We start from the raw sequence: 72,089 nt of genomic DNA on the forward strand, positions 1-72,089 counted from the left end.
CCATTGTGTGGTGGGGAAAAGTGATTCGCAGTTGCTCAATTCAAAGGGAGTGCTGCAATCAGAGCAAAACTAACCTCCTTATTATAGCCTCCAAGCTGTCATCTCCATCAAAGAAGCTTCAGAAACTATTTGCTGTCTTTCAGAAAGCATCTAGTTAGGGCAGAGCTTGTGTGCCTGGATCAAAGATTTACAGAGGTTCAAATAAAACATTTAGTTATTTTTCAAGGGCCAGATAAGGTCAACAGTAATATCTTGGTATCATCCACACTATTGTTGTAGATCTTTTTGCTGTTTGTGAAAAATGAAAATGGAAAAAGACATTATCTTACCTTCACTAACACATGAAATGAAAGTAGGTATTTGTTAGGCTGTTTCTTCCTTAAACAATTACAGATTTTTGTATGTGTTTGAAGATAGTTTAGTTTATCTAAAGTATTACTTTTAGTTCAAAGTAAAGATACAGAGGTGGTAAACTATGATAAGGAATGCCAATTGGACTGCTGACTTTACAACCAAAATAAAGGAAAAGTAAAGTAAGTTTTACTTTTTTTTTCATTATAAAACCTTGGCCAGATTCGATGTGACTGTGTTTAATATCATCTGTAAGTACGTGTGGTTGTTGTGTTGGCCAGGTCTCTGTTGAAAGTGAGATTCAGAATCTCAGTGGGACCTTACCTGGTTAAATAAAAGAAACTGAAATTGAATCTAAAGTCAAAGTTGCAGGTTGGCCTTATGCTTTTGATGACTGTTGCTCCCGTTTAACTTTCCTGCCATCACGCTGAGTTAATTTGTCCACTACAGGTTGATATACTTGCAGCAAAATCCGGTAACATTTCACTGTGCTGATAAAGTGATTCTTAATTGATCTCTGTGGGAAAAATTGTGTATTTGCTTCCTTCCTCACCATAAGGTCAGATTTCAGGGTCAGCTTCAGAACAGCAGCCCTGAAGCTCCAAGAGCTTTAATGTCCTGCTCAAAGACGCAGAGGCACAACAAAAGCACCTTAACTTTGGGCTTTTTTAGTTAAAAGCCAGTCTCTGAGTTCACCTTGCTGCTGGAGATGTCCTCGTCTGTAGCACAATCAACTCACCTCTTATCATTTCAGTGTCAAATACTTCTTTGATCTAAACAGGATCTGAAGTCCAGTTTTTAGTCGCATTAGATGCAGTTGCACAGGATCAGTTATAACACTGCAGATGTTGGACTTTTTTGGTAGCACTCTCATACAACTATTAATCTATATTTTACTGTGCCGTACATCAATATGCTACTTTATAATATTTAACCTATTTTATAAACTATACAACCATGAAATTGTCAACATTAAACATTGCATGCAAATATTGTCCTTAGTAATTTTATATATTCTGAAAAGTGAAAAGTTTGTTCTCTTACATAGTTTTCTATATTATCTTTACTTGAAAATATCAATCCCCTTTATCACTCCTCTCAAGGCAAAGAAAAGACTCCTCAATACCTCTGTACTTTTAAATGGTTGTTTGTTCACAATGCTGTTAACTTCAGGCCCAAGTCCAACATGGGTCAGCATTCAAATGCTCCATTTATTTTCCCACTGAGTAACTGATGTTCCATTCATTTTACAAAATGAATAGCAATATTTTCTTGTGCCCTCCTCACGTGGAAAGCTGGAGCTCTGTGAACCTGAACAGCAGACATCCATATGAAATTGTGGCTTTCAGGTGCATATATGCTTCACTGGCCTCCTCACACCTGTGCATTAGTATCATCACTCAGGCAAATCATTCAATCTGGACTCCCTGTAGGTCTAATTAAGCCAATAAGTCCAAACTGTTCTCTGTGTGTTCTCCTTCATTCAGCAGTAGGGCACAATCTGTAGCTTTGTGAAGTTGAGGAAAGAGTGGGAAGAGAAGAAATGCTTGAGAAAGAGATGACAAAGCAAGGTAAAACCCAGAGGGCCAGGTAATAGAGGGCCTCAGACACTTGTTATGATACATGTCAGTGATATCAGACACCTAGCCCTGCAGACTGGTCTTTCCGCAGTGGCAGCTCGGCAGGGTGCTGGAAGAGGTGAACTCTTGCCTGTCTGTCGGACACTCCTCCTCTGATCTACAGATGACCAGTGCAGCATGAGGAAAATCTCACTAAGACCTCAGACAGAAAGAATGGCATTAGGTACCCCCCCACACACACACACACCTTCCCCCACCTTACAACATGACTGCCACTGCCCTTGTCGTCTGAAATTAGTTTAAAATATGTCTCAGCACTTATTGGTAAGACAATCACTCTGCCTCTCCCTTCTTTGATTTCTTAGTTTTCCTTTTCAGGAAACATCGACGGATTCTCAGATCACTTCACATTGACATTTCAAGGGGAGGAGACGTACTGTATCAAGGCAGTGGTATGAGTGTGATAGTATGAATGGTATCTACTGCCAGCAGCATCTCAGGCTGGATCCCAGTCCATCGGGCCATGAAATATTCATCCATAATTCCAAAATGTCTGTCATGAATACTGTAGAACACGGCCCCTCCTGAATCCCGGAAGACAGTAGCAGCAGCACAGTTAAATGGAGCCTCATCATTGTATGATATGAGAAATGTTTCCTTTTTTCTCGAACAGGATCTGTAGGTGTGTTTTGCTCTGTTTAGGATGCAGGGTAGTTGTAGCAGTGTGTAAGGATAGAGCCTAAAGAAAGTCTCATTGCCTCAGAATCTTGTTTCCTGATAAGGCAGAGCTGTCACAGTCACATACTGTGTGCAGCAACATGTTTCTGTTGCACGCCGCTCTGAATTCAAGCCAAATCCCTCGACTACCTGCCATCAGACATGGTACAGTTACCACAGGCCGTAGATATCCGCTTCCTTAGTACCCATTAGCAAGCAGCCGAAGATTTATCACTAATGTCAGGGAGGCATTAGCAGACCTAATGAAATTTCACGTTGTTCTTCAAGCAATATTATCCCTGTGACCCCACTCTTTTCACTAGAGCAAGGTTTAACTGCTGAATGTCAAACAGCTGGCTAAGCCTGTGGCATCAAGCTTAGTTACATTTTTTTTTTTTTTTTTTTTTATCTATGCTCATTTGGATTTGTGTTCCTCTCAGAATAATAGAAAATAATGACATCCCCCAGCCCCTTTCTGTCTGAGGTGGGCTGCTTAAAGTTAATGACATCGGGCCATGTTGCGCTTGGCTGCATCCCCACACATAATTATGGTCTGATTGTCACAAAAATCGCCTGCACTCACCAACTATAGCTGCTGTAAACCCCCCTCCACTCTAGATTAACGAAAACGGCAAATTGTCTTTCGTGTGCTGGGGCTCTAACCATAACTGCCCTGAAATGAATAATTACAATTTAGCTTCATGACAATAGGTGCAGCCTGGAAATTAATTGCCATGCCGAAAATACAAATTCTCATTTTGCATGAGATCACCTGGCACAGAAAAAAAAGTACAGTAGTTACATGTAGTCATAGTGAATAGACTGTATGTATTCACTGTTACCATGGCCATTAACTTTATAAACAATAAACTTAATATCATATAAAAGGTATAAATCTAAAATACAGGCTGTAAAGTCTCCTTTGCTGCTGGTAGAATTTTTATTGTTTCCTCTGTTCTATCATCCAGCAAAACACAATAATCTATCAATATTTTCTAATCTTAATTAGTTAATGTTGTTGCCTAGAAAGTCCACAGATTTGCCTGAGCATGGAAACATGCTCAGATTTGATTTGTCTGCTTCCCTAAAACAAAAATGTTTTCAGAATACACTTCCTCTGTTGCCATCAACACAAACAAAACCAAATGAAGAGGCATTTCTGGCTCTGTATAAATTCTGATCGAGGCTGTTCTCGTGGTGCAGCACTAACTGTGTGAGTTGTCCATTTTTTAAAATCAGTAGTCATGAACCAATTCCCTGGAAGTGAGAACTTTTGCTGGATTTGCCACCACCCACGATATTAGACAGCCTTCAAATGCAGACAGTTTGAGGTTCACGGTGGATACCTGGGTTAGGGCAACTCCAGTTCAACCATATCAAAGAGAATCCATTATATGTGCAGCACATGGAGAGGTGGGGCAGCTAGTTGACGAGGGTGAGAGAGCAGAAGATAGCAGAGGTTTTTAATAAATTTCTTTTTTTTTTTTTTAGGGGGTACAAGCAAGCAATGAAATCTCGGCACAGGTTTGACATTGAATATTTTAGCTTCTCACTTATTTCACCGTGTCTTAAATTGAGGCTCCCGGTGGAGCCGTCATTGCACAACATTGGAACGACTTGTGTGTTGTGAGGAGACACATAGAGGACTTGGCAAACTGTAAAACCAGGACACATACACCTCTCTTGTCCCGCCTCTCCCTCCCGCAGAACTCTCCTGGGACTTACCTCCAAGTTCAGGTGGTTGGTCGTCATGGTAACTGCTGAGAGTGAGGGCTATTTGCATTGTTTCTGCTTTCATCTCTAAAACCATGTCATTATCCATACAGTACAGGTACTCGTGTTTATTTGTATGCTCCAGCCTGCCTGATTGTCAGTCTGTTTTTCTGTCCGCCTGCTTGTCTGTCTGCCTCTGTCAGACTCTGCCTTCCTTCCCTCCTTCTTTTTCCCTCCAGGTCCATCCCGACACTATTCCTCCATCACCGATTCATTCACCACATCTGCCTCTTTATCTGACGCACAGCTGGAACACTACATGTATCTGCACCCACTTTGTTCTGCACCCATTCTCCATTAATTAGTAAAATATGACACACACACATACACAAAGAAAATCTCCTCATTTAAATTAGTTCTTTACACACCTGACGGCATTCACAAAAAAAGCCAACCCTTGTGTTGTGCCTGTATTACATTTACATTACATGTAAAATGTGCAAGGAAACAAGCTTGATGACAATAATGTGATATCAATGCTTTGAGGAACACCCAGGTTTTGAGGAACACTTCTGACATCTGCTGGCCATGATGTGAACATCACAAGAAATCTTTGTGAAAGCATGAAACAAATGGACCAGAGCTTGATGGTGGCAGGTAGAGGCAGCTATAGCAAATGTGGTTGACTAACTTGCTAATTAATGTAGTGCAGAAAAGAGATCCACTTCAATTTATCATCATAAAACATGCAAATATTGAAATACAGGTAATATTTTCGTATATTTCATCATTTACAAAGGCAATTTCAAATTCAACAGTGCAATTATGCAGCTTACGTCTGCATCAAACTGTGATCTAGCACTAAAAACACATAAACAAATACATAAATAAAAACCAAAATTATGTATGCACAATCTACATTCCATTGACACTTTCTGCTTGGGCAAAGCACATGGTGATTATGCTGGAAATTCGGAATATTTACACAGTTTCCTTTGAGCTATACCTTCCCCTTAAAAAAGGAAACCTTGCTCCTCCACAGACTGCCGCACTAATTGGGGGGGGTGTTGTAAGCTATCAAAATGAAAGCTTTATTCTGCCTGTTTCTGTTTTACTGTGTCACCTATACATGGAAAGAAAACAGGTCGGTTACAACATTAAAGTGCTGTTATTGGATGTGCAAGCATCTGTCATCATCTCAGGACTTAATGTGTTATAACACAAATTTGAGAGACTAAGGCCAGAGAGACTTGTGTTTTAATCTGTCCATATACAGCATATATTTGAGGAAGATGAAAGCAAAAATACACAGAGGACTGCGAAAAGGCCCTGGAGTCTACAGTGTTTTATTGTGAGTCTGGAAATATGCCAGTATTTCATGGGAGGGAGAGCAGCTGGTTGCTGAATTCACATATCCATATCCAACTGCTCAGTGTTTTGTCTACATCAATTCCCAGCTCTCCACAGCATGATTCATTTCAGAATTGGGGAGCTTTATAAAGTCATCGCTAGTGGAAAACTGTAGGAATTGGCCAACTGTAGAATTCATACTGCAAACCAATAGGGGACATCCTGTTATCAGAAAGGTGGGGTGTCCATCCCTTTCATAAGAAATGTACTCATTGGTCCCTCAAATGTACTCATTGGTAGCTTGGTTTTGGTCTCCACTATCTCCTGAGGGAAGCATCTGACACTCTGGTTGCTAAATGCTCCACTAAATTGCCAATTTTGCTTGCGAACAGAGGCTTTGTCAGATCTTTTTTTTTTCCTGAAAACAGCCGTCTGCTGTGCTTTGAAAAACGAAATTGATGAGAGCAGTGAGACTGAATCAGAAAGTTGCAGTAGTAAAGTTGCAGGTTGTAAAACCAAAGCCATGAGCTTAAAGATGTTAAAAAGCTCCATAGACCTGAGGAGAACTGCATACCAGACCATGAAGTTTCAGTATACAAAAGCTAAATAAACAAGTGAACAAACAACTTTTTTTCTGTACTTATAAGTATAAATATATTCCATCCTCCCACTTAAACTTTCTCCCATTCCTCTCATATACTCACTTCAGTGAGCAGTTCATGGCACGGGAGCAGTGGAGCCACAAAGAAAGCTCATGGGAAAGTGAGTCACAGAGTGGACACTGCAGACAGGATGTGAGGATATGATGGGCAGTGGAGAAACATGTGCTGCCACTGAGAGCTTAATCTGTCTTGTCAATGACAGGTCAGTGTCTCGGTGGAAGCCTACGATTGATGTCACTTGACCCCCTTAAATATCAGGAGCGCCGACATCCCTCTCGTCTCCACGTCTCGCCCAATCAGGATTGATTGCAGCACTTCCACGCTCCTCCATGGGCAAGTGACTGCCGTTAGCTCCTCATCTTTAATAATGATGATGCTGCACATTGATCCCATAACAGCTGTCTGGTGCGCTGAGGAGAGGCCTGAAAATCACTGTTTTATATTGTACCTGATCAGACAGTGATCTCTCATTCAACACCACACCTCAAACAACGTATGAATGGATGCAATGCCAGTTTATAAAAACTTGAAAGATGAAGTAGCACGGCAGTAACGCTACGCTAGGTACAGATTTAGGCTCCTACATTCAACATCGCGAAATAGTCACCTCTATACTTGCTGATCTGTTTCAGTCAGATCAAGCTGATACAGACACAGACTGATTTTTTTTTCACTTGAAACTAACTGTTCTGTTTTTCATGCAGATTTAGGAAGATTGTTCTCCAGAATGTTTGTCCCTGTCAAAAGCTCTTCAGAATATGAAATGGAGGATTTTTTGATGAATGTTCAAAACATAAACATAAACAGCACATTAAAAAAAGTCTTTCTTCAATATTTAAAATTTGTTCACAAAAATCTCTTCCACAGTCTGAACTACACCTAGTATGGAAAGCATGTTTTCAGTGCTCTGCTCAAGAATTCTGTTCTCAAGATGCTTAATAAGCCTTACAGACACTGTGTGTTGCACAGTACGTTCTCCTGACCAACCTGTGTGTTTTCACTGATAGTTCAGATGACTTGTCGGTGTGTTGAACTGGTGTGGTTCTCTGGGCAGAGAGGTACCTGCAGTCTGTTGGGAGGAGTGATTGCAGTTTTAGAGTGGATGACGCACTAAGCTGCAGCATCTGTGCAGAATCCTTCCAGGTCTGAAAACTGACTTGTGTCAGAAAAACACTAAGTTAGCTACAACAGCATAGACCTGTTTAGCTATTTACCGCAACCTGAAGCCAGGATAAGACTTAACACTGGTTAATCTTCACCCACATTTTTGCAAGTCAAGGAAATTTTTAAGCCCATACACCTTCTTTACATGAAAACATCACACAGTATTTTCTTCATCAGTGGATAACAAATGGTCTCCTGTGGGGGCTTCATGATGAGATGCCATCCCATATTTATCTCACCAGTTGAACACTTTTAATGCAAAGCAGGAACAGTAGGATCCTCTATTTCCATTAATATAAGCAGGAGTGAGGCTGATATTAATGAGATAAAATTGCACTGGATTACATACATGCATGAATTCTTCATGCTTAGACAGAATATGAATCACAGAAGCACAGAAATGGCCAGAGTCCACCGCTACCAATCAAAACTATTATATAATCTATATACTGTATTTACTATATAAATCTAAATATCAATATAATCTAAATGTAAATATAGTGACTCTGCATTATTGGAAAAATACAGACCATGAACAGGGGTTTAATTAATTTTTTTTTTTTTTTTTTTTTTTTTTCAATCTTAAGGATTACACCTAAACTCCCCCAATTTGAAACACTCCTGAAATGCCCTGGCAACCAATTACAGTAAATTACATCATTTCTGATCTGGTTGGTGTAAATGTTCTGACCTGAAGGACTTGCTGGTGGTTTTCTGAACAGAGCGTGCAGGAGCATGGTGTCTTATAGTTTATATTTGTCAAGTAAACAGCACCTGTTCAGTGTCCTCACAGGGCCTCCTAATAATGTCATTGACCTTTTCTCTGACACAGACTGTATTTCAGTTCGCAGGATGCTCAAACAGCCAAAGCTGGAGCCCAGGAGATGCGGCTTGTGAGCCATGATTAACGCTCCTCTCTCCCAATCTCTGACAAGCACAAGGGCCACCATGCCCGTGTGATACAGTCCCTCCCAAATTGAATCCTCTCCTCTTTTTTCTTGTTTGTGATGCAATCGCACTTGGTACGACCACTTCTCACAGGACACACATCCTCTTTTCATTTCCAGCAATAAAGTACTATGTGTGAGTGCGGGTTATGCGTTTGGCGGTTTTGAGGTCAACAACGGTATTCATCAGCGCTGTTCCCCGCTGAGATGTAATGATCAAAGTTTGTGTACCACAGACATCAGCACAATTTACAGCATGGGTAAGTGCCCTTACCCATCGCTCTGCATGGCACTGGGCTTATCATTGTTCAGACCAATTATATGACCCGGTGAGAAGAATACGATTGCAGTTCTGTACCAGCGGTTTGCCAAATAAATAAGTGCTTAATGATCGTCTCACTCCCCCGTTTCCCCTTTTCATCTTAATTGGGAGAGGGGCAGATTTGCTGGATGGATGGTTTTACAGCAGCAGACTGTGAATCTGAAGCAGGGGACAGCCAGCCCTTTATTCGTTGTGTAAAGCGGCTTGTTCTGCAGCTGTTTGATTGCTGCCCGAGCCACTTAACAATGGCTGGCCACTAGCAGACCCAGCTGTGAGGCTGCAGCCGTTTGAGCATCCTGCTGTAGGAGGTCTGAGAAAACAGACAGAAGTGTATGTGTTTGTGTGTATTCCACTGATGGATTACAATCAAATATACTTGTCAGTGACATTTTTTTACAGTGACAATAAGGGACAGTAAAGGAGGAGTCACTTCAGGCTTTTAATCTCACATCTGTTTTTTATGTGGTACAGTTCAATAAAAACCACACAAAAAAGAAGAAACACTGCTCATAATTTCATAAATTCAGTAAATTATGTCGCCTAGACAACCAAAAAAAAGGACTAAAATACCAAAATTTAAAGACAAAAGAACAACACTGAGACAAGACAGACAGTTATCTGATGGAATCGATCATCAAGTAAAACGGTCCTGCCGTTTAAAAAAACAAAAACAAACAAAAAAACTCCAATCCCAGCAAACAGTGTTCACAATAATCATTAAACCCATTCATTTCGCCTTTCATCACTTGAGCTCCGTTAAACATCTGCAAAACAAGGGGTGATCATCATACATCTGCACAATTCATGTAAATTTCATGTTCAGCACAGCAGAGGCCAAAAATCAACAGTGTCTGAGAAGAAATAGAACAAGATTAGGGTGCTTAAAGTGTAGGCTGTTTCCTATCCTTCTTTGTGCCAATTACAATTTTATTCCGTGACAGCTTCTCTCTGACTGAGAGCTTTGTGTGTTTTGTTTTGAAGCACATCTTCTTCATGTCTTGACATCATTACTTTTTTCATTATTGTTCTTTCATGCAAAATCAGGCTTTGTAATACTTGTATTTGCAGCTGCAAATATTTTTCTTTTGCTGTACTTTCTATTTGCCCATGTTAAGATACACACATTCCTGAGTTATTATCAAGAAACAAGTCAAGATAACCAGGTTACTTGGCAGATAGATACTGTGTCAGCGGTGATTAACTCCTAGAAATCTGGGAATCTGATCATACTGACCATGTACACCAACACTTTGGGAAATATGTTTCCTTTTTCAGTATTTAGATGAGAAGGTCGATGTCATATGAATACTGGAAGAAGGAGACTCCAGAGCAGTGAGATCATAGGCCTTTTTGACAGTAGACATTTTGACTTGGCTAAATGATGCAACTGAGCAATTGCTGGGACTTTGGTTTGGTTTGGTTTGGTTGTTTGTTGTAATTTCTTGTAAATGTTCTTCCAGCAGCTCCAAAATGATTCTGTTTTTGCCATCTTTCATTTATTACACAGTCACCAATACACTCACTAATCACCTGGGTGTTTAGCTACAATATTTGATGGTTTACGTTGTCTTTTTGTTTTTAGTTGTTGTTGTTGGTGGTGGTGTTTTTGAAGGGAATTCACTTTTCCACATTAGAGACATTAAATTTTGATACGACACCATCCATACAGAGAAATTTCCCACCACAGCAGACTTCTTAAAGTGCTTCGTTAGGTCAGTATGATGTGTCACCTGAGTGATCGCAGAAATAAAAACAAATTTGTACATAAAAACAAACTGTTATGATTGGTTATGTGCCATTTAACACCTAATTTAGATGATGAGAACCAATTGAAGTGTTTCCCTAGTTTCCAAATAAACCACATTTTGTTAACTTGTTCCTACCTAAAGCCTCTGCACACCCATGATCTACCCACACAGCTGTTTCCACTTATTGTCGCTGATTATACTCATTTCAGGAGCGTGGTAATGGACAGCAATGGACCCAATTTTATGTTTTGTTTTTTTTTTGGCATTTCTTTTTACCTTATTAGCAAGTTCACAGCAGGGAGATGAGAGGAAATGAGGGTAGAGAGAGTGATGGGGAATGAGATGCAACAAAAGTCCTCTGATGACCTAAACCAGAGATATTGTAGGTCACGGCTGGTGCCTTAACCCCAGGGTTCCTCTCATCTTTATTATTCTTATTAGTAAATGGACTCTGGTGTCATGGGTGATGGTGTATTGAGAACTGCTCCACCCAGCTTCAATGTACAGGTCTGAATGTGGTGCATATGCTTTTTTCTGAAAGTTCATCAGTAACAGTAACCCAAGCTTTGTGTGTGAAAAAAGAAATAAATCCATAATGATGGACACAGCATGATTATTGGTGACATATTATCTTTAAAATTCACCCCCTGGTAATAAAATGTTATCAAAGGCTGAATAACATGACAAATTGCATCATACCAGCAAAGAAATCCCTTTGAATACAACAAAGGTGCCTCAGCCAAAGAAACTGTAATTAACCTTATCCTATACCAACTAGAAACTGATCACTCTACTGTGTGCTTTGGCCACATTGTGATTTGGTGGCTTAATGTTTTCCTTGGGATTATTAAATGTCTTATAATGATTCACATCTAATTAAAACTGTAGCCTCTCAGATTTTCAATTTTTAATTAGCATATTTGGTTGCCACCAGGAGTCCCAGCTGCTTCTGTATCTTGATGGGCGACACCAGCTGTCCTCTGAAAACTGCACATGACTCTAGTCTTCCACCCAGAACCATGAGAAACTGTAGATTCCTGCTTTATGGACCATTCAAGTTGAAACAGCACCCAAATTATTTATACTGAGGATGAACATTGCACTGCATCTAGGACTGTGAAAGTCAATGAATGGAACAGATTTAACTGTAACCCATAAGTCTCTCTCATCACCTTTTGGCTGATGCAAAGTTCCCTGTCAGAAATACTTATTGTACATTTGACCGATAAAAATAAAGAGTAGGCTGGTTAGATAAAAGCAGAGCATTCCTTTCAGCTAATAAATCCAAGGTGCTAAACGTCCAGGGCCAGACTCGCCCACAGAGCTCAGATCGTGCCCAGCAGGTACAGAGAGTGCCGTCCTCAGACATCCCTTAGAAAATTAGTAGCCAGGAGCTTTTTAGAAAGTCTAGTGGATTGTCCCTTTGAGCCTTCCAGCAGCAGACATATCTGTCCTTCAGTGAGACGTGTCCTCAGTGGACAGCAACACCTCTTCTTCTGGATAAACGTCACCGAATCCAAAGAAAAAGGTGTTCTAAGATGTGTTTATCAACACAAATATGCCAAGGGCTGGGCCTTAGTCCAAGTCTCCCACTGTCTAATGCACACACACACAGTCAATCCCACCACTGCTGTTGCAGTCCAGCTGGCACTGAAAAGGATGCTTTGATGTTGGTAGAGGCCAAAAAAAAATCTGCTGGAATTGCATGAAGGGTAGAAGTTGTGAGCGGGTTCTGCCTGTAGTAAACATATTTTAGCTACAGTGCTGGAGATAATGTTGAGACACTTGGAACAAAAACATTCAAATGACTGTAAACTGTGTGTGTGTGTGTGTGTGTGTGTGTGTGTGTGTGTGTGTGTGTGTGTGTGTGTGTGTGTGTGTGTGTGTGTGTGTGTCAGTCATTCGGTCCGACAGTCAGGACAGAGCAGACTGAACACTTTGTGTATTACTGACTGATTAGCACTCAGATAAAAATGAGACTTTGAGGACATTTATATTTAAGCCTTGTGTTTGAACACTGAGGAAAACAAAACAGCTCCAAATTCATATTTTATCACTTTGAATGAGTCTTAAGGCATCAAGCACACATTCAAAGCATATTTAACAAGCAATGTTATCATCCCCAATTCGGTGGCAAATATTAAAAAGAGTGAAATCTGTGCTCATCAGATGGACGGATAATTATGGACAGATAACTAACATGAAAGAATATTGACTTTTTTCCTTCCGTTTATTCACACACATGCATGCTAAAGTTTTGTAAGGGTCCCACAACTAGTCAAACAAATCATTTGCTCTATTTTCTGAATTGGGGCAAAGGGAAAGATGCTCAACTAACCAACTTCTTTTCACACCAAACTTCACTTAAAAATTGCCAAATATTTTGTACTTACTATCCTCATATGCACAGATCAAACCAGAACTAAAAAAAGAAAAGGATTTCTGTACATTTGTAGTCCTCTGGACGTTGTAATTTGAGCTCACTAGCCCCCAATTAGGCTGTAACCAGGCCCTTGTCCCATTTTCACAACGCTGATTATTCTTTAGCTCTGGATCTGAATGAATCAGTGATCAAAGACCAGCTGGCTTTTCACAGTTGGAACCCTGAGCTCAATCCCAGATATGAAAGAGAAGAGCTCTCTGACACCTGTTGATCAAACTCAAGAACTACAGTAACTTCTAACAAGGGCTATACGTACAGTAAGAGCATCAAACAGCACAGTGGCTGATCAAACATGGGAGAAAAGATGATAGTATGTGAGAATGAGAACTCTTCTTTTTTTTCTTTTTGGCTCTTTCAATCATGACGAACCCTGTTCTTTGCTCAAATAGCCTTTGTTGTGAGTTTACAGAGAACAAGGTTCATGTCCAGTCTGGTTGTGATAGGGTTAACTCTCTTAATGCGATATCTCTGTGATGCATTTCGGATGTCCAAGGACCCATGAATTCCTGCCCTGATAAGCTGTCAGGAGCATTGCCCTGTCTACAAATTGTATGTGTGTGTGTGTAATTGGGAATTGAGACAGCGGACAGCCTCAAGGTCATATGCCATTAAAAACAAGACTGCATAAATTCCGCCTAATAATTCATAATAATGACTCCCCTGTTTGTTGGTTGCTTGTTTATCCCACATTCATTAACATGCCAGCCTCACGGTGCTCATGGAGAGTGATTAGAGGGCATATGGAAATGATTATAACCTGCTGAAGTGGAAGTATCCCAGATCCACAACACTCACATACAAACCTCTCATGAACACTGAGGATTAAGTAGAATAGTAAGTAGAAGTCCTCTGTGGAAGTGTACAGTACTTGTGTGGTGAGGTTGTGTGTGTGTCCCCCTATCTCTGCTTTGTCATGTTGAACTCTCTTGGCTCTCTTTCAGTCTCCTTGGCCGTCACTTCCTTGTTCGTGATACGAGATTCCTGCAGTGCCCTTGAGTGAAGAGCCTTGATTTTATTTTTTATTTTTTTTTTATTTTTTTTTTCAAATGATCAAACATGATCATTCTGGTCCTTCCAGTTCTCCCTAAATGTAATTTTGATCTTACAATATCATCAATACGTTGATGTTGTAAACTAAAGCAGAAATGTGTTGTTTGAACATCCACTGTGAAGTAACACAAACTGAGGTACAGAGGGAGATGTCACATATGACAACGCTGTTACAGCTAAAGGAAGAATGGTGTGTGTGTAACTGTTGTCAGAGTCCAGGCAAAAATAATTTTCCCACTTTTTCAGTTTTATGGAGCAACTCACTGGTACCAAGACAACTTGTTCTTGGGCCGTTATTGACCCACATAATAATTTATTTAATATTTCAAGTCATTTATTAAGCAAGCATAGCAAAGATTCAATGGTACCAGCTTCTTAAATGTGAATATTTACCTATTTTTTATGAACTAAAACAGTTCAGGTCTTAAAACTAGATTTTGTCACCGGGCCCATCTACAGTAATGGGGCCACAGGATTCAGGATGGAAGAGTTGATATTGTACCTCAGTGGTGCAAATTTCTAACAAGTTTGCGATGAATCAGATTATGTAGATCCAAATGATATGGAGTAAACTAAGGCCTTTTTGGGCCCTTGGGTGTGGGCCTCTGGGCAGTTGCCTGTTATGCCCAGTTGGTAATAGAGTACCGTATAGTGAGCTGCAGTTTATTATCCAAGCTCCAATAAGTTCATTTAAATTTAATTATGAGCTCATTCACTTGACTTTGAGCAGGGGTTTTCCCAAACTCAGTCACCTCAGACTAATTTTTACAAAATCAGAAACCCCGGTTCAGTTTTAAAGAGATGACCGTTGAGTTTGACAGTGATGGAAAGAAGTCATTGTTTGCCGCTGAGCTGCTGCTTCATTGAGAAGTAAAACAAAGGGGACTCTCAGAACACACTCAGTGCCCCTGTTGCCAATTACCTCAAATGCCACACTGATGTGTGTTCGCTCTTGAACTCGCTCCCTGAAAATGTCACTTTATGTGGAAATAGCAAGTAAACAGCATTTGACACCAACTGCTGCTTCCACCACTTTCAGTAATGACTGCAGGCCTGTTCTGACTCAGCCCTGATGCGTTTTACTGATGTTTGTGCTCCTTTTGTGTAATTCCGCGTTGTGTTGTTTTAAGTTGCCTTCTTTTGTTCCACGACAGGCTGTGTTGCACTGTGTTACTCTTCGTGGTGTCGTACTGTATCATGTCATTTTGAGGTTGTGTTGTGTTGTTTCTCGCACTTTCCTTGTGCACTCTGAAAACCAGCAGGACGCTTGACAGGTCAACAGCCTCCCACCCAGAGGTAAGAAGAACTTTGTCCCTAAAAAAGGAACCTCTAACTGCACACGGTAACAAAGCGAGCGAAGGCGACAGCGCAGGGTGCAATCACACCTAAAGTCTGCTCTGCCACTTTTACAGGAGTCTGAATGACACTGTTCTCATCTGCTCCTCTGTTACTCTAAAAAAAAGAAGAAGAATCAGTCCATCCTACACTCAGATAGTCCCATATTATTACTGTTTAACATGTCAAGGGTTTATATCCTCACCAGCATTTTCATGTCATTTTCTCTGTATCCTGTGAAAATAAAAGCATAAAAACAATAGCAAGGTCAAAACTAAATGAAAAAAAAAAAGTGTGTTTGAAGTTTATCTGCAGAAGGGTGGACATGGCCTTAGAGAAAAACTCTCTGATCCTGCTCGGTGTAAACATGACCTCAGTCCTCTCCATCTGAACTGTGGTGTGGCTTGTTAGGACAGGGAATGCAACCTGACCCAACTGAAGGAAACTGCACCAAAATTAACAGTTTTATAGGAACAGGGAGATACGTGTTGAAATCTGATAACCAGCTGCTCCTGAAGACAAACGTTGCATGTGGACTGATGCCTGTGTTCAGCTTTTTCTTCATACATTCTCCATTTGATAGTCAAAAAAATGTCGATTACCAATGTGATAACCAATATTTAAGACTGTAAAGGCTGTTATTTTCACCTTCCTCAGAATAAATGAGCACAAAAATGACCACAAGGAAACACAGCAGAGACACAAAATGGCCGATACTTTTACGTGAGTGTGTCCTGGCGCACATTGTCTCATGATCTGTTTATTGATCAAATTTAATAGCAGAACTTCATGTTGTTTAATTGGCATTTATTCATTATACTGAATAATGAAGAGAGAACAGAACTATTACTAATGTAGAGTTTATGTCTGGCTTTCAATGTGAGTCTGAACACAAATTTACTAATTTTACACAATCCCACACCCCCATCCAAAAGTTTCTTACCCCGCCCCTGCCACTTTATTACAATAAATTTGTTTCAAATACAATTTAACATTTTATTTTCCAAAGAGGGGTTTCAGCATTAGCTGTTCCAGCCATGCTGATAAATCCAATAAAGCAGACAAAGGGCTGCACCCACCCACAGCTAGTGCTTGAAAAGCAGCAGTAATCTAACAATCAGCTCGGTGCAGCTATTAGAATATTCTGTCAAGAAATTATGAAATTTTAATGTGATGTAACTCTAATTTTGAAATGGTGTCTTCATGCTTTTTCTTGAAGGTCTCTCCCCGCTGCGTGTGACCTTCTAGGTGTGATGTGATGCACAGCATGGTGGTTAGCATGAAGACATGGGCTGATTCATAGAGGTCCACTTGCATAAATTAGTCTGTCTTCCCCCTGTCAGTGTGTTTTTTCTTCTACAGGGTTAAACACACTGGAACTTGACATTGTGCTCGGCAGAGAGGCTGGCAGGGAATTTGAGAGTCTTGGTAAACAGTACTGGGCAGTAACCTCTCCAGGGAACTGAGCGTGTGTGTGAGTGTGTGTGCATGTGTGAGTGTTGCTCAGCAGCAGTCAAAAGAAGGTGTTGCTGCTCTGTTGACATGGGTCACAGTGGCAGGGTGGAGGAGCAGGATGAGAAAGCAGTATAAATGGGGTCAGGGTCACTGACAGCAGAGGAGATTCAGCTAAGGATGTTGGTGACACGAAGCTTTTCCTCCGACAAACTGGTGTAAGCGGGTCCTCGGCTGGCTATTGCGTTGTCTCTTGTGATGTAAGGTGTTGTAAACATGCACGTGGTTTTACAGCAAAACAGGCTACGCTGAATTTGTGTCGTTGCTGTATTAAGCCTTTTTTTTCCCACTCTCCTTTTCCCAGGTTGACGAGCCACCCTATGAAAAACAGTTTACTGGTGGAACAACAAACAGAAGCATCCTGCCTGTGCTTCATCTTCATCTGTGGATACGGTTAAATGGGGCTGTGACGCCTGTTACTCACTGCAGAAAGACAGACTCGGTTGTACCATTAGTTTGCACACTGCTGCACTGATAGGGGATATTTCATTGGAGCAAACCCACTGTTAGCCATTAGATATCAGGTGAAATCAAGGATGAGAAACATGAAACATCCAGCTGTCTGTTTTTAGGTCAAGTCTGACTGTCCACCGACAGTCCACACTGCACAACTGTGTAAAATCATTCTTTCTTATTGCCACATTAGCAGGCTGGACTGCAATTTGTAACACGAACAAACTACCTCATACCAATAAAGTACTTATTTTTTAAAGTCACACTTCTCAGTGTTACTCCCATAAGTGAATTAATATTTTGATTTGTATGAGTCAACAAAAAAACACACATTGTGTTTCAGTGTATAGCAGGTCAGGCCATAAGTAAAAATAGAGCATGCATTTTGATGAAGGGAGTCTTCATGTGTTCTCTAACATCAGGCTTGATTTTTGTTATTTTTAATGGTACAGCATCAAGACTTTTTTCCCTTTAGCTGGTCTTTGTTTTTTTGTTTTTTTTTAACACCCTCATCCTCATGTGTTTCTTGTGAATTATAATTGTTCCGAAGAGTCCTCCAGCCTAAACAAACAGTGGTCTCCTGTGTGTCTTGTGTTTCACTGACCCATCTATACACCTCACTTTAATTAACCGATCTGCAAACTACTGTGCTCTGGTCTCCACTTTGGAATACATATTTTTGTACTGTCCCTGGCATCCATTGGTTTCCATTCATTTCCTTATGAAATGAGAAATCTATTGGCAGAGAGCTGTAACTGGCTAAAGTTGTATCTATGTGTGTGCATTATTTTTAGGTAACCTTACCTTATTGTAGAGAGGTAACACAGTGCAAACTTTTCAGTCTGCACTTAAACATATAGAATCAGTAGAAACCAGTGGATGTCCTTAAATCCAAAAATGTGCAGAATGCAATGGAAAATGGTCATAAACATTTAAGGTCTACATGATTTATTGTTAAGGAGCAAAAACTTGCGAACTGTTTATGGTGCTTTAACAATTAAAACTCTTGTTTTGGATTTTTTTTTTTTTTGTTTGTTTGTTTTTTTAGTTATTTTTTTTCCTGTGGGACCTAAATCTTAGTATTTATACTATGGATTTAATAAATATTCAAAGGATTCAAAGGATTCAAAGGCTTTTTATTGTCAATTTCACCATATGTCAGACATACAGGGGAATCGAAATGTTGTTTCTCTCTCTCTGCACTGTGTATTTTACAATAATAATAAATTAAACAATCTAAACAAAACCAGCTAAATAAATGTTTTCTACAATATAAATATATAATGTGTAAAGAAATATATATATATATAAATATGAAAATTGCAAATTGGTTTACAGAGTGACAATAGCAGCAGTAGTACTGTGTGAACGGTTGTAAATGACTACTATGACTACTTCAAAAAAAGAAAAAGAAAAGTGGTACCTCAATTGGAAAATCAAAAAAAAAAAAGTTACTCTCCACCCTCTAAAAGTGATCTAGACAAAAATGGGTGACAGTATGCTGTATGACTTCCCCACATCACTTTTAACAGCGCAGCTTTCAGGATCTCCACCCACTGAACGTCACGTCTCTGCAGTTCAGCTGTCAAAGACGATTCTGCCTGAGTTTCACTTTGTTGGCTTCCTCTGGACGGAGAGCAATCTCGCAATTACGGCAACACCTGAAGGCAGCACTGGATCCTGAAAACTCAGTGAGAGCACAGATTGAAAATGAAAATAATATTATAATAATAATAAGACCTCGACATTTCTTTTTGCAATCTGTCGTTGGCTTAGCATGTTTGGTTTCCCAGGGTAGTCTTTTTATATATGTTAAACTTTGAGGAGATTCAGGTGAGTGTTTTTTTTTTCTTTATATATTATTATTTTTTTAATATTCCGTAGTGAGTGGCCCGGTGTCACGCATGGCTCCCTGGGCGGTCTGGCTCCTGGTCGCGCTTTCCGGTGTCCTGAATGTGCGCTCCTGCTGGGCTTATACCTGTCCGGCCATCTGCCGCTGCAGCGCCGACACTTTTCAGTGCAGCAAAGACACTCAGCTGGCCTCCCGGGCAGGGGAAACATCCGTGCATCGACTGTAAGTTGCCCAACTTTCTGGATTTACTGTTGGTACTAGTCTGTAATCCTCCTGTAGATGGTCTGTGGTTCCTTATTGGTTCCTGAAGCCGTCAGTGCCCTTCTGCTACTTCGTGGACTTTTTTTTTTTGTTTTTTGACTCGAACTCATTATGGCTCTGGCTTCTCTCTAAGTTACTTTTGGTCCTTTTTATTTAATTGTTTATCATAAATTTAATTTTGAAGAATAAGCTAAAGAACCTTTCTTTTGTATTTTTATTTTCTTTTATTCTATTTATAGTGTAAATATGGAGTTAACAACTGAATCTCTGATTGTTACAGAAGACTCACTCATCTGCCCTTGAAAGAAGTCCCCACTCATGCCTTCAAGGAGCTGATCAACACCACAATAATGTAAGTCCCTTGTGATTTCATGTACAATTTGTTTTTGTTGAGTTAAGAAATAGAATACACAATTAATATCGCATTAGCTGGGTTTAACTTAGAAATCGCTTTGCTCCTGACAGACACTTTAGCCTTGACGTACAAGCAAAGGACAAAGCTGACTAATCAAACTTGAGCAAGGAATTAAAAAAAAAAAAGATCGTATAAATTACGCATTTTAACTTATTAACGCAGTTAAATGTATGTTGTATGTTGCCAGTCTTGAACGAAATGTTATGCACAGGAGAGAGAAAATTCATCAGGAGTCCAGTGCAAATTAACTTCCAAACGCAATTACAAATACTGTCCCCGTAGCGCCGTCTGTTGGCCTGTGAGTGCAGAGCATTCACTATATCCATTTTGAATCGGAGACCCAAACTGAGAAGAGTTGGATCAGGTGATTTATCCAAATATGTGGGAGTAATGTTACAGCACCAGTGGGAAACAGAGTAGGAGTCTTTGTTTAGGACATGTACACACATCCTTCTGCCTCTCACACAACAGAAGCCTGGAAATGGGCAAAGAATATGGGTCATATTCTAAGTAGTGAAGCATTTTATAGTGTGATCATGAAAACTATATGTTGTTGTTTTTGTTTTGTTTTTTTTAAACATGCTGGGAAATAAAAATGAAGTGGGTACAAAATATTTAATAAGATTTTTTTTTTCCTGTCAAGTCTCAACTGTTACACCAGGTGTTTACTAGATGCTCATATCTTAACATTTGTTTGTTTGTTTGTTTGTTTTTTTGTATCAGAACATTTGTTTATAACGTAATTGCTCTTCAGTTGGATGTCTTGCTCTGGAGTTTACTTCCTATGCCATGACCATGGGAAAAGACCATGTTAACTCAATGGGAAAAAAAAATGCACCCGCATGCTTACCTCATGTTGTCATTCTTTGAAAATAAGCTTGCCATTTTTTTCTCACAGCATTTCACTTTACTCTGTATGATCAACCTTTAGGTTCTTGCCCCATTCAGTAACCCCAAAAAATGCCTGTTATTCCACTGAGAATCAACTAAAAGATGAAAGGTGAATCACCCCTTTTCACGGATATTCTTTGTTAAACAGGATGTACAAAGAAAAAGAAAGCTGTAAAAACATATCCCACTGCTGTGAGACAGTGAAGGCCAAGTACGTAAAAGCTAGACAGGCTTTAAAGTATAATTATTTTATAACCAGCTGACTTGTTAGTCCCAATAGCTGGACTTGTTTACAGCACAAGAGTGCACTCAACACAGCAGTATGTATCAGTAAAAAACAAAAATTGTCAAAGGACATGAATACCAGAACAGAAATAGGACCATCAGGCCAACAACTTTCAGCGAAATCCAATTACAACAGGATGAGATATCTCATTAAAAACATAGCATCCTAACATCTTAATTGCTGATTAATTAGGTCTCATCTCTATCACATGTACAGCTGCTAAATACTCAGTCCTAAAGCCATAACATTATCCTTAATGGGTTTCACCATTTAATTAATACTTCACCAACAGTTTGATGAGCAGATATTAAATGTTTGTCCGCCTGTGGTGAAATCACTTCAGAGTTGAACTGAACCTGTTTTGACTTTGCTCTGCTGCTCAGGGACGAGTCTTATCAGTCTCAGATACTTAACATGTGACAGGTTCATTATGTTCAAGTTTTGTCTCTATCAAAATGTCGTTTTAGGTGATAAAATACATTTTAAGTTTGAATGAAGTTACCGATCTGTCACCTTTTTTTCAGCCCAGAGCAAGTTAGCCAGTAAAAACTGTGTCAAGGTAGATTGACACCAGGAGCGCCGCGTGGTTTGTCATTGATGACGCAGGCTGAAAATCACGGCGCGGCTTCATCTAGATGATCATGTGAAAAAGCTTTTCATGAGCTGTAAGTGGTAATTATGACACTATACATAATGCAATCAGAGGAGGGGATAAAAGAAAAAATATAAGCAGTGCAGATGGAGTCATTTAATTGTTTCTTAGTTTGAAATGGAAGCAGAATGACATTAACCCTAAGAAAAGTGTGGGCTGATTACAGCAGAGTGGGAGTCTGAAACGATGATTACAGAAAGAGAGATGGAGAGCGGCTCGGAGAAGGAAAGTCAGCCATCAGGAAACAAAGTGTTCAAGGACAAATCAAGAAGTCCTTTTGACTTTGTTTGTCTCTGAACGTCTTTGTTTAGTCCTCCTTTTTAAACATCTTCACTCAGTCTTCTTGGCCCAGATGCATCCATGATGTATGTCTGGAGCGTTTCCAAACATGAGGAGAAGCGCCATGTGTGCAGTGCCCCAGAAGAATGAATCGTTTGGTGGTGGTATTTTAATATTTCCCTCATGGTTTGTGTCCGTGTATCAATCAACTCCGTCCTATTTCTCAAAGAAAGCACATTAAAAAGTAAACGTGGAAATGAATCCGTAACAAGCACTCGTGTCACTCTAAATGTTTGTCTCACTGAAATTCCATATTTGCCCGCTGAATCTGAGACATGTAAAACAGTAATTTGTTTACAGTCTCTTGTTAATCTGTTGACTGATGTGCAGCTATTTCTTTGTGTCACAGTGAGATTTCCCAGAGCGACTGCATCACACAGATACAGAGACATGCCTTCCTCTCCCTCCACAGCCTGGCCCAAATGTAAGCGACACTCACCTTCCACCACACATCACATTCAAACGCGATGAAAGCAATTATTCATTTGAACATCTGCTATGTGTTTTGCATTTCATTTAAGTTTCACAGGATTAGTCTCTCAATTACAAAGCAGCGTGTTTAATCCTTGACTTTCGGAGCGGCTGATGAATGCCTGGCTTTTTCTGTTTGTTTGTTGACAGCAACTGACAACAATATTCTAATTACTGATGTCTTTCCTCATTTTTGTTCCTGCAGCTCAGTGCAGAATATCAACAGTCTAAGGGTTATTGAAAAAGGGGCCTTCACTGACCTGCCCAAACTGGAACACTTGTAAGTCTGTTTTACATTATTGTTATTTCTCACCTATTTAAACCCCAGTGACCTGCTGGTGGGTCAGTCATTACAATCTCATTCACTGAGCATTGTTCAAACGTGACCTTATATACTTTAATATATATACTTTGTTTTTTAAGAGAAAATTTTCAAACCCTCATCAGTCCAAATATTAATCACACACAGATGGTGAGTGTGGTAAATATTATACCTGCTAAACATCTTCATGATAGCAGGATAAAGCTAGCAGCAATGCACAAAGCACTGCCATGTCTAACTATAGTCTCACAGAGCTGCTCGCATGACTGTTGACTCTTGGTCTTGTTATTATTTTATTGTTTGTGGGGTTTTTTTTTTTTCAATCTGTTTGTTTTACTATTGAGTTTTGTGTATTTCTCTAAAGGCACATCTGGTGACGGACACTGCAAACTAGCTTAGACTATAAATGCTATGGTATGTGGCAGTGGTCCATGCGATGTCCCTATGGAGATAAACATTAAATAAACAGAGATGCAGATTTGGAACTAGCCCATACAAAATACTGTATGTTTGACAGGGAACTAAAAGTGGGGAAACTGGATGTTATGGGGTTTTAAAAGGGCACTCTAATTATCAGATTTGTCTTGAGTTAGGGATGAGAGATAAACTTGACAGAAAACCAAACCTGCAATATAACTGGGGACATGGAGTTTGAGGGAATTCAGCATTGCATTATGGGAATTGTAGGAGCCAGCTAGCTAGTTAGTTGTTTAACTTCACTTTGCTTACTAGAAGAGTTGGAATTGAGAGGCAAGAAGTAGGAGCTGGACGCCGGAGAGCTTTATAGCACATATGTGCTGATCTGGAGTCAGTTTCCTAGGCTCTGGGTAGAAATAAACTATTTCATTTTAAAATATGGATTTTTATTCATAGATATAATGCATGTTATTTGCATGAAAGAGAGATCTACCCAACCAGCGGACAAAAATTTCCTACCCAAGGGAACATTAAAAAGTAGCCTAACTCTGCGGGAACACCACAGACGAGACAGCCCTTAAGCCAGCATCTGGAAGCTTGACCCCTAGTAGGAAGTAAAAGTCAGGAACTTCGTGGAAGTGTTTTTTTTTCTGTGCTGTGGCCACATTAATCCCTTGTCTGTATGGTCTATTATTAGTACTTCCCGACTTTGCAGTCATTTTATTGTGGTAACTTCCTGTTGTCATCTGCAAAACACTGTTAGTGTTGTGAATCGGGTTAAGGTTATCTAGTCAACAGTTCTGTTAACTAGAACTTGAGGCTGCAGATCTTCTCTGGTGACCTATATGTTCTATGCAAAAAAAATAATCTGGAGATTTTTTTTAGAATTCATTTTCATTTACTGCTGAAAATTAAATATGAAGAATGATATCAAAGGTTATGAATGCTGGAATGTTTTCCAGAGCTGTGTCCTGAAATTTCTCTTATCAGCTGGGACAATCTGTAACTCTTGTGCGGACACTTTGAGGACTTGTCCTTATTCGCTTATGATCATGCGTCTCTGTTGCTTGTCTTCTCAGGAGCATCTCAAACACAGGAGTGACACACTTCCCAGACTTCACAACTATCTCGTCCTTGGTGCCAAATATTATCCTGTGAGAAATCTCATTTAAACATTAAAAAATAATGTGTTTCTGAACTGGAATAGTGTCACTCTGCATTTTGCAGAACTGAATTTTCTTCCTGTTCTAACTCTTAAGTTGCTCTCAAGTTGTTCATTCTGAGCCCAGTTTTACTTTTATCTGTGAATGTCACAATGGCACCAACCCCGCTGCAAATCCTCCAGCTGGGTCACAGTTTATCAAACTGCTCTTTTTTTTCTTTTTTTTTCTTTGCATGAATATACATAATTTTGTCTAACTGATAATTTAGCCAAAACGCCTGAGTGAATGTTATCTCTTCCGTGTGCAGAGAAATGGCAGACAACATGAGGATCGACTTCATTCCTGCCAATTCTTTCCGGGGGATCACAGAGGAGTACATCGAGATGTGAGTGCAGGAGCCAAATTATTTTTGTTACAACGTTATCAGAGCTAGGAGCAACAATTTGTCACCATTTGTTAAGAATGTTTTTTGATGTGTCTCAATATTCTTATATAATTGAATGTTCAGTTCTCTGACCTCGGTGATAGGTGCTTTTGACAGCAAACTCAAATTTATAACGTTGTGTCCTTGGCAGGAACCTGGTTAGAAATGGCTTCAAGGAAATACAATCTCATGCATTCAATGGAACCAAGCTCAACACACTGTAAGCACACTGATAATGTCCCATTATACTAAGTACCAAGCTAACAATAACAACATAACAGGTGGACACGGTATGTTGCTGTTTAAGTATGATGTTCTTGTTGAAGCTTTTCTTTTTCTAATCATAAAAACTGAGTGTACCAGTAAACAAACGTTATGTAAGACTAAACAAAGATTGGATGCCCTGTTGTTTTCTTGCTCTGCCCTGCACCGCTGAATGTTGATGGGGACAAGATACACGCAGACACCCTGCAGTCTAAAAATAATGCTCATCTTCCTCAGTGTCAAATTGAGAAAACAAAAAGCAGATGAAAAATGGTTTTGGGCTCTTTTGGCCATTGATGTGTCATTTTAAATTTTCCTTTGTATTGTATGTAAACTATGAAACTACAGTTAGGAGCGGAGGTCACTTGTGTTACAGGTGTTTTTCTTTTTATGTCTTTTGCAGAATTTTGAGAGACAACAGGTATCTCAGTTACATTCGAGAAGACGCTTTTGATGGAGCTTCAGGTCCGAGTACCCTGTAAGTGATACTAATTCAAGTTAATAAAACCAATAAAACCAAAATAAATGTCATGATGACTTTCAGGAAGTCAGCATAAAAATCAGTGGTGGAAGATGTATTCAGATCTTTTATTTAAAGCTGCCATAATCAATATTTCTACATTAATAGTGGATTAACATGTAACACACAAATTTACAATTGTGGCAAAGCCAAACATGACAGTGGACAATCATGCATCTGTCGTTGCTTAAATCAACAGCTTTGTGCCGATCATATTTGAACTGGGTCAGTGAAGCAAGATTAATATTCATAACAATGTTTATCATTTTATGGTATAAACAATAGGGCGGTGACAGCCTGTCTGTGTAAACAACCAACAAGGCAGCCAGGAGTGCTGAATACTGATTAGTGAGCAAACAGCCAAGTCTGAGGAGCATACAGCTCGCAAGGTCTCTGATTGCAAGCAACCCCATTTTGGAGATATGAAATTTGTTCTTATCTTGGTTATGAATTAGTGTTTGTGGTATTCACTGACATGAAGGAAATGCCAAAGGTCTTCCTTTTGCTTGTGTGGGGTCCAGTGTGGTACTTCTGGGTAATGTCAGGTTACAAGTATCCAATCAAATGAGGGAGAAAAGTAGATGCTGAATGTTATTTTGTTTTGGATGAAATGAATTCAGCCCTGAGTTAAATGTCATTGTAATTACAATCTCCATTCTGTGATGAAGCATTTTTGTTGTGAATGTGCATCTCTTTAGAAAAACAGCGTGATTTACTCATTGGCTTGATGAATATGAAAACACTGTAAATTAGGGCTTGGCTGCCGCAGTCACTAGAACTCTGTGAACACCTGTATGAGATTCAGCAGATTTGCCCGAAACAGCATTTCTTACCAACAACAAAACGCTAAATGATGGCTCCTCTCGTGGGAAAGCCTGGCTTTGTCTGCCTCCAACAGAATTTAAATTACACATGAAATCCAAGACGAGATAGACCAAACCTGTTCTAGTGGCTCGTGGTAGTCCAGTGCCTCATAAAAAAAAAAACTATTTTATTGGTAGTTACTTTACTAATCTACTGAAATGTCTACGTTCTCTGCATGTGTGATTCAGGGATGTTTCCTCCACAGCTCTGAGTTCCCTCCCACCTAAAGGGTTGAGGCAGGTGAGGTTTCTGAAAGCCAGTTCTGCCTTTGCTCTGAAGAGCCTCCCTCCCCTGGAAAGCCTGGCTGAGCTGCTGCAGGCTGAGCTCACGTACCCCAGCCACTGCTGTGCCTTCCACACGTGGCGTCGGAAACAAAGGTAACCGACAGCCGCTCCCAGAGATGTAACAAATCCATGCCCATCTGTGTGAAGAACAAAAACTCCATCCAATGTATACAGATCATCAGTATTTTGGTAATTAGCAGCTTAGTTTATTGACATTTTATGTGGTCTAACCTTTTCCTCTCTTTTTTTTAATTAAAGGGAAAGTGCTTTAAAGAACTTCACAAAGTTTTGTGATCTCAGTGGAACAGAAATGTAAGTTACTTCACTGCCCATTTTGGGTGTGTGCAAAAATTATTGGGGTGGAGATGGGACATGGGAAGGCTTACCTTACCCCCACCCCCAAAAAAAACTATTCTGAGTTTGCTCTCTTCAGCAAAAAGTAAAAATACAATATCCTCCCCCTTTGTCTGCCTCCCCTTACCTCAGTAATTTTCACACTCTACCTTAAGTGGCTAGTTTTCCTTCATCAACTGCCTTGGGAGTTTTATGCTAATCTTCACATCTGTGTATTCTTCAGAGAGCCCACTGCAGATGCCCAGACTCTAATTGATGACATCAACTTTCAGTATCCAGACCTGGAGTTTGATTGTCTCAACAACCCCTACGTCAAGTGCACCCCAAATCCAGATGCTTTTAACCCTTGTGAGGACCTGCTGGGCTTTCCCTTCCTGCGCTGCCTCACCTGGATAATCACAGTTTTCGCTGTGACCGGCAACCTGGCTGTTCTGGTTATTCTGCTAATTAGCCACCACAAGCTGACCATCTCCAGATTCCTCATGTGTAACCTGGCCTTCGCTGACCTCTGCATGGGGCTTTACCTGATGCTCATTGCCTTCATGGACCACTACTCCCGTCACGAGTACTACAACCACGCCACGGACTGGCAGACGGGGCCTGGGTGTGGCATAGCAGGGTTTTTGACAGTGTTTGCCAGCGAGCTATCAGTATATACACTGACTGTGATTAGCCTTGAACGCTGGCACACCATCACCAACGCCATGCACGTCAACAAGAGGCTTCGGATGCATCATGTGATGGCCATGATGGGGGCAGGCTGGGGCTTCTCTCTGCTGGTTGCCCTGCTCCCTCTGGTGGGGGTTAGCAGTTACAGCAAAGTGAGCATCTGTCTGCCCATGGACATCGAGACACTGAGCTCTCAGGTTTACGTGGTGGCTGTGCTCATTCTCAACGTTGTCGCTTTCATTGCGGTCTGTTACTGTTACATATGCATATACCTGAGCGTTTACAACCCAGAGCACTCTACTCGTCACGGAGACACCAAGATTGCCAAGCGCATGGCCGTGCTCATTTTCACCGACTTCATATGCATGGCGCCCATCTCCTTCTTCGCCATCTCTGCGGCCCTGCGTATGCCCCTTATAACCGTGTCTCACTCAAAGATCCTGCTCATCCTTTTTTATCCCATCAACTCCCTCTGCAACCCTTTCCTGTACACCATCTTCACACGTGCTTTCAGGAAGGACATGTGCCTGCTGCTGAGTCGCTGCGGCTGCTGCCACGCCAGCACTGACTTCTACAGGTCACAGACTCTGGCTTCACACCTCACCTGTGCCCAAAAAACATCCAGCAGAAAACCTCACTCGCTCAGCTTCTATGCCTATCACATCAAAATGAAGGGATGCTTTCTAAACAAGGGAACCACATGACCATCAACGCAGAGAATTTCTATTATGAACTTCTGCTGTTTGGCAAAAAATGTAGCATTTCTTCAAAATTTAGGTCAGGGTGAAGGAGAATGTCAGTCTCAAATGTAGCAGGTGTCAGATCAGATTAGATCTAACTTAGTTTACAAAGTGAGAATTTCATCAGTCAGAACCTCAGAGACCTCAAATTGAAGACAACAGGTGCTGCAGCCTCCAGTTCTACGCAGGTAATGTGGCACAGAGAAGCAGTTTGATGGAGCAGGAATGGGCAACAAATTAAACAGACCCAGTTTATTTGCAAAGCTATCCTAAAGCATAACACTGATGGTCAATGCTCAAGCCCTCAAGTGAGATGTCGTCACAAGAAGAGATGTATAATTCTACAAAAGCTCGAGGAGGGGACATTTTTTTATTATTCTGTCTTTCTAAAGGTTTGAGATTTCAAGTTTGAATACAATGAAGAAAATTTGATCAGATGTAAATCATTGTTTTAGCTTATCACAGATGAGGTTTAGTGCCATCTATTGGATAGTTGGACTCAGGAGGAGTAAAGACTGCAGACATGCCAGAGCACCCACAAGAAGTTAAAGCTGGGGGCCTGGTATATGAGAAATATTACTGTGGTTAAAAATGTCCTGGATTTTAATAATAATACATTTAATTAAAAGTAAGAATGGCTAAACATCACACACATGCATGCAGTGGTGGTTCAACCAGTTCTCCCCTTGTGGTTGAGAGTTTTTATATTATATATCCTTTGACTGAGCTGCATTCTGTGTACTGATTCAGTTCTATAAACCGCATTGACCTGTGACCACTTAGCCTATCAAAGCAATGCTATGTCAACCTGTGAACTTGACATACTGATAACTAAAATATATTCCAAGTATTTGTCATTTAATTTTTTTGATTTGTGTTGTTGCTGGTGCTGTCACACCACCCATCACATTCTTTTCAAGCTGTAACTCCTTTAGTTAAAAAAGAAACAGATTAAAATGACTTTTAGCATTCATGCTGGCATTTATAAATTCATTTTGTCATTTTAAAGTGAATTTGTGTATAGCAGGTGACAGGGACATGTTCAATAGTGAAAAGAAAAAAACAATAATAAAACTAATATGACAGCGAGGGAACACTGTCTTTGTGCAGGGTTGCGCAGAAAGAAAAGAGTTCATTTTGCTGCAGCACAAAAGCACAGTTCAGTGTATTTGGTACATGATTAAAAAGCAAAAAACAAAACAAAAACACTGCAATGTGAGAGTATCAAACAGCAGCAAGTACCTTCAAAGAAACATGGTCACGGGAGAAGAGAAACTGCAGGTCAGAAGTTTTGGTCCTCTAATAAAGAAAACAGCTTTCAACAAAATATTACACAACATAAATTCATGCTGTTTGTCTCCATAAATTGGATTCACAAGCAACACTGTAAGTAATCAGTTGTAACATTGTAAATGACTTGCAGGATTGCTCTGATAATTACATAATTTAAAGAAAAAAAAAAGTATCAGTGATTTTGCACAGTGGTGTTTTAACTTCCTGCTCTGTGAGCCAAATTACACCTCCAAGAGGTCGAAATTCACTAATTATTTTTCACTTTTAAATCACAGTTTCCCCTGTTTCAACATGATTACGTGATCTGTTCAGGAGAACTACAGCTCATTACCACTCAGCTTCCCCTACAGCTTTAGAGAACACGTAGTCCCTGCCTGCGTAACACATCACCCCATCTTTCAAATGAAACTTCCAGCGGTTCTTACTGCGGTGAATCTGCAATAGAAGGAACATTTTTCAATATCACTGGTCAGTATTCGGCACTGGGATTTGTTGAGAGGTAAATAATGGCCAGTAGAAAGATGCCCTTACTTTGTCGTACTGGCAAACGATAACATTGTCGGTGTCAAAGAGGTCTGGGATGTCCTGCTCAATCACATCGTCACCTGAATTCAGAGGATCCTTATCAACAGAAAGTATGTTTGTGGGAAACAAACTGTTAAAATGTGCAATCCAAAACAAAAAAAAGTTTTAGTGAGAAAAAATCATCAGAAAAAAACATCTCTCTCTCACCTCATCCTCAGCATTACTGAGTTCATCTACTCCCTCGCCGTCGCTGCTGGAGGAGATGCTATTGCCGTCACTGCTTCCATCTCCTTCCTGCAGGACCTTTATGGCCTCTGCGTTGATTATACCCAGGAAGTCATTCTCTTCCAGCGGAACTTCATCTTCATCCTCGGTGTCAGAGTTGTCTGCGGGACCATCCAGCTGAACGATGTCTGACAGCTCACTGTAGCTGTAGTCCAGGTCCAGCTTAGCAGGTATTGCATGAAGAAATGTAACAGTTAGACCATGATGATATTCAGAAATCTGAAGTTGGAGTGGGGACTGACTGTTCTGGAACAACTACTATTTTTGGAATAATTCGAAAGCACACTTGAATTAGCTTAAGTTGACAGCACAGCGGTCTGTTTTGCTGTTAAAGCACAGCACTCAGGCATTTGAGACTTGAGTGCAATTCATGTTGAGGACTTCGTAATCAAAAAACTTCAGTGTGAAAAAGTTTGATTGCATCAATGTTAATTTTATCACAAATGAAAATTGTTTTTCTTCGATTTTTGTACAAAATAAACCAACTTTTGATGTACTGGAAGACAAATTTCGTTAGTGTTGGCCAGCTGTTTCCCCGTTTCCAGTCTTTATGCAAAGGTAAGCTAAGCTATCTAGCTGCTGGCTCCAGCTACATATTTAGCACACAGATATGAGAGTTGTGTTGATTTTCTCTCAGCAAGAAAGGCAAAGAGTGCATTTCCCAAACTGCGGATTATCCATTTAACAATACACATCTGTGCCACAGCACCTGACCTTCTGCTATTTCTGATTCTGGGAATATTCTCATCAAATGACCCCGAGAGCAGCCTCAGACTGGTCTTCAGTCTTTCCAGGCACTAGATTCCTCACCCTTTCTGCCTTCTCTCTCTCCTCCTCAATCACTTCTTTCAGGATGTCATCAATGTCTCTGGTCTTTAACTGGGCCGTCTGTGTCAAAGCCTCCACTGTGCTGAGCTGGAAGTCTAATAACTGACTGCAGGATGAGGCGGTCATGCTGAAGTTCACAGGTTCAGGTTGCGGACTCGGCTCATTTTCTCCCAGCGTGACCTCAGGCGGTGGAGAGTCGACCCCCTGAAGCTGCGAGGTGTCAGCAGTGGGGGCTTGCGGCTCTCGGGGGAGGCTGCTCTCCTGACTGGAGGGTAAATCGGCCGCTGGCTGTGGCAGCTGTGCCACAGAAGCAGCCGGAACAGGGGACGGCTCCACCTCCTGAGGGTGAATGGTATTTGGTGGGACTGCAGCGGGAGGAGGGGCAGGGGCTTTCTGTGTGGGATGGGATGCAGATTGCTGACCTGCTGGGGCTTGAGTAACCACAACGGGAACATTGACCTTGTAAAGTTGACCTTAGTGAGACAAAAGAAAAGAGTTAAGTGTTATTTCTACCAGTTAGTCCAGGCTGAAAACAAAAACAGATGCAGGGGGGTAAAGTGACTGCTTACCAGAGGCTGTTTGTAGAGTGACTCCTGCTGGTATCTGCACAGGGTAAGCTAACCCAGCCGGGAGAGAGAAAGTAGCAAGGGCCTCTGAGTTGTTCTGCAATTAAACATTATGTGTGAAGGAGTTAAATCTGTTACTATGACAATGATTTTGCTGAATTCATGTGGTTTAAATTACCCTCTCTGAAATTTCCAGGAGGTCATTTCATTTGATGCAATTTCAAAAGCTTAACTTTAAGAATTGTTAGGTTTCAGAAACAGAAAATAAATTCAAGTCTCCAATATAAAAACAGTTGGAATCTTATATTCAATGTGAAGTTCTGATATACAAGTGGAAGTTAAAAAAGAAAAAAAAACCTGAATGTAACTGATCAGACGGGTCAGTTAAATGACCCAAGTGTGAAACCTAGAATAGCAAAACAAAAAGGAGAAGTATCCTTGGTAAACTAGAAGTTAGTTTGAAGTTTGATTTTCTTTCCCTTCTAAAATTTACAAAATAAATTTAAGCAAATCATTTTTTTCTTAATTGTTTTACTTTGCCTTTAGATCAGAATTCTACTAAATCTGACTTTGTGAACTCTAAAAATCAAATAATAATAAAAAAAAATTTTAAAACTTTAAAATCATGTTTTTGAAATTGCGCCCATTAAAATGACCTGGAATTTAAAAAGGGGGAGTTCAGACCACTTATATTTAGATGGAATAAAATATTTCAATGTCATAAGTTCATAATTTTGTTTGGATATAATTTTGTTTAAATCGCAACAGTGTACATTAAGTAGTGAAAAAATTCAACAATAAGAAATTGAGACGCTTCCATGTGGGCCTCTCATGTGATGTACTGTAAATCCTGATGACACTCACCTTGACTGGGAAGCTGTGGATATTCTGACTTGCAGGGATCACGACTGAGGCTGAGAGCAGAAATCAGAACAGATCACTTCACTTCCACTCGTTTTTTTCTTATGTACAAATTTACACCAATAATGTTTAATTTAAAAGGTAACTTGCTGTAACTCTGAATACACTGGTATTTTTCCTTATTCATGGCACATTTAAGTAAATGAACTACTTTGAAATACTCTTAGTTTGACCATCTGTTTCAACTTATCTTTAGATAAGTTGAAACAGAAATGTTAGTTTTTTGTCAGTAAGCAGTAAAGTTTCTGGCAGCACCATGTTACCTGTGAGCTCCTGATCAGTCTGACTGTAGTTGGCAGGGAGCTGGAGCACAAAGTTGGATGAGTTGATATTGTTTTTCCTAAAGTCTTCCATTGCTTTAGACTGCATCATCTTTGACTCCCAAAGCTACACAGCAGAAGACACAGCAGTCTGTCTTCCTGGTATGGTGCACTCTTCCCTTCCTCAATAGAGGATCTAACTTTGCTGTAACTGACAACTTGAGTCGAGATGTGCATTATGGTTATTTATTTTATTTCAGAAATGAAGTGGGGTTATGTACAGTGTAACTCACATGTCTTAAATCGTCCAGGACGCGGTCTTCAAGCCCTTCATCCAAGAAGAGCTCCTTCATGCTCTCAATCACATCATCAATTATGGACAAGTAGAGTTTGGCCTGCGTTTGGTTACAAAAAAACTGAAGGTCAGAGGCTTTTGAGTTGCTGACAACCAGTTTGTGTTCATCTCCATTTAATATACCAAACTCCATTCAAACACCTGCCTTTTTTATGTTGCTGACTGGTGTAAAAAGCGGATTCACATGCCAAAATGTAACAGAGAACATTTTCTAAACTTTTCAAAGTCACTCTTGATTTCGGGTTACATATAATAAGTCAGTAGCCTGTAGTAGTACTTTTGCGGGTATAATTTATAGATTCATAATTTATTTCATATCAGAGTCCTCGCTCGGCATTTCAGCCAATTGAGCATGGAAAAAAAGTCATCGTAAAATGTTAAAGTTTTTTGGGGGGGGCGGCACACGTTTTAAAGACCCAGACGCTTACTGATCTTAACGTTAACAGGTGGCGATCTTCAAAGATTTACGTGACAAAAAAGATTTTTGGATGAGATTTGGCTTGACGACATGATAAATTAAACTGCGCTGATCTCTTCCAAATAAACAGCTCGAGGCTCAAAATAAACAGCCTATATTTAAATAAAAAGAAGCATTCAGGAGCACAGTTACTAGACTGCTTCACTTACACAGAACACAGTAGTTTTGCTAATAGTTTGCCGCTGCTTACCACCGGGCCTGTGTTGTTCAGCATGACTCAAGGCAGAAATAACTGGTGACAGCGGACTTCCATCAAACTGAAAACAGTGCATAAAGTTAACGGGGAAAAAAGTCACGTTGTTTTGGCCGCAGCGAACTTGATGGAAGTGACAACACACAGGTGAAAGCAATCAAGCCCCACAGAGGTGTGGCTTACTTGGCTTACTTGGATGAAGAGTTTCAAAAAGTAGTGAAAATACTGAAGAAGCATAATATATCAATTACAAAATTTTAAAGTAGAATTAAACACATTTCCCTTCCATTTTTTCCTTCATAAAGTAACTTTAAAAATGTGTTTGGGCCTATAATTTAATATACAATTTCAACTTCTGTTGCTAAAGCAAGATGAGAGCTCAGGTGTTCTCATTTTGCATCTGCTGCATTTTACCATCAAAACAATTCTGTGATTCATTTAGCACACACCTGGTAACATAACATTCAATGGCGCTGGTCACATTTCAACAAAGGTTTGAAATATTCAGTATGAATATCCCTGTTAATTTCCATAAAATGCTGTCTGTATTGCAAATGACTGTCAGATCAGAATCAGAATCAGAATAACTTTATTAATCCCTGTAGGGAAATTCTTACTGTTACTTAACTCCCAGTTGAAAATGAAGAAAAGAGGAAAATTGCACATTCTAGAATAAATAAGTCTAGTGAAACAAAAAGTATAGTCCAGCTCCTCCCCCACAACATGGCTGGCCTTCCTGATAAGCCTAAAGAGTCTATTAGTGTCCTTCACCCTCAGGCTGCTGCCCCAGCAGACAACAGCGTACAGGATGGCACTGGCCACCACAGACTCATAGAACATCCGCAGCATCGTCAAGCAGATGTTAAAGGACCTTAGCTGTCTCAGAAAATAGAGACGGCTCTGGCCCTTTCTGTAAACAGTGTCCACGTTTTTGGACCAGTCCAGTTTGTGATCTAGGTACACCCCCAAGTACCTGTGCTCCTCCACCATGTCTACATTGACCCCTTGAATGTTGACAGGGGTCACTGTAGCCTTGGTCCTCAAGTCCACCACCAGTTCTTTTGTCTTCATCACATTGAGCTGCAGGTGGTTTATCTTGCTCCATGTGACAAAGTTGTCCATAACCGTCCTGTCACATGGAGCAAGATAAACCACCAGATCACTTTGACCCACCTTAGCAGCAGAGACCAACAGGTGAGAGAGAGCGACAGCTCTTCCTGTCATCTGGCTCGAACTCAGTCGGTGTCTGGATGTAGAGAGGGGTGGTGAACTGATTATTATTCTTTTCCATTGATGATAATGATAACAGCCAGTGAAGAGGCGGAGGACTGTGCATTTATGTAAACAACACTTGGTGTACGAACTCTGTCATCATTGGGAGACACTTCTGAGCTAACCTGGAGTTTCTCAGGGTTAAGTGTAGACCTTTTTCTGCCATGGGAGTTTACCTCCACCATTATCACTGCAGCCTATATTCCCCCAGATGCTAATGCCAAGCTGTTCTGTCAATTAAGCACTCATTGTAAATGATGTTCATAGTATTTTTTTTCTTCTTCTTTTCCTCTATATAGTGCACGTATTTAAACTGGTTATACATGTCTTTCACCATAGTTTTGTCGTTGTGTGTACGTTGATTCGTACACACAACATACGGCCATATGACGTTTTATGACATTTTGAGGTCATACCAAAAAATCACTTTTTTTGTCATATTTTCACGCCTCAGTATACTATGACGTGTTTTATAACATTTTTATGTCATACCAAAAGATCCCTTTTTTTGTCATATTTTCACGCCTTAGTATACTATGACGTTTTTTATGATAATTTGAGGTCATACCAAAAAATCACTTTTTGGTCATATTTTCATGCCTTAGTATACTATGACGTGTTTTATGACATTTTGAGATCATACCGAAAAATCAAATTTTTGGTCATATTTTCATGCCATACGACCGTATGACGTGTTTTATGACATTTTGAGGTCATACCAAAAAAACACTTTTTTTTGTCATATTTTCACACCTTAGTATACTATGATGTGTTTCATGACATTTTGAGGTCATAGCAAAAAATCACTTTTTTGGTCATATTTTATCCCCTCAGTATACTATGACGTTTTTTATGACATTTTGAGGTCATACGAAAAAATCACTTTTTTGGTCAAATTTTCATGCCATACGGCCGTAAGACGTGTTTTATGACATTTTGATGTCATACCAAAAAATCACTTTTTTTTGTCATATTTTCACACCTTAGTATACGATGATGTGTTTTATGACATTTTGAGGTCAAAAAATTTTTTGACTTTTTTTGGCCGATTTTGACGCCTTACTATACTATGACGTTTTTTATGACATTTTGAGGTCAAAAAAAATTTTGACTTTTTTTGCCCGAAAGAAACGGCATACTATACTATGACGTTTTTATGACATTTTGAGGTCAAAAAAAATTTTGACTTTTTTTGCCCGAAAGAAACGGCATACTATACTATGACGTTTTTTATGACATTTTGAGGTCAAATAAAATTTTGACTTTTTTTGCCCAAAAAAAAACGCCATACTATACTATGACGTTTTTTATGACATTTTGAGGTCAAAAAAATTTTTGACTTCTGACTTTTTTTGGCCGATTTTGACGCCTTACTATACTATGATGTTTTTTATGACATTTTGAGGTCAAAAAAAATTTTGACTTTTTTTGCCCGAAAGAAACGCCATACTATACTATGGCCGATTTTGACGCCTTACTATACTATAACGTTTTTTATGACATTTTGAGGTCAAAAAAATTTTTGACTTTTTTTGCCCGAAAAAAACGGCATACTATACTATGACGTTTTTTATGACATTTTGAGGTCAAAAAATTTTTTGACTTTTTTTGGCCGATTTTGACGCCATACTATACTATGACGTTTTTTATGACATTTTGAGGTCAAAAAAATTTTTTGACTTTTTCTGGCCAATTTTGACGCCATACTATACTATGACGTTTTTTATGACATTTTGAGATCAAAAATTTTTTTGACATTTTTTGCCCGAAAAAAACGCCTTACTATACTATGACGTTTTTTATGACATTTTGAGGTCAAAAAATTTTTTGACTTTTTTTGAACAATTTTGACGCCATACTATACTATGACGTTTTTATGACATTTTGAGGTCAAAAAATTTTTTGACTTTTTTTGGCCGATTTTGACGCCTTACTATACTATGACGTTTTTTATGACATTTTGAGGTCAAAAAAAATTTTGACATTTTTTGCCCGAAAGAAACGGCATACTATACTATGACGTTTTTATGACATTTTGAGGTCAAAAAAAATTTTGACTTTTTTTGCCCGAAAGAAACGGCATACTATACTATGACGTTTTTTATGACATTTTGAGGTCAAATAAAATTTTGACTTTTTTTGCCCGAAAAAAAATGCCATACTATACTATGACGTTTTTTATGACATTTTGAGGTCAAAAAAATTTTTGACTTCTGACTTTTTTTGGCCGATTTTGACGCCTTACTATACTATGATGTTTTTTATGACATTTTGAGGTCAAAAAAAATTTTGACTTTTTTTGCCCGAAAGAAACGCCATACTATACTATGGCCGATTTTGACGCCTTACTATACTATAACGTTTTTTATGACATTTTGAGGTCAAAAAAATTTTTGACTTTTTTTGCCCGAAAAAAACGGCATACTATACTATGACGTTTTTTATGACATTTTGAGGTCAAAAAATTTTTTGACTTTTTTTGGCCGATTTTGACGCCATACTATACTATGACGTTTTTTATGACATTTTGAGGTCAAAAATTTTTTTGACTTTTTCTGGCCAATTTTGACGCCATACTATACTATGACGTTTTTTATGACATTTTGAGATCAAAAATTTTTTTGACTTTTTTTGCCCGAAAAAAAACGCCATACTATACTATGACGTTTTTTATGACATTTTGAGGTCAAAAAAATTTTTGACTTCTGACTTGTTTTGGCCGATTTTGACGCCTTACTATACTATGATGTTTTTTATGACATTTTGAGGTCAAAGAAAATTTTGACTTTTTTTGCCCGAAAGAAACGCCATACTATACTATGGCTGATTTTGACGCCTTACTATACTATAACGTTTTTTATGACATTTTGAGGTCAAAAAAAATTTTGACTTTTTTTGGCCGATTTTGACGCCTTACTATACTATGACGTTTTTTATGACATTTTGAGGTCAAAAAAAATTTTGACTTTTTTTGGCCGAAAAAAACGCCATACTATACTATGACGTTTTTTATGACATTTTGAGGTCAAAAAATTTTTTGACTTTTTTTGGCCGATTTTGACGCCATACTATACTATGACGTTTTTTATGACATTTTGAGGTCAAAAAAAATTTTGACTTTTTTTGGCCGATTTTGACGCCTTACTATACTATGACGTTTTTTATGACATTTTGAGGTCAAAAAAAATTTTGACTTTTTTTGGCCGAAAAAAACGCCATACTATACTATGACGTTTTTTATGACATTTTGAGGTCAAAAAAAATTTTGACTTTTTTTGCCCGAAAAAAACGCCATACTATACTATGACGTTTTTTATGACATTTCGAGGTCAAAAAAAATTTTGACATTTTTTGCCCGAAAAAAACGCCTTGCTATACTATGACGTTTTTTATGACATTTTGAGGTCAAAAAATTTTTTTGACTTTTTTTGGCCGATGTTGACGTCATACTATACTATGACGTTTTTTATGACATTTTGAGGTCAAAAACATTTTTGACTTTTTTTGGCCGAAAAAAACGCCATACTATACTATGACGTTTTTTATGACATTTTGAGGTCAAAAAAAATTTTGACTTTTTTTGGCCGATTTTGACGCCATACTATACTTTGACGTTTTTTATGACATTTTGAGGTCAAAAAAAATTTTGACTTTTTTTGGCCGAAAAAGACGCCATACTATACTATGACGTTTTTTATGACATTTTGAGGTCAAAAAATTTTTTGACTTTTTTTGGCCGAAAAAAACGCCATACTATACTATGACGTTTTTTATGACATTTTGAGGTCAAAAAATTTTTTGACTTTTTTTGGCCGATTTTGACGCCACACTATACTATGACGTTTTTTATGACATTTTGAGGTCAAAAAATTTTTTGACTTTTTTTGGCCGATTTTGACGCCATACTATACTATGACGTTTTTATGACATTTTGAGATCAAAAAAAATTTTGACTTTTTTTGCCCGAAAAAAACGCCATACTATACTATGACGTTTTTTATGATATTTTGAGGTCAAAAAAAATGTTGACTTTTTTTGGCCGAAAAAAACGCCATACTATACTATGACGTTTTTTATGACATTTTGAGGTCAAAAAAAATTTTGACTTTTTTTGCCCGAAAAAAACGCCATACTATACTATGACGTTTTTTATGACATTTCGAGGTCAAAAAAAATTTTGACATTTTTTGCCCGAAAAAAACGCCTTACTATACTATGACGTTTTTTATGACATTTCGAGGTCAAAAAAAATTTTGACATTTTTTGCCCGAAAAAAACGCCTTACTATACTATGACGTTTTTTATGACATTTTGAGGTCAAAAAAATTTTTTGACTTTTTTTGGCCGATTTTGACGCCATACTATACTATGACGTTTTTTATGACATTTTGAGGTCAAAAAAATTTTTGACTTTTTTTGGCCGATTTTGACGCCATACTATACTATGATATTTTTTATGACATTTTGAGGTCAAAAAAATTTTGACTTTTTTTGGCCGAAAAAAACACCATACTATACTATGACGTTTTTTATGACATTTTGAGGTCAAAAAAATTTTTGACTTTTTTTGGCCGAAAAAAACGCCTTACTATACTATGACGTTTTTTATGACATTTTGAGGTCAAAAAATTTTTTGACTTTTTTTGGCCAATTTTGACGCCATACTATACTATGACGTTTTTTATGACATTTTGAGGTCAAAAAAAATTTTGACTTTTTTTGGCCGAAAAAAAAAACGCCATACTATACTATGACGTTTTTTATGACATTTTGAGTTCAAAAAATTTTTTGACTTCTGACTTTTTTTGGCCGATTTTGACGCCTTACTATACTATGATGTTTTTTATGACATTTTGAGGTCAAAGAAAATTTTGACTTTTTTTGCCCGAAAGAAACGCCATACTATACTATGGCCGATTTTGACGCCTTACTATACTATAACGTTTTTTATGACATTTTGAGGTCAAAAAAATTTTTGACTTTTTTTGCCAGAAAAAAACGGCATACTATACTATGACGTTTTTTATGACATTTTGAGGTCAAAAAATTTTTTTTGACTTTTTTTGGCCAATTTTGACGCCATACTATACTATGACGTTTTTATGACATTTTGAGGTCAAAAAAATTTTTGACTTTTTTTGGCCGAAAAAAACGCCATACTATACTATGACGTTTTTTATGACATTTTGAGGTCAAAAAAAATTTTGACTTTTTTTGGCCGAAAAAAACGCCATACTATACTATGACGTTTTTTATGACATTTTGAGGTCAAAAAATTTTTTGACTTTTTGTGGCCGAAAAAAACGCCATACTATACTATGACGTTTTTTATGACATTTTGAGGTCAAAAAAATTTTTGACTTTTTTTGGCCGAAAAAAACGCCATACTATACTATGACGTTTTTTATGACATTTTGAGATCAAAAAAATTTTTGACTTTTTTTGGCCGATTTTGACGCCATACTATACTATGACGTTTTTATGACATTTTGAGGTCAAAAAAAATTTTGACTTTTTTTGGCCGATTTTGACGCCTTACTATACTATGACGTTTTTTATGACATTTTGAGGTCAAAAAAAAATGTGACTTTTTTTGGCCGAAACAATCGCCATACTATACTATGACGTTTTTTATGACATTTTGAGGTCAAAAAATTTTTTGACTTTTTTTGGCCGATTTTGACGCCTTACTATACTATGACGTTTTTTTATGACATTTTGAGGTCAAAAAATTTTTTGACTTTTTTTGGCCGAAAAAAACGCCATACTATACTATGACGTTTTTTATGACATTTTGAGGTCAAAAAATTTTTTGACTTTTTTTGGCCGATTTTGACGCCATACTATACTATGACTTTTTTATGACATTTTGAGGTCAAAAAATTTTTTGACTTTTTGTGGCCGAAAAAAACGCCATACTATACTATGACGTTTTTTATGACATTTTGAGGTCAAAAACATTTTTGACTTTTTTTGGCCGAAAAAAACGCCATACTATACTATGACGTTTTTTATGACATTTTGAGGTCAAAAATTTTTTTGACTTTCTTTGGCCGAAAAAAACGCCATACTATACTATGACGTTTTTTATGACATTTTGAGGTCAAAAAGTTTTTTGACTTTTTTTGGCCGATTTTGACGCCATACTATACTATGACGTTTTTTATGACATTTTGAGGTCAGAAAAAATTTTGACTTTTTTTGGCCGAAAAAAACGCCATACTATACTATGACGTTTTTTATGACATTTTGAGGTCAAAAATTTTTTTGACTTTTTTTGCCCGAAAAAAAACGCCATGCTATACTATGACGTTTTTTATGACATTTTGAGGTCAAAAAATTTTTTGACTTTTTTTGGCCGAAAAAAACGCCATACTGTACTATGACGTTTTTTATGACATTTTGAGGTCAAAAAAAATGTTGACTTTTTTTGACCGAAAAAGACGCCATACTATACGATGACGTTTTTTATGACATTTTGAGGTCAAAAAATTTTTTTGACTTTTTTTGGCCGAAAAAAACGCCATACTATACTATGACGTTTTTTATGACATTTTGAGGTCAAAAGAAATTTTGACTTTTTTTGGCCGAAAAAAACGCCATACTATACTATGACGTTTTTTATGACGTTTTGAGGTCAAAAAAATCTTTGACTTTTTTTGGCCGATTTTGACGCTATACTATACTATGACGTTTTTTATGACATTTTGAGGTCAGAAAAAATTTTGACTTTTTTTGCCCGAAAAAATGCCATACTATACTATGACGTTTTTTATGACATTTTGAGGTCAAAAAAATCTTTGACTTTTTTTGGCCGATTTTGACGCCATACTATACTATGACGTTTTTTATGACATTTTGAGGTCAGAAAAAATTTTGACTTTTTTTGGCCGAAAAAAACGCCATACTATACTATGACGTTTTTTATGACATTTTGAGGTCAAAAAATTTTTTGACTTCTTTTGCTCGAAAAAAACGCCATACTATACTATGACGTTTTTTATGACATTTTGAGGTCAAAAAAATCTTTGACTTTTTTTGGCCGATTTTGACGCCATACTATACTATTACGTTTTTTATGACATTTTGAGGTCAAAAAAATCTTTGACTTTTTTTGGCCGATTTTGACGCCATACTATACTATGACGTTTTTTATGACATTTTGAGGTCAGAAAAAATTTTGACTTTTTTTGGCCGAAAAAAACGCCATACTATACTGACGTTTTTTATGACATTTTGAGGTCAAAAAATTTTTTGACTTCTTTTGCTCGAAAAAAACGCCATACTATACTATGACGTTTTTTATGACATTTTGAGGTCAAAAAAATCTTTGACTTTTTTTGGCCGATTTTGACGCCATACTATACTATGATGTTTTTTATGACATTTTGAGGTCAAAAAAATCTTTGACTTTTTTTGGCCGATTTTGACGCCATACTATACTATGACGTTTTTTATGACATTTTGAGGTCAAAAAAATTTTTGACTTTTTTTGCCAGAAAAAAACGGCATACTATACTATGACGTTTTTTATGACATTTTGAGGTCAAAAAAATTTTTTTGACTTTTTTTGGCCAATTTTGACGCCATACTATACTATGACGTTTTTATGACATTTTGAGGTCAAAAAAATTTTTGACTTTTTTTGGCCGAAAAAAAACGCCATACTATACTATGACGTTTTTTATGACATTTTGAGGTCAAAAAAAATTTTGACTTTTTTTGGCCGAAAAAAACGCCATACTATACTATGACGTTTTTTATGACATTTTGAGGTCAAAAAATTTTTTGACTTTTTGTGGCCGAAAAAAACGCCATACTATACTATGACGTTTTTTATGACATTTTGAGGTCAAAAAAATTTTTGACTTTTTTTGGCCGAAAAAAACGCCATACTATACTATGACGTTTTTTATGACATTTTGAGATCAAAAAAATTTTTGACTTTTTTTGGCCGATTTTGACGCCATACTATACTATGACGTTTTTATGACATTTTGAGGTCAAAAAAAATTTTGACTTTTTTTGGCCGATTTTGACGCCTTACTATACTATGACGTTTTTTATGACATTTTGAGGTCAAAAAAAATGTGACTTTTTTTGGCCGAAACAATCGCCATACTATACTATGACGTTTTTTATGACATTTTGAGGTCAAAAAAATTTTTGACTTTTTTTGGCCGATTTTGACGCCTTACTATACTATGACGTTTTTTTATGACATTTTGAGGTCAAAAAATTTTTTGACTTTTTTTGGCCGAAAAAAACGCCATACTATACTATGACGTTTTTTATGACATTTTGAGGTCAAAAAATTTTTTGACTTTTTTTGGCCGATTTTGACGCCATACTATACTATGACTTTTTTATGACATTTTGAGGTCAAAAAATTTTTTGACTTTTTGTGGCCGAAAAAAACGCCATACTATACTATGACGTTTTTTATGACATTTTGAGGTCAAAAAAATTTTTGACTTTTTTTGGCCGAAAAAAACGCCATACTATACTATGACGTTTTTTATGACATTTTGAGGTCAAAAATTTTTTTGACTTTCTTTGGCCGAAAAAAACGCCATACTATACTATGACGTTTTTTATGACATTTTGAGGTCAAAAAGTTTTTTGACTTTTTTTGGCCGATTTTGACGCCATACTATACTATGACGTTTTTTATGACATTTTGAGGTCAGAAAAAATTTTGACTTTTTTTGGCCGAAAAAAACGCCATACTATACTATGACGTTTTTTATGACATTTTGAGGTCAAAAATTTTTTTGACTTTTTTTGGCCGAAAAAAAACGCCATGCTATACTATGACGTTTTTTATGACATTTTGAGGTCAAAAAATTTTTTGACTTTTTTTGGCCGAAAAAAAACGCCATACTGTACTATGACGTTTTTTATGACATTTTGAGGTCAAAAAAAATGTTGACTTTTTTTGACCGAAAAAGACGCCATACTATACGATGACGTTTTTTATGACATTTTGAGGTCGAAAAAATTTTTTTGACTTTTTTTGGCCGAAAAAAACGCCATACTATACTATGACGTTTTTTATGACATTTTGAGGTCAAAAGAAATTTTGACTTTTTTTGGCCGAAAAAAACGCCATACTATACTATGACGTTTTTTATGACGTTTTGAGGTCAAAAAAATCTTTGACTTTTTTTGGCCGATTTTGACGCTATACTATACTATGACGTTTTTTATGACATTTTGAGGTCAGAAAAAATTTTGACTTTTTTTGCCCGAAAAAATGCCATACTATACTATGACGTTTTTTATGACATTTTGAGGTCAAAAAAATCTTTGACTTTTTTTGGCCGATTTTGACGCCATACTATACTATGACGTTTTTTATGACATTTTGAGGTCAGAAAAAATTTTGACTTTTTTTGGCCGAAAAAAACGCCATACTATACTATGACGTTTTTTATGACATTTTGAGGTCAAAAAATTTTTTGACTTCTTTTGCTCGAAAAAAACGCCATACTATACTATGACGTTTTTTATGACATTTTGAGGTCAAAAAAATCTTTGACTTTTTTTGGCCGATTTTGACGCCATACTATACTATGACGTTTTTTATGACATTTTGAGGTCAAAAAAATCTTTGACTTTTTTTGGCCGATTTTGACGCCATACTATACTATGACGTTTTTTATGACATTTTGAGGTCAGAAAAAATTTTGACTTTTTTTGGCCGAAAAAAACGCCATACTATACTATGACGTTTTTTATGACATTTTGAGGTCAAAAAATTTTTTGACTTCTTTTGCTCGAAAAAAACGCCATACTATACTATGACGTTTTTTATGACATTTTGAGGTCAAAAAAATCTTTGACTTTTTTTGGCCGATTTTGACGCCATACTATACTATGACGTTTTTTATGACATTTTGAGGTCAAAAAAATCTTTGACTTTTTTTGGCCGATTTTGACGCCATACTATACTATGACGTTTTTTATGACATTTTGAGGTCAAAAAAATCTTTGACTTTTTTTGGCCGATTTTGACGCCATACTATACTATGACGTTTTTTATGACATTTTGAGGTCAAAAAATTTTTTGACTTTTTTTGGCCGAAAAAAACGCCATACTATACTATGACGTTTTTTATGACATTTTGAGGTCAAAAAATTTTTTGACTTTTTTTGGCCGAAAAAAACGCCATACTATACTATGACGTTTTTTATGACATTTTGAGGTCAAAAAAAATTTTGACTTTTTTTGGCCGAAAAAAACGCCATACTATACTATGACGTTTTTTATGACATTTTGAGGTCAAAAAAAATTTTGACTTTTTTTGGCCGAAAAAAACGCCATACTATACTATGACGTTTTTTATGACATTTTGAGGTCAAAAATTTTTTTGACTTTTTTTGCCCGAAAAAAACGCCATACTATACTATGACGTTTTTTATGACATTTTGAGGTCAAAAAATTTTTTGACTTTTTTTGCCCGAAAAAAACGCCATACTATACTATGACGTTTTTTATGACATTTTGAGGTCAAAAAATTTTTTGACTTTTTTTGGCCGAAAAAAACGCCATACTATACTATGACGTTTTTTATGACATTTTGAGGTCAAAAAAATTTTTTGACTTTTTTTGGCCGAATTTGACGCCATACTATACTATGACGTTTTTTATGACATTTTGAGGTCAAAAAATTTTTTGACTGTTTTTGGCCGAAAAAAACGCCATACTATACTATGACGTTTTTTATGACATTTTGAGGTCAAAAAATTTTTTGACTTTTTTTGGCCGAAAAAAACGCCATACTATACTATGACGTTTTTTATGACGTTTTGAGGTCAAAAAAATCTTTGACTTTTTTTGGCCGATTTTGACGCTATACTATACTATGACGTTTTTTATGACATTTTGAGGTCAGAAAAAATTTTGACTTTTTTTGCCCGAAAAAATGCCATACTATACTATGACGTTTTTTATGACATTTTGAGGTCAAAAAAATCTTTGACTTTTTTTGGCCGATTTTGACGCCATACTATACTATGACGTTTTTTATGACATTTTGAGGTCAGAAAAAATTTTGACTTTTTTTGGCCGAAAAAAACGCCATACTATACTATGACGTTTTTTATGACATTTTGAGGTCAAAAAATTTTTTGACTTCTTTTGCTCGAAAAAAACGCCATACTATACTATGACGTTTTTTATGACATTTTGAGGTCAAAAAAATCTTTGACTTTTTTTGGCCGATTTTGACGCCATACTATACTATTACGTTTTTTATGACATTTTGAGGTCAAAAAAATCTTTGACTTTTTTTGGCCGATTTTGACGCCATACTATACTATGACGTTTTTTATGACATTTTGAGGTCAGAAAAAATTTTGACTTTTTTTGGCCGAAAAAAACGCCATACTATACTATGACGTTTTTTATGACATTTTGAGGTCAAAAAATTTTTTGACTTCTTTTGCTCGAAAAAAACGCCATACTATACTATGACGTTTTTTATGACATTTTGAGGTCAAAAAAATCTTTGACTTTTTTTGGCCGATTTTGACGCCATACTATACTATGACGTTTTTTATGACATTTTGAGGTCAAAAAAATCTTTGACTTTTTTTGGCCGATTTTGACGCCATACTATACTATGACGTTTTTTATGACATTTTGAGGTCAAAAAAATTTTTGACTTTTTTTGCCAGAAAAAAACGGCATACTATACTATGACGTTTTTTATGACATTTTGAGGTCAAAAAAATTTTTTTGGCCAATTTTGACGCCATACTATACTATGACGTTTTTATGACATTTTGAGGTCAAAAAAATTTTTGACTTTTTTTGGCCGAAAAAAACGCCATACTATACTATGACGTTTTTTATGACATTTTGAGGTCAAAAAAAATTTTGACTTTTTTTGGCCGAAAAAAACGCCATACTATACTATGACGTTTTTTATGACATTTTGAGGTCAAAAAATTTTTTGACTTTTTGTGGCCGAAAAAAACGCCATACTATACTATGACGTTTTTTATGACATTTTGAGGTCAAAAAAATTTTTGACTTTTTTTGGCCGAAAAAAACGCCATACTATACTATGACGTTTTTTATGACATTTTGAGATCAAAAAAATTTTTGACTTTTTTTGGCCGATTTTGACGCCATACTATACTATGACGTTTTTATGACATTTTGAGGTCAAAAAAAATTTTGACTTTTTTTGGCCGATTTTGACGCCTTACTATACTATGACGTTTTTTATGACATTTTGAGGTCAAAAAAAATGTGACTTTTTTTGGCCGAAACAATCGCCATACTATACTATGACGTTTTTTATGACATTTTGAGGTCAAAAAAATTTTTGACTTTTTTTGGCCGATTTTGACGCCTTACTATACTATGACGTTTTTTTATGACATTTTGAGGTCAAAAAATTTTTTGACTTTTTTTGGCCGAAAAAAACGCCATACTATACTATGACGTTTTTTATGACATTTTGAGGTCAAAAAATTTTTTGACTTTTTTTGGCCGATTTTGACGCCATACTATACTATGACTTTTTTATGACATTTTGAGGTCAAAAAATTTTTTGACTTTTTGTGGCCGAAAAAAACGCCATACTATACTATGACGTTTTTTATGACATTTTGAGGTCAAAAAAATTTTTGACTTTTTTTGGCCGAAAAAAACGCCATACTATACTATGACGTTTTTTATGACATTTTGAGGTCAAAAATTTTTTTGACTTTCTTTGGCCGAAAAAAACGCCATACTATACTATGACGTTTTTTATGACATTTTGAGGTCAAAAAGTTTTTTGACTTTTTTTGGCCGATTTTGACGCCATACTATACTATGACGTTTTTTATGACATTTTGAGGTCAGAAAAAATTTTGACTTTTTTTGGCCGAAAAAAACGCCATACTATACTATGACGTTTTTTATGACATTTTGAGGTCAAAAATTTTTTTGACTTTTTTTGGCCGAAAAAAAACGCCATGCTATACTATGACGTTTTTTATGACATTTTGAGGTCAAAAAATTTTTTGACTTTTTTTGGCCGAAAAAAACGCCATACTGTACTATGACGTTTTTTATGACATTTTGAGGTCAAAAAAAATGTTGACTTTTTTTGACCGAAAAAGACGCCATACTATACGATGACGTTTTTTATGACATTTTGAGGTCGAAAAAATTTTTTTGACTTTTTTTGGCCGAAAAAAACGCCATACTATACTATGACGTTTTTTATGACATTTTGAGGTCAAAAGAAATTTTGACTTTTTTTGGCCGAAAAAAACGCCATACTATACTATGACGTTTTTTATGACGTTTTGAGGTCAAAAAAATCTTTGACTTTTTTTGGCCGATTTTGACGCTATACTATACTATGACGTTTTTTATGACATTTTGAGGTCAGAAAAAATTTTGACTTTTTTTGCCCGAAAAAATGCCATACTATACTATGACGTTTTTTATGACATTTTGAGGTCAAAAAAATCTTTGACTTTTTTTGGCCGATTTTGACGCCATACTATACTATGACGTTTTTTATGACATTTTGAGGTCAGAAAAAATTTTGACTTTTTTTGGCCGAAAAAAACGCCATACTATACTATGACGTTTTTTATGACATTTTGAGGTCAAAAAATTTTTTGACTTCTTTTGCTCGAAAAAAACGCCATACTATACTATGACGTTTTTTATGACATTTTGAGGTCAAAAAAATCTTTGACTTTTTTTGGCCGATTTTGACGCCATACTATACTATGACGTTTTTTATGACATTTTGAGGTCAAAAAAATCTTTGACTTTTTTTGGCCGATTTTGACGCCATACTATACTATGACGTTTTTTATGACATTTTGAGGTCAGAAAAAATTTTGACTTTTTTTGGCCGAAAAAAACGCCATACTATACTATGACGTTTTTTATGACATTTTGAGGTCAAAAAATTTTTTGACTTCTTTTGCTCGAAAAAAACGCCATACTATACTATGACGTTTTTTATGACATTTTGAGGTCAAAAAAATCTTTGACTTTTTTTGGCCGATTTTGACGCCATACTATACTATGACGTTTTTTATGACATTTTGAGGTCAAAAAAATCTTTGACTTTTTTTGGCCGATTTTGACGCCATACTATACTATGACGTTTTTTATGACATTTTGAGGTCAAAAAAATCTTTGACTTTTTTTGGCCGATTTTGACGCCATACTATACTATGACGTTTTTTATGACATTTTGAGGTCAAAAAATTTTTTGACTTTTTTTGGCCGAAAAAAACGCCATACTATACTATGACGTTTTTTATGACATTTTGAGGTCAAAAATTTTTTTGACTTTTTTTGGCCGAAAAAAAAACGCCATGCTATACTATGACGTTTTTTATGACATTTTGAGGTCAAAAAATTTTTTGACTTTTTTTGGCCGAAAAAAACGCCATACTGTACTATGACGTTTTTTATGACATTTTGAGGTCAAAAAAAATGTTGACTTTTTTTGACCGAAAAAGACGCCATACTATACGATGACGTTTTTTATGACATTTTGAGGTCGAAAAAATTTTTTTGACTTTTTTTGGCCGAAAAAAACGCCATACTATACTATGACGTTTTTTATGACATTTTGAGGTCAAAAGAAATTTTGACTTTTTTTGGCCGAAAAAAACGCCATACTATACTATGACGTTTTTTATGACGTTTTGAGGTCAAAAAAATCTTTGACTTTTTTTGGCCGATTTTGACGCTATACTATACTATGACGTTTTTTATGACATTTTGAGGTCAGAAAAAATTTTGACTTTTTTTGCCCGAAAAAATGCCATACTATACTATGACGTTTTTTATGACATTTTGAGGTCAAAAAAATCTTTGACTTTTTTTGGCCGATTTTGACGCCATACTATACTATGACGTTTTTTATGACATTTTGAGGTCAGAAAAAATTTTGACTTTTTTTGGCCGAAAAAAACGCCATACTATACTATGACGTTTTTTATGACATTTTGAGGTCAAAAAATTTTTTGACTTCTTTTGCTCGAAAAAAACGCCATACTATACTATGACGTTTTTTATGACATTTTGAGGTCAAAAAAATCTTTGACTTTTTTTGGCCGATTTTGACGCCATACTATACTATGACGTTTTTTATGACATTTTGAGGTCAAAAAAATCTTTGACTTTTTTTGGCCGATTTTGACGCCATACTATACTATGACGTTTTTTATGACATTTTGAGGTCAGAAAAAATTTTGACTTTTTTTGGCCGAAAAAAACGCCATACTATACTATGACGTTTTTTATGACATTTTGAGGTCAAAAAATTTTTTGACTTCTTTTGCTCGAAAAAAACGCCATACTATACTATGACGTTTTTTATGACATTTTGAGGTCAAAAAAATCTTTGACTTTTTTTGGCCGATTTTGATGCCATACTATACTATGACGTTTTTTATGACATTTTGAGGTCAAAAAAATCTTTGACTTTTTTTGGCCGATTTTGACGCCATACTATACTATGACGTTTTTTATGACATTTTGAGGTCAAAAAATTTTTTGACTTTTTTTGGCCGAAAAAAACGCCATACTATACTATGACGTTTTTTATGACATTTTGAGGTCAAAAAATTTTTTGACTTTTTTTGGCCGAAAAAAACGCCATACTATACTATGACGTTTTTTATGACATTTTGAGGTCAAAAAAAATTTTGACTTTTTTTGGCCGAAAAAAACGCCATACTATACTATGACGTTTTTTATGACATTTTGAGGTCAAAAAAAATTTTGACTTTTTTTGGCCGAAAAAAACGCCATACTATACTATGACGTTTTTTATGACATTTTGAGGTCAAAAATTTTTTTGACTTTTTTTGCCCGAAAAAAACGCCATACTATACTATGACGTTTTTTATGACATTTTGAGGTCAAAAAATTTTTTGACTTTTTTTGCCCGAAAAAAACGCCATACTATACTATGACGTTTTTTATGACATTTTGAGGTCAAAAAATTTTTTGACTTTTTTTGGCCGAAAAAAACGCCATACTATACTATGACGTTTTTTATGACATTTTGAGGTCAAAAAAATTTTTTGACTTTTTTTGGCCGAATTTGACGCCATACTATACTATGACGTTTTTTATGACATTTTGAGGTCAAAAAATTTTTTGACTGTTTTTGGCCGAAAAAAACGCCATACTATACTATGACGTTTTTTATGACATTTTGAGGTCAAAAAATTTTTTGACTTTTTTTGGCCGAAAAAAACGCCATACTATACTATGACGTTTTTTATGACGTTTTGAGGTCAAAAAAATCTTTGACTTTTTTTGGCCGATTTTGACGCTATACTATACTATGACGTTTTTTATGACATTTTGAGGTCAGAAAAAATTTTGACTTTTTTTGCCCGAAAAAATGCCATACTATACTATGACGTTTTTTATGACATTTTGAGGTCAAAAAAATCTTTGACTTTTTTTGGCCGATTTTGACGCCATACTATACTATGACGTTTTTTATGACATTTTGAGGTCAGAAAAAATTTTGACTTTTTTTGGCCGAAAAAAACGCCATACTATACTATGACGTTTTTTATGACATTTTGAGGTCAAAAAATTTTTTGACTTCTTTTGCTCGAAAAAAACGCCATACTATACTATGACGTTTTTTATGACATTTTGAGGTCAAAAAAATCTTTGACTTTTTTTGGCCGATTTTGACGCCATACTATACTATGACGTTTTTTATGACATTTTGAGGTCAGAAAAAATTTTGACTTTTTTTGGCCGAAAAAAACGCCATACTATACTATGACGTTTTTTATGACATTTTGAGGTCAAAAAAATTTTTTTGACTTTTTTTGGCCAATTTTGACGCCATACTATACTATGACGTTTTTATGACATTTTGAGGTCAAAAAAATTTTTGACTTTTTTTGGCCGAAAAAAACGCCATACTATACTATGACGTTTTTTATGACATTTTGAGGTCAAAAAAAATTTTGACTTTTTTTGGCCGAAAAAAACGCCATACTATACTATGACGTTTTTTATGACATTTTGAGGTCAAAAATTTTTTTGACTTTTTGTGGCCGAAAAAAACGCCATACTATACTATGACGTTTTTTATGACATTTTGAGGTCAAAAAAATTTTTGACTTTTTTTGGCCGAAAAAAACGCCATACTATACTATGACGTTTTTTATGACATTTTGAGATCAAAAAAATTTTTGACTTTTTTTGGCCGATTTTGACGCCATACTATACTATGACGTTTTTATGACATTTTGAGGTCAAAAAAAATTTTGACTTTTTTTGGCCGATTTTGACGCCTTACTATACTATGACGTTTTTTATGACATTTTGAGGTCAAAAAAAAATGTGACTTTTTTTGGCCGAAACAATCGCCATACTATACTATGACGTTTTTTATGACATTTTGAGGTCAAAAAAATTTTTGACTTTTTTTGGCCGATTTTGACGCCTTACTATACTATGACGTTTTTTTATGACATTTTGAGGTCAAAAAATTTTTTGACTTTTTTTGGCCGAAAAAAACGCCATACTATACTATGACGTTTTTTATGACATTTTGAGGTCAAAAAATTTTTTGACTTTTTTTGGCCGATTTTGACGCCATACTATACTATGACTTTTTTATGACATTTTGAGGTCAAAAAATTTTTTGACTTTTTGTGGCCGAAAAAAACGCCATACTATACTATGACGTTTTTTATGACATTTTGAGGTCAAAAAAATTTTTGACTTTTTTTGGCCGAAAAAAACGCCATACTATACTATGACGTTTTTTATGACATTTTGAGGTCAAAAATTTTTTTGACTTTCTTTGGCCGAAAAAAACGCCATACTATACTATGACGTTTTTTATGACATTTTGAGGTCAAAAAGTTTTTTGACTTTTTTTGGCCGATTTTGACGCCATACTATACTATGACGTTTTTTATGACATTTTGAGGTCAGAAAAAATTTTGACTTTTTTTGGCCGAAAAAAACGCCATACTATACTATGACGTTTTTTATGACATTTTGAGGTCAAAAAAAATTTTGACTTTTTTTGGCCGAAAAAAACGCCATACTATACTATGACGTTTTTTATGACATTTTGAGGTCAAAAATTTTTTTGACTTTTTTTGCCCGAAAAAAACGCCATACTATACTATGACGTTTTTTATGACATTTTGAGGTCAAAAAATTTTTTGACTTTTTTTGCCCGAAAAAAACGCCATACTATACTATGACGTTTTTTATGACATTTTGAGGTCAAAAAATTTTTTGACTTTTTTTGGCCGAAAAAAACGCCATACTATACTATGACGTTTTTTATGACATTTTGAGGTCAAAAAAATTTTTTGACTTTTTTTGGCCGAATTTGACGCCATACTATACTATGACGTTTTTTATGACATTTTGAGGTCAAAAAATTTTTTGACTGTTTTTGGCCGAAAAAAACGCCATACTATACTATGACGTTTTTTATGACATTTTGAGGTCAAAAAATTTTTTGACTTTTTTTGGCCGAAAAAAACGCCATACTATACTATGACGTTTTTTATGACGTTTTGAGGTCAAAAAAATCTTTGACTTTTTTTGGCCGATTTTGACGCTATACTATACTATGACGTTTTTTATGACATTTTGAGGTCAGAAAAAATTTTGACTTTTTTTGCCCGAAAAAATGCCATACTATACTATGACGTTTTTTATGACATTTTGAGGTCAAAAAAATCTTTGACTTTTTTTGGCCGATTTTGACGCCATACTATACTATGACGTTTTTTATGACATTTTGAGGTCAGAAAAAATTTTGACTTTTTTTGGCCGAAAAAAACGCCATACTATACTATGACGTTTTTTATGACATTTTGAGGTCAAAAAATTTTTTGACTTCTTTTGCTCGAAAAAAACGCCATACTATACTATGACGTTTTTTATGACATTTTGAGGTCAAAAAAATCTTTGACTTTTTTTGGCCGATTTTGACGCCATACTATACTATGACGTTTTTTATGACATTTTGAGGTCAAAAAAATCTTTGACTTTTTTTGGCCGATTTTGACGCCATACTATACTATGACGTTTTTTATGACATTTTGAGGTCAGAAAAAATTTTGACTTTTTTTGGCCGAAAAAAACGCCATACTATACTATGACGTTTTTTATGACATTTTGAGGTCAAAAAATTTTTTGACTTCTTTTGCTCGAAAAAAACGCCATACTATACTATGACGTTTTTTATGACATTTTGAGGTCAAAAAAATCTTTGACTTTTTTTGGCCGATTTTGACGCCATACTATACTATGACGTTTTTTATGACATTTTGAGGTCAAAAAAATCTTTGACTTTTTTTGGCCGATTTTGACGCCATACTATACTATGACGTTTTTTATGACATTTTGAGGTCAAAAAAATCTTTGACTTTTTTTGGCCGATTTTGACGCCATACTATACTATGACGTTTTTTATGACATTTTGAGGTCAAAAAATTTTTTGACTTTTTTTGGCCGAAAAAAACGCCATACTATACTATGACGTTTTTTATGACATTTTGAGGTCAAAAAATTTTTTGACTTTTTTTGGCCGAAAAAAACGCCATACTATACTATGACGTTTTTTATGACATTTTGAGGTCAAAAATTTTTTTGACTTTTTTTGGCCGAAAAAAACGCCATACTATACTATGACGTTTTTTATGACATTTTGAGGTCAAAAAAATTTTTGACTTTTTTTGGCCGAAAAAAACGCCATACTATACTATGACGTTTTTTATGACATTTTGAGGTCAGAAAAAAATTTGACTTTTTTTGGCCGAATTTGACGCCATACTATACTATGACATTTTTTATGACATTTTGAGGTCAAAAAAATTTTTTACTTTTTTTGGCCGATTTTGACGCCATACTATACTATGACGTTTTTTATGACATTTTGAGGTCAAAAAAATCTTTGACTTTTTTTGGCTGATTTTGACGCCATACTATACTATGACGTTTTTTATGACATTTTGAGGTCAAAAAAATTTTTGACTTTTTTTGGCCGAATTTGACGCCATACTATACTATGACATTTTTTATGACATTTTGAGGTCAAAAAAATTTTTGACTTTTTTTGGCCGATTTTGACGCCATACTATACTATGACGTTTTTTATGACATTTTGAGGTCAAAAAAAATTTTGACTTTTTTTGGCCGATTTTGACACCATACTATACTATGACGTTTTTTATGACATTTTGAGGTCAAAAAAAATTTTGACTTTTTTTGGCCGAAAAAAACGCCATACTATACTATGACGTTTTTTATGACATTTTGAGGTCAAAAAAATCTTTGACTTTTTTTGGCCGATTTTGACGCCATACTATACTATGACGTTTTTTATGACATTTTGAGGTCAGAAAAAATTTTGACTTTTTTTGGCCGAAAAAAACGCCATACTATACTATGACGTTTTTTATGACATGTTGAGGTCAAAAAATTTTTTGACTTTTTTTGTCCGAAAAAAACGCCATACTATACTATGATGTTTTTTATGACATTTCGAGGTCAAAAATTTTTTTGACTTTTTTTGGCCGATTTTGATGCCATACTATACTATGACGTTTTTTATGACATTTTGAGGTCAAAAAAATTTTTGACTTTTTTTGGGCGAAAAAGACGCCATACTGTACTATGACGTTTTTTATGACATTTTGAGGTCAAAAAAATTTTTGACTTTTTTTGGCATAAAAAAACGCCATACTATACTATGACGTTTTTTATGACATTTTGAGGTCAAAAAAAATTTTGACTTTTTTTTGCCCGAAAAAAACGCCATACTATACTATGACGTTTTTTACGACATTTTGAGGTCAAAAAAAATTTGGACTTTTTTTGCCCGAAAAAAACGGCATACTATACTATGACGTTTTTTATGACATTTTGAGGTCAAAAAAAATTTTGACTTTTTTTGGCCGAAAAAAACGCCATACTATACTATGACGTTTTTTATGACATTTTGAGGTCAAAAAAAATTTTGACTTTTTTGCCCGAAAAAAACGCCATACTATACTATGACGTTTTTTATGACATTTTGAGGTCAAAAAAATTTTTGACTTTTTTTGGCCGAATTTGACGCCATACTATACTATGACGTTTTTTATGACATTTTGAGGTCAAAAAAATTTTTGACTTTTTTTGGCCGATTTTGACGCCATACTATACTATGACGTTTTTTATGACATTTTGAGGTCAAAAAAAATTTTGACTTTTTTTGGCCGATTTTGACGCCATACTATACTATGACGTTTTTTATGACATTTTGAGGTCAAAAAAATTTTTGACTTTTTTTGGCATAAAAAAACGCCATACTATACTATGACGTTTTTTATGACATTTTGAGGTCAGAAAAAATTTAACTTTTTTTGGCCGATTTTGACGCCATACTATACTATGACGTTTTTTATGACATTTTGAGGTCAAAAGAAATTTTGACTTTTTTTGGCCGAAAAAAACGCCATACTATACTATGACGTTTTTTATGACATTTTGAGGTCAAAAAAATCTTTGACTTTTTTTGCCCGAAAAAAACGCCATACTATACTATGACGTTTTTTATGACATTTTGAGGTCAAAAAAATTTTTGACTTTTTTTGGCATAAAAAAACGCCATACTATACTATGACGTTTTTTATGACATTTTGAGGTCAGAAAAAATTTGACTTTTTTTGGCCGATTTTGACGCCATACTATACTATGACGTTTTTTATGACATTTTGAGGTCAAAAAATTTTTTGACTTTTTTTGGCCGAAAAAAACGCCATACTATACTATGACGTTTTTTATGACATTTTGAGGTCAGAAAAAATTTTGACTTTTTTTGCCCGAAAAAAACGCCATACTATACTATGACGTTTTTTATGACATTTTGAGGTCAAAAAAATTTTTGACTTCTTTTGCTCGAAAAAAACGCCATACTATACTATGACGTTTTTTATGACATTTTGAGGTCAAAAAAATTTTTGACTTTTTTTGGCCGATTTTGACGCCATACTATACTATGACGTTTTTTATGACATTTTGAGGTCAAAAAAATTTTTGACTTTTTTTAGCCGAATTTGACGCCATGCTATACTATGACGTTTTTTATGACATTTTGAGGTCAAAAAAATTTTTGACTTTTTTTGGCCGATTTTGACGCCATACTATACTATGACGTTTTTTATGACATTTTGAGGTCAAAAAAAATTTTGACTTTTTTTGGCCGATTTTGACGCCATACTATACTATGACGTTTTTTATGACATTTTGAGGTCAAAAAAATTTTTGACTTTTTTTGGCATAAAAAAACGCCATACTATACTATGACGTTTTTTATGACATTTTGAGGTCAGAAAAAATTTGACTTTTTTTGGCCGATTTTGACGCCATACTATACTATGACGTTTTTTATGACATTTTGAGGTCAAAAAATTTTTTGACTTTTTTTGGCCGAAAAAAACGCCATACTATACTATGACGTTTTTTATGACATTTTGAGGTCAAAAAATTTTTTGACTTTTTTTGGCCGAAAAAAACGCCATACTATACTATGACGTTTTTTATGACATTTTGAGGTCAAAAAATTTTTTGACTTTTTTTGGCCGAAAAAAACGCCATACTATACTATGACGTTTTTTATGACATGTTGAGGTCAAAAAATTTTTTGACTTTTTTTGGCCGAAAAAAACGCCATACTATACTATGACGTTTTTTATGACATTTTGAGGTCAAAAAAAATTTTGACTTTTTTTGGCCGATTTTGACGCCATACTATACTATGACGTTTTTTATGACATTTTGAGGTCAAAAAAATTTTTGACTTTTTTTGGCATAAAAAAACGCCATACTATACTATGACGTTTTTTATGACATTTTGAGGTCAGAAAAAAGTTGACTTTTTTTGGCCGATTTTGACGCCATACTATACTATGACGTTTTTTATGACATTTTGAGGTCAAAAAATTTTTTGACTTTTTTTGGCCGAAAAAAAACGCCATACTATACTATGACGTTTTTTATGACATTTTGAGGTCAAAAATTTTTTTGACTTTTTTTGGCCGAAAAAAACGCCATACTATACTATGACGTTTTTTATGACATTTTGAGGTCAAAAAAAATTTTGACTTTTTTTGCCCGAAAAAAACGCCATACTATACTATGACGTTTTTTATGACATTTTGAGGTCAAAAATTTTTTTGACTTTTTTTGCCCGAAAAAAACGCCATACTATACTATGACGTTTTTTATGACATTTTGAGGTCAAAAAAATTTTTGACTTCTTTTGCTCGAAAAAAACGCCATACTATACTATGACGTTTTTTATGACATTTTGAGGTCAAAAAAATTTTTGACTTTTTTTGGCCGATTTTGACGCCATACTATACTATGACGTTTTTTATGACATTTTGAGGTCAAAAAAATCTTTGACTTTTTTTAGCCGATTTTGACGCCATACTATACTATGACGTTTTTTATGACATTTTGAGGTCAGAAAAAATTTTGACTTTTTTTGGCCGAAAAAAACGCCATACTATACTATGACGTTTTTTATGACATGTTGAGGTCAAAAATTTTTTTGACTTTTTTTGGCCGAAAAAAACGCCATACTATACTATGATGTTTTTTATGACATTTCGAGGTCAAAAATTTTTTTGACTTTTTTTGGCCGATTTTGACGCCATACTATACTATGACGTTTTTTATGACATTTTGAGGTCAAAAAAATTTTTGACTTTTTTTGGGCGAAAAAGACGCCATACTGTACTATGACGTTTTTTATGACATTTTGAGGTCAAAAAAATTTTTGACTTTTTTTGGCATAAAAAAACGCCATACTATACTATGACGTTTTTTATGACATTTTGAGGTCAGAAAAAATTTGACTTTTTTTGGCCGATTTTGACGCCATACTATACTATGACGTTTTTTATGACATTTTGAGGTCAAAAAAAATTTTGACTTTTTTTGGCCGATTTTGACGCCATACTATACTATGACGTTTTTTATGACATTTTGAGGTCAAAAAAATTTTTGACTTTTTTTGGCATAAAAAAACGCCATACTATACTATGACGTTTTTTATGACATTTTGAGGTCAGAAAAAATTTAACTTTTTTTGGCCGATTTTGACGCCATACTATACTATGACGTTTTTTATGACATTTTGAGGTCAAAAGAAATTTTGACTTTTTTTGGCCGAAAAAAACGCCATACTATACTATGACGTTTTTTATGACATTTTGAGGTCAAAAAAATCTTTGACTTTTTTTGCCCGAAAAAAACGCCATACTATACTATGACGTTTTTTATGACATTTTGAGGTCAGAAAAAATTTTGACTTTTTTTGCCCGAAAAAACGCCATACTATACTATGACGTTTTTTATGACATTTTGAGGTCAAAAAAATCTTTGACTTTTTTTGGCCGATTTTGACGCCATACTATACTATGACGTTTTTTATGACATTTTGAGGTCAGAAAAAATTTTGACTTTTTTTGGCCGAAAAAAACGCCATACTATACTATGACGTTTTTTATGACATTTTGAGGTCAAAAAATTTTTGACTTTTTTTGGCCGATTTTGACGCCATACTATACTATGACGTTTTTTATGACATTTTGAGGTAAAAAAAAATGTTGCCTTTTTTTGGCCGATTTTGATGCCATACTATGACGTTTTTTATGACATTTTGAGGTCAAAAAAATCTTTGACTTTTTTTGGCCGATTTTGACGCCATACTATACTATGACGTTTTTTATGACATTTTGAGGTCAGAAAAATTTTTTTGACTTTTTTTGGCCGAAAAAAACGCCATACTATACTATGACGTTTTTTATGACATTTTGAGGTCAAAAAAATTTTTGACTTTTTTTGGCCGATTTTGACGCCATACTATACTATGACGTTTTTTATGACATTTTGAGGTCAAAAAAATTTTTGACTTTTTTTGGCCGAATTTGACGCCATACTATACTATGACGTTTTTTATGACATTTTGAGGTCAAAAAAATTTTTGACTTTTTTTGGCCGATTTTGACGCCATACTATACTATGACGTTTTTTATGACATTTTGAGGTCAAAAAAAATTTTGACTTTTTTTGGCCGATTTTGACGCCATACTATACTATGACGTTTTTTATGACATTTTGAGGTCAAAAAAATTTTTGACTTTTTTTGGCATAAAAAAACGCCATACTATACTATGACGTTTTTTATGACATTTTGAGGTCAGAAAAAATTTAACTTTTTTTGGCCGATTTTGACGCCATACTATACTATGACGTTTTTTATGACATTTTGAGGTCAAAAGAAATTTTGACTTTTTTTGGCCGAAAAAAACGCCATACTATACTATGACGTTTTTTATGACATTTTGAGGTCAAAAAAATCTTTGACTTTTTTTGGCCGATTTTGACGCCATACTATACTATGACGTTTTTTATGACATTTTGAGGTCAGAAAAAATTTGGACTTTTTTTGGCCGAAAAAAACGCCATACTATACTATGACGTTTTTTATGACATGTTGAGGTCAAAAATTTTTTTGACTTTTTTTGGCCGAAAAAAACGCCATACTATACTATGATGTTTTTTATGACATTTCGAGGTCAGAAATTTTTTTGACTTTTTTTGGCCGATTTTGACGCCATACTATACTATGACGTTTTTTATGACATTTTGAGGTCAAAAAAATTTTTGACTTTTTTTGGGCGAAAAAGACGCCATACTGTACTATGACGTTTTTTATGACATTTTGAGGTCAAAAAAATTTTTGACTTTTTTTGGCATAAAAAAACGCCATACTATACTATGACGTTTTTTATGACATTTTGAGGTCAGAAAAAATTTGACTTTTTTTGGCCGATTTTGACGCCATACTATACTATGACGTTTTTTATGACATTTTGAGGTCAAAAAAATTTTTGACTTTTTTTGGCATAAAAAAACGCCATACTATACTATGACGTTTTTTATGACATTTTGAGGTCAGAAAAAATTTAACTTTTTTTGGCCGATTTTGACGCCATACTATACTATGACGTTTTTTATGACATTTTGAGGTCAAAAGAAATTTTGACTTTTTTTGGCCGAAAAAAACGCCATACTATACTATGACGTTTTTTATGACATTTTGAGGTCAAAAAAATCTTTGACTTTTTTTGCCCGAAAAAAACGCCATACTATACTATGACGTTTTTTATGACATTTTGAGGTCAGAAAAAATTTTGACTTTTTTTGCCCGAAAAAACGCCATACTATACTATGACGTTTTTTATGACATTTTGAGGTCAAAAAAATCTTTGACTTTTTTTGGCCGATTTTGACGCCATACTATACTATGACGTTTTTTATGACATTTTGAGGTCAGAAAAAATTTTGACTTTTTTTGGCCGAAAAAAACGCCATACTATACTATGACGTTTTTTATGACATTTTGAGGTCAAAAAAATTTTTGACTTTTTTTGGCCGATTTTGACGCCATACTATACTATGACGTTTTTTATGACATTTTGAGGTAAAAAAAAATGTTGCCTTTTTTTGGCCGATTTTGATGCCATACTATGACGTTTTTTATGACATTTTGAGGTCAAAAAAATCTTTGACTTTTTTTGGCCGATTTTGACGCCATACTATACTATGACGTTTTTTATGACATTTTGAGGTCAGAAAATTTTTTTTGACTTTTTTTGGCCGAAAAAAACGCCATACTATACTATGACGTTTTTTATGACATTTTGAGGTCAAAAAAATTTTTGACTTTTTTTGGCCGATTTTGACGCCATACTATACTATGACGTTTTTTATGACATTTTGAGGTCAAAAAAATTTTTGACTTTTTTTGGCCGAATTTGACGCCATACTATACTATGACGTTTTTTATGACATTTTGAGGTCAAAAAAATTTTTGACTTTTTTTGGCCGATTTTGACGCCATACTATACTATGACGTTTTTTATGGCATTTTGAGGTCAAAAAAAATTTTGACTTTTTTTGGCCGATTTTGACGCCATACTATACTATGACGTTTTTTATGACATTTTGAGGTCAAAAAAATTTTTGACTTTTTTTGGCATAAAAAAACGCCATACTATACTATGACGTTTTTTATGACATTTTGAGGTCAGAAAAAATTTAACTTTTTTTGGCCGATTTTGACGCCATACTATACTATGACGTTTTTTATGACATTTTGAGGTCAAAAAAAATTTTGACTTTTTTTGGCCGAAAAAAACGCCATACTATACTATGACGTTTTTTATGACATTTTGAGGTCAAAAAAATCTTTGACTTTTTTTGCCCGAAAAAAACGCCATACTATACTATGACGTTTTTTATGACATTTTGAGGTCAGAAAAAATTTTGACTTTTTTTGCCCGAAAAAACGCCATACTATACTATGACGTTTTTTATGACATTTTGAGGTCAAAAAAATCTTTAACTTTTTTTGGCCGATTTTGACGCCATACTATACTATGACGTTTTTTACGACATTTTGAGGTCAAAAAAAATTTGGACTTTTTTTGCCCGAAAAAAACGGCATACTATACTATGACGTTTTTTATGACATTTTGAGGTCAAAAAAAATTTTGACTTTTTTTGGCCGAAAAAAACGCCATACTATACTATGACGTTTTTTATGACATTTTGAGGTCAAAAAAAATTTTGACTTTTTTTGCCCGAAAAAAACGCCATACTATACTATGACGTTTTTTACGACATTTTGAGGTCAAAAAAAATTTTGAAATTTTTTGCCTGATTTTGACGCGTTACTATACTATGACATTTTTTATGACATTTTGAGGTCAAAAAAAATTTGGATTTTTTTTGCCCGAAAAAAACGCCATACTATACTATGACGTTTTTTATGACATTTTGAGGTCAGAAAAAATTTTGACTTTTTTTGCCCGAAAAAAATGCCATACTATACTATGACGTTTTTTATGACATTTTGAGGTCAAAAAAATCTTTGACTTTTTTTGGCCGATTTTGACGCCATACTATACTATGACGTTTTTTATGACATTTTGAGGTCAAAAAATTTTTTGACTTTTTTTGGCCGAAAAAAACGGCATACTATACTATGACGTTTTTTATGACATTTTGAGGTCAAAAATTTTTTTGACTTTTTTTGGCCGAAAAAAACGCCATACTATACTATGACGTTTTTTATGACATTTTGAGGTCAAAAAAAATTTTGACTTTTTTTGCCCGAAAAAAACGCCATACTATACTATGACGTTTTTTATGACATTTTGAGGTCAAAAAATTTTTTGACTTTTTTTGGCCGAAAAAAACGCCATACTATACTATGACGTTTTTTATGACATTTTGAGGTCAAAAAAATTTTTTGACTTTTTTTGGCCGAAAAAAACGCCATACTATACTATGACGTTTTTTATGACATTTTGAGGTCAAAAAAATTTTTGACTTTTTTTGGCCGAATTTGACGCCATACTATACTATGACGTTTTTTATGACATTTTGAGGTCAAAAAAATTTTTGACTTTTTTTGGCCGAATTTGACGCCATACTATACTATGACGTTTTTTATGACATTTTGAGGTCAAAAAAAATTTTGACTTTTTTTGGCCGATTTTGACGCCATACTATACTATGACGTTTTTTATGACATTTTGAGGTCAAAAAAATCTTTGACTTTTTTTGGCCGATTTTGACGCCATACTATACTATGACGTTTTTTATGACATTTTGAGGTCAGAAAAAATTTTGACTTTTTTTGCCCGAAAAAACGCCATACTATACTATGACGTTTTTTATGACATTTTGAGGTCAAAAAAATCTTTGACTTTTTTTGGCCGATTTTGACGCCATACTATACTATGACGTTTTTTATGACATTTTGAGGTCAGAAAAAATTTTGGACTTTTTTTGCCCGAAAAAAACGCCATACTATACTATGACGTTTTTTATGACATTTTGAGGTCAAAAAAATTTTTGACTTTTTTTGGCCGAAAAAAACGCCATACTATACTATGACGTTTTTTATGACATTTTGAGGTAAAAAAAAATGTTGCCTTTTTTTGGCCGATTTTGATGCCATACTATGACGTTTTTTATGACATTTTGAGGTCAAAAAAATCTTTGACTTTTTTTGGCCGATTTTGACGCCATACTATACTATGACGTTTTTTATGACATTTTGAGGTCAAAAAAAATTTTGACTTTTTTTGGCCGAATTTGACGCCATACTATACTATGACGTTTTTTATGACATTTTGAGGTCAAAAAATTTTTTGACTTTTTTTGGCCGAAAAAAACGCCATACTATACTATGACGTTTTTTATGACATTTTGAGGTCAAAAAAAATTTTGACTTTTTTTGGCCGATTTTGACGCCATACTATACTATGACGTTTTTTATGACATTTTGAGGTCAAAAATTTTTTTGACTTTTTTTGCCCGAAAAAAACGCCATACTATACTATGACGTTTTTTATGACATTTTGAGGTCAAAAATTTTTTTGACTTTTTTTGGCCGAAAAAAACGCCATACTATACTATGACGTTTTTTATGACATTTTGAGGTCAAAAAAATTTTTTGACTTTTTTTGCCCGAAAAAAACGCCATACTATACTATGACGTTTTTTACGACATTTTGAGGTCAAAAAAAATTTTGACATTTTTTGCCCGATTTTGACGCCATACTATACTATGACGTTTTTTATGACATTTTGAGGTCAGAAAAAATTTTGACTTTTTTTGCCCGAAAAAAACGCCATACTGTACTATGACGTTTTTTATGACATTTTGAGGTCAAAAAATTTTTTGACTTTTTTTGGCATAAAAAAACGCCATACCATACTATGACGTTTTTTATGACATTTTGAGGTCAGAAAAAAGTTGACTTTTTTTGGCCGATTTTGACGCCATACTATACTATGACGTTTTTTATGACATTTTGAGGTCAAAAATTTTTTTTGACTTTTTTTGCCCTAAAAAAACGCCATACTATACCTATGACGTTTTTTATGACATTTTGAGGTCAAAAAAATTTTGACTTTTTTTGCCCGAAAAAAACGCCATACTATACTATGACGTTTTTTACGACATTTTGAGGTCAAAAAAAATTTGGACTTTTTTTGCCCGAAAAAAACGGCATACTATACTATGACGTTTTTTATGACATTTTGAGGTCAAAAAAAATTTTGACTTTTTTTGGCCGAAAAAAACGCCATACTATACTATGACGTTTTTTATGACATTTTGAGGTGAAAAAAAATTTTGACTTTTTTTGCCCGAAAAAAACGCCATACTATACTATGACGTTTTTTACGACATTTTGAGGTCAAAAAAAATTTTGAAATTTTTTGCCTGATTTTGACGCGTTACTATACTATGACGTTTTTTATGACATTTTGAGGTCAAAAAAAATTTTGACTTTTTTTGGCGGATTTTGACGCCATACTATACTATGACGTTTTTTATGACATTTTGAGGTCAAAAAATTTTTTGACTTTTTTTGACCGAAAAAAACGCCATACTATACTATGACGTTTTTTATGACATTTTGAGGTCAAAAAAAATTTTGACTTTTTTTGGCCGAAAAAAACGCCATACTATACTATGACGTTTTTTATGACATTTTGAGGTCAAAAAAAATTTTGACTTTTTTTGGCCGAATTTGACGCCATACTATACTATGACGTTTTTTATGACATTTTGAGGTCAAAAAAATCTTTGACTTTTTTTGGCCGATTTTGACGCCATACTATACTATGACGTTTTTTATGACATTTTGAGGTCAAAAAATTTTTTGACTTTTTTTGGCCGAAAAAAACGGCATACTATACTATGACGTTTTTTATGACATTTTGAGGTCAAAAAATTTTTTGACTTTTTTTGGCCGAAAAAAAACGCCATACTATACTATGACGTTTTTTATGACATTTTGAGGTCAAAAATTTTTTTGACTTTTTTTGCCCGAAAAAAACGCCATACTATACTATGACGTTTTTTATGACATTTTGAGGTCAAAAAATTTTTTGACTTTTTTTGGCCGAAAAAAACGCCATACTATACTATGACGTTTTTTATGACATTTTGAGGTCAGAAAAAATTTTGGACTTTTTTTGCCCGAAAAAAACGCCATACTATACTATGACGTTTTTTATGACATTTTGAGGTCAAAAAAATTTTTGACTTTTTTTGGCCGAAAAAAACGCCATACTATACTATGACGTTTTTTATGACATTTTGAGGTAAAAAAAAATGTTGCCTTTTTTTGGCCGATTTTGATGCCATACTATGACGTTTTTTATGACATTTTGAGGTCAAAAAAATCTTTGACTTTTTTTGGCCGATTTTGACGCCATACTATACTATGACGTTTTTTATGACATTTTGAGGTCAAAAAAAATTTTGACTTTTTTTGGCCGAATTTGACGCCATACTATACTATGACGTTTTTTATGACATTTTGAGGTCAAAAAAATTTTTGACTTTTTTTGGCCGAAAAAAACGCCATACTATACTATGACGTTTTTTATGACATTTTGAGGTAAAAAAAAATGTTGCCTTTTTTTGGCCGATTTTGATGCCATACTATGACGTTTTTTATGACATTTTGAGGTCAAAAAAATCTTTGACTTTTTTTGGCCGATTTTGACGCCATACTATACTATGACGTTTTTTATGACATTTTGAGGTCAAAAAATTTTTTGACTTTTTTTGGCCGAAAAAAACGCCATACTATACTATGACGTTTTTTATGACATTTTGAGGTCAAAAAAAATTTTGACTTTTTTTGGCCGAAAAAAACGCCATACTATACTATGACGTTTTTTATGACATTTTGAGGTCAAAAATTTTTTTGACTTTTTTTGCCCGAAAAAAACGCCATACTATACTATGACGTTTTTTATGACATTTTGAGGTCAAAAAATTTTTTGACTTTTTTTGGCCGAAAAAAACGCCATACTATACTATGACGTTTTTTATGACATTTTGAGGTCAAAAAAAATTTTGACTTTTTTTGGCCGAAAAAAACGCCATACTATACTATGACGTTTTTTATGACATTTTGAGGTCAAAAATTTTTTTGACTTTTTTTGGCCGAAAAAAACGCCATACTATACTATGACGTTTTTTATGACATTTTGAGGTCAAAAAATTTTTTGACTTTTTTTGGCCGAAAAAAACGCCATACTATACTATGACGTTTTTTATGACATTTTGAGGTCAAAAAAATTTTTTGACTTTTTTTGCCCGAAAAAAACGCCATACTATACTATGACGTTTTTTACGACATTTTGAGGTCAAAAAAAATTTTGACATTTTTTGCCCGATTTTGACGCCATACTATACTATGACGTTTTTTATGACATTTTGAGGTCAGAAAAAATTTTGACTTTTTTTGCCCGAAAAAAACGCCATACTGTACTATGACGTTTTTTATGACATTTTGAGGTCAAAAAATTTTTTGACTTTTTTTGGCATAAAAAAACGCCATACTATACTATGACGTTTTTTATGACATTTTGAGGTCAGAAAAAATTTGACTTTTTTTGCCCGATTTTGACGCCATACTATACTATGACGTTTTTTATGACATTTTGAGGTCAAAAAATTTTTTTGACTTTTTTTGGCCGAAAAAAACGCCATACTATACTATGACGTTTTTTATGACATTTTGAGGTCAAAAATTTTTTTGACTTTTTTTGCCCGAAAAAAACGCCATACTATACTATGACGTTTTTTATGACATTTTGAGGTCAAAAAATTTTTTGACTTTTTTTGGCCGAAAAAAACGCCATACTATACTATGACGTTTTTTACGACATTTTGAGGTCAAAAAAAATTTTGACATTTTTTGCCCGATTTTGACGCCATACTATACTATGACGTTTTTTATGACATTTTGAGGTCAGAAAAAATTTTGACTTTTTTTGCCCGAAAAAAACGCCATACTGTACTATGACGTTTTTTATGACATTTTGAGGTCAAAAAATTTTTGACTTTTTTTGGCCGAATTTGACGCCATACTATACTATGACGTTTTTTATGACATTTTGAGGTCAAAAAAAATTTTGACTTTTTTTGGCCGATTTTGACGCCATACTATACTATGACGTTTTTTATGACATTTTGAGGTCAAAAAAATCTTTGACTTTTTTTGGCCGATTTTGACGCCATACTATACTATGACGTTTTTTATGACATTTTGAGGTCAGAAAAAATTTTGACTTTTTTTGCCCGAAAAAACGCCATACTATACTATGACGTTTTTTATGACATTTTGAGGTCAAAAAAATCTTTGACTTTTTTTGGCCGATTTTGACGCCATACTATACTATGACGTTTTTTATGACATTTTGAGGTCAGAAAAAATTTTGGACTTTTTTTGCCCGAAAAAAACGCCATACTATACTATGACGTTTTTTATGACATTTTGAGGTCAAAAAAATTTTTGACTTTTTTTGGCCGAAAAAAAACGCCATACTATACTATGACGTTTTTTATGACATTTTGAGGTAAAAAAAAATGTTGCCTTTTTTTGGCCGATTTTGATGCCATACTATGACGTTTTTATGACATTTTGAGGTCAAAAAAATCTTTGACTTTTTTTGGCCGATTTTGACGCCATACTATACTATGACGTTTTTTATGACATTTTGAGGTCAAAAAAAATTTTGACTTTTTTTGGCCGAATTTGACGCCATACTATACTATGACGTTTTTTATGACATTTTGAGGTCAAAAAATTTTTTGACTTTTTTTGCCCGAAAAAAACGCCATACTATACTATGACGTTTTTTATGACATTTTGAGGTCAAAAAAAATTTTGACTTTTTTTGGCCGAAAAAAACGCCATACTATACTATGACGTTTTTTATGACATTTTGAGGTCAAAAATTTTTTTGACTTTTTTTGCCCGAAAAAAACGCCATACTATACTATGACGTTTTTTATGACATTTTGAGGTCAAAAAATTTTTTGACTTTTTTTGGCCGAAAAAAACGCCATACTATACTATGACGTTTTTTATGACATTTTGAGGTCAAAAAAATTTTTTGACTTTTTTTGCCCGAAAAAAACGCCATACTATACTATGACGTTTTTTACGACATTTTGAGGTCAAAAAAAATTTTGACATTTTTTGCCCGATTTTGACGCCATACTATACTATGACGTTTTTTATGACATTTTGAGGTCAGAAAAAATTTTGACTTTTTTTGCCCGAAAAAAACGCCATACTGTACTATGACGTTTTTTATGACATTTTGAGGTCAAAAAATTTTTTGACTTTTTTTGGCATAAAAAAACGCCATACTATACTATGACGTTTTTTATGACATTTTGAGGTCAGAAAAAATTTGACTTTTTTTGGCCAATTTTGACGCCATACTATACTATGACGTTTTTTACGACATTTTGAGGTCAAAAAATTTTTTTGACTTTTTTTGGCCGAAAAAAACGCCATACTATACTATGACGTTTTTTATGACATTTTGAGGTCAAAAATTTTTTTGACTTTTTTTGCCCGAAAAAAACGCCATACTATACTATGACGTTTTTTACGACATTTTGAGGTCAAAAAATTTTTTGACTTTTTTTGGCCGAAAAAAACGCCATACTATACTATGACGTTTTTTATGACATTTTGAGGTCAAAAAAAATTTTGACTTTTTTTGGCCGAAAAAAACGCCATACTATACTATGACGTTTTTTATGACATTTTGAGGTCAAAAAAAATTTTGACTTTTTTTGCCCGAAAAAAACACCATACTATACTATGACGTTTTTTACGACATTTTGAGGTCAAAAAAAATTTTGAAATTTTTTGCCTGATTTTGACGCGTTACTATACTATGACGTTTTTTATGACATTTTGAGGTCAAAAAAAATTTGGATTTTTTTTGCCCGAAAAAAACGCCATACTATACTATGACGTTTTTTATGACATTTTGAGGTCAGAAAAAATTTTGACTTTTTTTGCCCGAAAAAAATGCCATACTATACTATGACGTTTTTTATGACATTTTGAGGTCAAAAAAATCTTTGACTTTTTTTGGCCGATTTTGACGCCATACTATACTATGACGTTTTTTATGACATTTTGAGGTCAAAAAATTTTTTGACTTTTTTTGGCCGAAAAAAACGCCATACTATACTATGACGTTTTTTATGACATTTTGAGGTCAGAAAAAATTTTGACTTTTTTTGCCCGAAAAAACGCCATACTATACTATGACGTTTTTTATGACATTTTGAGGTCAAAAAAATCTTTGACTTTTTTTGGCCGATTTTGACGCCATACTATACTATGACGTTTTTTATGACATTTTGAGGTCAGAAAAAATTTTGGACTTTTTTTGCCCGAAAAAAACGCCATACTATACTATGACGTTTTTTATGACATTTTGAGGTCAAAAAATTTTTTGACTTTTTTTGGCCGAAAAAAACGCCATACTATACTATGACGTTTTTTATGACATTTTGAGGTCAAAAAAAATGTTGCCTTTTTTTGGCCGATTTTGATGCCATACTATGACGTTTTTATGACATTTTGAGGTCAAAAAAATCTTTGACTTTTTTTGGCCGATTTTGACGCCATACTATACTATGACGTTTTTTATGACATTTTGAGGTCAAAAAAAATTTTGACTTTTTTTGGCCGAATTTGACGCCATACTATACTATGACGTTTTTTATGACATTTTGAGGTCAAAAAATTTTTTGACTTTTTTTGCCCGAAAAAAACGCCATACTATACTATGACGTTTTTTATGACATTTTGAGGTCAAAAAAAATTTTGACTTTTTTTGGCCGAAAAAAACGCCATACTATACTATGACGTTTTTTATGACATTTTGAGGTCAAAAATTTTTTTGACTTTTTTTGCCCGAAAAAAACGCCATACTATACTATGACGTTTTTTATGACATTTTGAGGTAAAAAAATTTTTTGACTTTTTTTGGCCGAAAAAAACGCCATACTATACTATGACGTTTTTTATGACATTTTGAGGTCAAAAAAATTTTTTGACTTTTTTTGCCCGAAAAAAACGCCATACTATACTATGACGTTTTTTACGACATTTTGAGGTCAAAAAAAATTTTGACATTTTTTGCCCGATTTTGACGCCATACTATACTATGACGTTTTTTATGACATTTTGAGGTCAGAAAAAATTTTGACTTTTTTTGCCCGAAAAAAACGCCATACTGTACTATGACGTTTTTTATGGCATTTTGAGGTCAAAAAATTTTTTGACTTTTTTTGGCATAAAAAAACGCCATACTATACTATGACGTTTTTTATGACATTTTGAGGTCAGAAAAAATTTGACTTTTTTTGGCCAATTTTGACGCCATACTATACTATGACGTTTTTTATGACATTTTGAGGTCAAAAAATTTTTTTGACTTTTTTTGGCCGAAAAAAACGCCATACTATACTATGACGTTTTTTATGACATTTTGAGGTCAAAAATTTTTTTGACTTTTTTTGCCCGAAAAAAACGCCATACTATACTATGACGTTTTTTATGACATTTTGAGGTCAAAAAATTTTTTGACTTTTTTTGGCCGAAAAAAACGCCAT

The 72,089-nt window shown here is 35.1% G+C and overlaps 2 protein-coding genes across 2 annotated transcripts; one reads left to right on the forward strand and one right to left on the reverse strand.

Moving 5' to 3' along the window:
* Positions 1 to 18,989: 18,989 nt before the first annotated feature.
* LOC121189256 (lutropin-choriogonadotropic hormone receptor-like) lies at positions 18,990 to 29,433 on the forward strand. The gene is made up of 12 exons (XM_041049199.1): positions 18,990 to 19,038; positions 19,232 to 19,421; positions 19,741 to 19,812; positions 22,393 to 22,467; positions 22,720 to 22,794; positions 24,333 to 24,407; positions 24,724 to 24,801; positions 24,992 to 25,060; positions 25,508 to 25,582; positions 26,677 to 26,865; positions 27,031 to 27,084; positions 27,350 to 29,433. Coding segments are annotated over exons 1-12 (2,103 nt in total). The 5' UTR covers positions 18,990 to 19,037; the 3' UTR covers positions 28,500 to 29,433.
* Positions 29,434 to 30,155: 722 nt separating this feature from the next.
* Positions 30,156 to 34,260, reverse strand: gtf2a1l (general transcription factor IIA, 1-like). The gene is made up of 9 exons (XM_041049200.1): positions 34,237 to 34,260; positions 33,507 to 33,608; positions 33,217 to 33,340; positions 32,897 to 32,946; positions 32,036 to 32,129; positions 31,395 to 31,939; positions 30,561 to 30,800; positions 30,360 to 30,449; positions 30,156 to 30,263 (listed from the first exon to the last, which is right to left on the reverse strand). The coding sequence occupies exons 1-9, from the start codon at positions 34,258 to 34,260 to the stop codon at positions 30,156 to 30,158; spliced, it is 1,377 nt and encodes a 458-aa protein (XP_040905134.1).
* Between the last annotated feature and the right edge of the window lie 37,829 nt (positions 34,261 to 72,089).

This window comes from Toxotes jaculatrix, chromosome 11 (assembly GCF_017976425.1).
Source record: "Toxotes jaculatrix isolate fToxJac2 chromosome 11, fToxJac2.pri, whole genome shotgun sequence".
In the NCBI taxonomy this organism is placed as follows: domain Eukaryota; kingdom Metazoa; phylum Chordata; class Actinopteri; family Toxotidae; genus Toxotes; species Toxotes jaculatrix.

Coding starts and splice junctions, on each gene's coding strand:
- LOC121189256 (XM_041049199.1), top strand. Junction 19,813..22,392: donor CTGATCAACACCACAATAAT/GTAAGTCCCTTG, acceptor TTTGTGTCACAG/TGAGATTTCCCAGAGCGACT. Junction 27,085..27,349: donor GATCTCAGTGGAACAGAAAT/GTAAGTTACTTC, acceptor TGTATTCTTCAG/AGAGCCCACTGCAGATGCCC.
- gtf2a1l (XM_041049200.1), bottom strand. CDS start 34,260: ATGCTGAACAACACAGGCCCGGTG. Junction 33,609..34,236: donor TGAACAACACAGGCCCGGTG/GTAAGCAGCGGC, acceptor AACCAAACGCAG/GCCAAACTCTACTTGTCCAT. Junction 32,947..33,216: donor GACTGATCAGGAGCTCACAG/GTAACATGGTGC, acceptor TTCTGCTCTCAG/CCTCAGTCGTGATCCCTGCA.